At 39.5% G+C, this 72,089-nt stretch overlaps 3 protein-coding genes across 4 annotated transcripts in view; 1 reads left to right on the forward strand and 2 right to left on the reverse strand.

The window, feature by feature from the left end:
* Positions 1 to 7,153: 7,153 nt before the first annotated feature.
* CNTF (ciliary neurotrophic factor) lies at positions 7,154 to 14,017 on the reverse strand. Its single transcript, XM_025879162.2, has 2 exons — positions 12,300 to 14,017; positions 7,154 to 11,116 (listed from the first exon to the last, which is right to left on the reverse strand). Exons 1-2 carry the CDS (start codon positions 12,411 to 12,413, stop codon positions 10,631 to 10,633), a joined length of 600 nt encoding a protein of 199 aa, XP_025734947.1. The 5' UTR covers positions 12,414 to 14,017; the 3' UTR covers positions 7,154 to 10,630.
* A 957-nt stretch (positions 14,018 to 14,974) lies between these two features.
* On the reverse strand, positions 14,975 to 56,711 carry ZFP91 (ZFP91 zinc finger protein, atypical E3 ubiquitin ligase). 2 transcript variants are annotated; one of them, XM_025879159.2, is made up of 11 exons: positions 56,215 to 56,711; positions 50,854 to 50,882; positions 25,574 to 25,786; positions 25,390 to 25,426; positions 24,214 to 24,315; positions 23,555 to 23,689; positions 22,744 to 22,794; positions 22,246 to 22,324; positions 20,991 to 21,105; positions 18,332 to 18,431; positions 14,975 to 17,985 (listed from the first exon to the last, which is right to left on the reverse strand). In XM_025879159.2, exons 1-11 carry the CDS (start codon positions 56,562 to 56,564, stop codon positions 17,475 to 17,477), a joined length of 1,722 nt encoding a protein of 573 aa, XP_025734944.1. In that variant the 5' UTR covers positions 56,565 to 56,711; the 3' UTR covers positions 14,975 to 17,474. The 2 variants fall into 2 exon arrangements, with proteins under 2 accessions (XP_025734944.1, XP_025734942.1); XM_025879157.2 differs by having other exon boundaries at positions 24,214 to 24,318; positions 56,215 to 56,710.
* A 3,070-nt stretch (positions 56,712 to 59,781) lies between these two features.
* LPXN (leupaxin) overlaps positions 59,782 to 72,089 on the forward strand; it is a 40,776-nt gene continuing 28,468 nt past the window's right edge. Inside the window, exons 1-3 of the mRNA XM_025879160.2 lie at positions 59,782 to 59,918; positions 64,314 to 64,471; positions 69,426 to 69,472. Coding sequence (XP_025734945.2) covers positions 59,906 to 59,918; positions 64,314 to 64,471; positions 69,426 to 69,472 — 218 coding nt within the window. The 5' untranslated portion in view covers positions 59,782 to 59,905. The remainder of the gene's footprint in view (positions 59,919 to 64,313; positions 64,472 to 69,425; positions 69,473 to 72,089) is intronic.

The following is a 72,089-nucleotide window of genomic DNA, read 5'->3' on the forward strand; positions in this document are numbered from 1 at the left end:
CTGAGGCTCAGGGAAGCAAGAAACTGCAGCTGAGCTTAGCAGTAAGTCTATGGCTTTGGTCCAAGTCAAATATCAGCCTCTGATAATTCCTTGTGCCTCAATTTGGTCCTATAATATGGAGGTAGCATGTTAAATTCCTACGTTACTTGAGAAGACTAAATGAGCTAATAGATACAAAGCATTTTGAAACAGTCTAGACTTTTTAAAATTTAACTAATTTTCTAAATTTAAATTTAAATTTGAATTTAAATCTATGAGGTCTGATTTGCCACTGCCTTAAGAGTGGGATCCCAGAGCCAAATCAGACAGACCTGAGCTCATGTCCCAGTCCCAGAATACTTGCTTGTCTACAGGGGCAAATCGTCTCACCTCTCTGAGAACTAATCTCATCTATAAATTGGAGATAATCATGAGACTGATGTCATAAATTGTTACAAGGATTAAACAAGAAAATGCAAGGAAATTCCTTAGTACAGTGCCTGGCACATCACCCTGAGCTGTCACAATGTGCAGATAATTTTTTTTTTAAAGATTTTATTTATTTGACAGAGACACAGCGAGAGCAGGAACACAAGCAGGGGGAGTGGGAGATGGAGAAGCAGGCTTCCCGCGGAGCAGGGAGCCCAATGGCGGGGCTCAATCCCAGGACCCTGGGATCACAACCTGAGCCGAAGGCAGACGCTTAATGACTAAGCCACCCACGCGCCCCTCTTTTTTTTTTTTTTTTAAGATTTTATTTATTTGAGAGCATGAGTAGGGGGGGCGGGGGGACAGGGCAGAGTGAGAAGGAGCAGGGAGCCCAGTGCAGAGCTCTATCCCAGGACCCTTGGATCATGACCTGAGTTGAAGGCAGATGTTTAACCAACCGAGCCATCCAGGCAGCCCATAATGTGCAGATAATTCTGATGGTGATGTGTGGAGGTGAGTGGCAGTGCACGGGATACACAAAGATGTATCATCAAGACTTACAACTGAGTGGGTCAGACACCCACAAAATAGAAATTACTCATTGTGGAAATGTCACAGAGCTTCCAACAAAACATTATGGGAAAGTGAGGGACACAAATTCTAAGTGGGAAGGATCTGGCAAGGCTTCCTGGATGGGACAGGGCTCGGTCTCAGGTAGGCACATTTTCAAATAGGTTCAGTTCTGCTGGCCTGGGAGGATTCAACAGATTCTTTCCTTCCTGATAATCTCAATTCTCCCCTGACAATACATTTCTATTTGCCTCTTCTCCTCCTACCTCACACACTCCTTCAATCTCCCAGGAAGAATCCTCTCTTACTCCTCTCAACCTCTTTAGCAGGCATGTCACTGTGAGTTGGTCACTTGGCATGAGTTCTTGACCCAAATTGACTGTGAGCTCTTTGGATGGGGGGCAGGGATAGTCTGCTCATCATAGTTACTTCCAGAGCTCAGCATCAGGCAGAACACCTAATGAGTACAAGTTTGCTGAATGAGAGAAAACCAGAGGTTGTCTTGTGGGACCCCAAGTAATAAGAGCCAGCTCTCAAATCCTTTTAGGTTACCGGTTCCTCTGAGATTATCAAATGTATTATTTCATTAATAAACCAGTTTTAAGCCCCATTTTGCCCATCATAAGGTGCTTGAATAAATAGAAATGTGAATAAAACTTAAGTTTTCACCGTCTCAAAATATTCTAGACAAGTAGGCTAAATAAGTAAACAAGTAAGTAAGGAAATAATAAGTAAGTAAGTAAATAAATAAATAAATAAATAAATAAATAAATAAATAAATAAAAGGAATGGGCGAAGGGGAGGTAGCAGCATGGTGCAACCATCCAGCATCCTATCCCAGGCACTGACAGAATGGAGACCGCTAGGCTACCATCAGGGAGTTGTTCCTTGGACACTACACAACGTTGTCTCCTGGAGCAGCCTTGGACAATGGGGTTGTTGCTATCTTATGGACACTGCAGGTCACATAAAATAAAGAGGTCTCTGTCTTTATTTTGACTTCTGAAGAGCTTAGAACCAAATTTTGGTCCTTTCTATACATTTTTGTTGCTAAGTTCAATCTTAGTTCCAACTTGGCTATGATGAAAACCTTCTTGGGAGACGCAAATTTGCCCAATTTGGAAGGTGGAGAGTAGGGCGATTTCCTGATATGCCTTAGGACAACTAAATCTCTGGTGACCATCCAGAATCACAGGGGGCTCTGCACTTGGATTTGGACAAGGGGACCCTTGCAGTTCCCTATAAAACTAAGGCAGAAGAACTGACCTGACCCATGGTGATTTTTCCTTCCTTCTGGTCTTGGTCCTGTTCATGCTAACTTTAAGAGGGTCACTGATATAAAACCTTGAATGGTTCCTCATTGCCTATGGAATGAATCTAAATTCCTTAGCATGATGTTCCAGGCCCCTGTGGCGGAGCCCTCACCTTCCTATCCAGCTTCATTCCTCAGTACTCACCTCCCCACTCCTTCCGTGACTGCTATGTTCCACATTCAAACTCAACATATTTAAAAACCAGACTTGAGGGGCGCCTGGGTGGCTCAGTCGTTAAGCGTCTGCCTTCGGCTCAGGTCATGATCCCCGGGTCCTGGGATCGAGCCCCAACTGGGCTCCTTGCTCCGCAGGAAACCTCCCTCTCCCTCTCCAACTCCCCCTGCTCGTGTTCCCTCTCTTGCTGTGTCTCTCTGTCAAATAAATAAAGTCTTAAAAAAATAAATAAAAACCAGACTTGTGCTCTCCTATGCTACCCACAATATCTGTTGCCCCTTCCATGTTTCCTGCCTAATTTGTTCACTCTCCTCCTACTTGGGAGAGGGTACTCTGCACTTCTTCCCTCTTCCTAAAGCTCAGTGTCCTTCTCCCCAGCTTCCTGTGCTAACTCCTCTGCCATGATGATCAGAGCTGGCCCCTTCTCTCCATCCCCTGTCACTTTTAATTTAGGTTCTCCATCATCAGGATTTTTTTTTTTTTTTTTGCATCCACTCTTGCCCCCATAAACCCACGTGCTCATAGGAGCTTGAGTGCTCATTTTAAAAATGTAAGCCTTATGTCACTTACTGGCTTAAACATTTCCAGTGATTTCTCTTTGCAGTATCGGTACCCTTTAGCCAGACTCCTAGGACAACACACCTGCAGTCAAAGATGGGTTTATTGGCTTGTTGCAGTGAGGGAGACGGCAGCATATCATGGGGAACTTTGGGGCACCTCAGTAAGGAAGTGTAAGCAGGGATTCATTATAGGCTTTGGACTTGGGTTAGTTTGGAGAAGGATACAGCGAAGTATAGTTTTGCTCTGAATTGGGTGCTGTGGGAAAGCAGGGGCAATTCTATGATTGGGTTCATTTTTATCTGGGTGGAAACATCAACCCCATACTGGCTGCTGTCAGAGTTGGTTGTACACTTCTCTGTGTTCAGCAGTTAAAACAACACCCAGATCCCTTTCCACACAGACTCTTCCCGCTCGTGAGCGAGAAAACAGGCGCTGATGTGCAGCGTTGATCCGAGGTGCGCAGCTCGATTGCAGTAGCGTCACAAGCTGGTCCGATCTAAACCTCATAGAACCATTACCTCATGGAAAGCTATCCTGAGACCATGATAAGTGAAACAAACAGCCCACTTCCTAATTTTGTCTAATCACAGACAAAAGCACAGTCCCTGTGGTGCCCAGAAAATCCCCAATCATAGAATTGCCCTCCCTTTCTGACAGTGTCCAAGCGGGAGCGAACCTCTGCCTTCCCAGGCCCTCCCCAGAGGCACCCAGCGGAAGCCTCATTCTACAGTAAGTTCCAACACTCTCTTACTGAGACACCCCATAGTTTCCCATGGTGTTCATTCTTCCTCGCTGTAACAAGGAATAAAGCACCTGCTTAACCACAGGTGTGTTTCTCCTGGTCTTTGGCCGAGGGCCTTGGCGCTCGCATCGTTCCCCTGCCCCTCCTGGTTTCAGCTGCTGTTGGCCTCCTTTCAGTTCCAAGAGAACAGGAAACTCAGTCCTGCCTCAGGCTTTGCCCTCACTAGTTCCCTGGGTCCCTGGTACTTGCTGTCAGGGTGTTTGGGGGCTGACTCCTCATCATTCAGATTTCCGGGGGAAATAACCACTTGAGAAAGCCCATCGTGACCCCGTCTCTTGGTAATTTTATAATTGCACTTTTTGATTTCCTACATAGTTCTTAGCCCTCTCTAAATTGTATTACTACCTTGAGAATAGCAGCATCTTCTTAATGGCTCTCTCTACCCCAGGCCACTTCCACGTCCAGGACAGCTCTCACAGAACCATCTGAATTGTTTTTCTAAAACAAAGAGAGTCTCTCCTGAAGGTACCTGCCCCTCACTCCTCCTGTCTCATCTCCTCCTGTGGCTCTTGGAGAACCCCACGCTCAGTCCCGGTGAACATTCGCAAACATGCCTCATGCCTGCCGGCAGCCGAGCATTGACCGTTTGCTGGTCCTTCTCCAAAATGTTCTTGCCCACTTCTCATTTTTTCCCCGAGGCCAAAACCCTAGTCATTTTTCAAAGTCTAGCTCCCAAAGTGCCTGTTTGGAGAAGTTCTCTCCATTCCTTCCTCCCCTCCTTGGGGCTCCCGCAGCTCTTCTTTCACATCCTGGTGCGATCAGCTGCACCCTGACTTCTGTCCCCATTGGCTGTATATCTGTTGTCTTTCTCAGAGCTGTCCCCACCTGAAGTGCTTTCAGGGCAGGGAGCCACCTGCTGTCTGTGCCTCTTTCTTCAATTGTACAATAAGAATTCATACTGTAGGGGCAGAAAACTTCTTTCTTCCCCTCTAGGTTCATTGGCTGGTCTAATAATTAAATTGACAGAAGATGGATTAAGAAGAGAAAAGCAAATTTAATGTCGTACATACTCATATGAAAATATGAGACCCAAAGAAGTGACCGGAGCAGGCACATTTTACACCTTTTAGACAAACATATCCATGAGGAATTGACAAGACCCAGGGGTCTGGGCTTGGGGTAGTAAATGAGTGAAGTAACAAGGTTTGTTTAAACAGCCTTCTCAGCCCTCAGTTCTCTCTCTGGTGATGGGGAGGTCCCGCCCCTGGTACAGGGAGGGTACTCTCCCATGGAGATGTTTTTGCTTTCAGGGGACAAAGTGGGTGGGTGGGGGGGCAGAGCATCCTTTTTGCACTGGCTTTTTAAGTAACTTATCAACATGCCAAAGCAGCACATTTTGGGGTGGCCTGCCATAGTACCCACCTCATAGAGTTTTTGTGAGGAATAAAGGAGTTAATGCATGTAAAGAAGAATGATGACTGGCACAGAGTAAAATGAACACTGAGTAAGTGTTTGCTACTATCATTAATGGTCTTTTCTGTATCCTCATTACTGGTCCAAAGGAGGTATCAATATGTACTGTTGTTAAATTTGGTTGGAGCAGGGCAGGAAAACTGCTCAAAGCCTGAGCTTTGGAGCTTAGAACCAGGTTGGTCAATTTTTTTAGTGGCCTGCTAAGTTCTCTGTGTAACCTCCAAATCTCCCTCCACCCCAAGATTTGGGGATAAGAGCCAGGGATAATTGAAAGAGAAAGCAGTCCAAAACGTTTATCTAGTGGTATGGCATAGGGCTGGTCTGACTTAAAGATAGACACCTGCCTCAGAAATGTATTTTTAAAAAGCTTCCCTGGATCCCTTGTTTGAATGTCACTTATCCTGGAAGGATTAGCATATTTAGTCATTACCTCAACTGGGTCCCACTTTTCCCATATCAGGGGAGCGATGATATATTAGGACCACCAGATGATAGTGGAGGTGGCAGCCGGGGTGGCCAGAGGAGTCTGGGTTATGAGTTGCTGTTCCCAGAGTTTCCAAGGTTTGTTAGAGGAAGGGTTGCCAGAAAGTGCTGGATGCAAGGGAGTGAAAATGATGCAGAAACACCAGATGTCTCCTAGGATGAGGTTGGTCTAATGGAGAAGCAGGAAGACTAAGTTGTAGTTCTAATTCTTCTACTTTCTAGTTGGGACACCTGAGGCAGATTACTGGACCTCTCTGGCCCTGGAGGGTGCGCGCGATATACGGCAGGGGACTCTAAGTCTAAAGGTGTGCTTTGACACACCCTGGGCAGCGTCTGCCAGGGGGAGACTTGTCTGACCCCGATTACTGTGAATGGCACCTTTTGGGTGTAGACAACAGCTGGTCTCAGCTCTCAGGGAGGTGCAGGATTCCTGGCAGCTCCCTGTTAAGACTGGCTTGGCCTCTAGTGGCCAAAGGCTCACAGGCACAACAGGGTGACGTCTAGGCTGTGACCAGATGGGATCATGAGGAGCAACTGGTATTTCTCTGAGATCCTTAACAGAGCTCTCTCCTCAGCTGAAGGCCTTCCATGAATCCAAGCTATTTGAGCCATTTTATACTTGTATTCTCTATGTTTGTATGTCATTCACAAGTACTTTCAGATACTTGTCTAAACCATCAACCTGTGAAGTTGTCATTTCCATTTCATAAATGAGGAAGCTCAGAAAAGGTGACTTGTCTCAAGAGTTTGGAAACTTACCAGGTTTGTCACAGAGCAGGATTTGGCACAAGTTTACACTGGCTTGATCCAAGGAAAGGGAATTACAGAGATCGAGAACGGACTCCAACATAAAATGCTAGGTGGCCCATGGCAGTGGGGTGTAGTGAGCCTGGGAGCCAGAACTAAAACTCCAAACCTGTCAGGTACTAGGAGAGGGGCTTGGGCGAGCTAATGCACATCCTCACTTCCCTCCCCTATGAGATGGTCTCTCAGAAGATGAAGGATGATATCTGACATAAGTAAATGCAGTCCTCATACTACCTTGAACATGAGGATAAAAGTACAGCACCTCTTGGTAATTTTTATCGTTCCCAACTTAGTTTCTACCTTCAAACTAGACTAGAAATGGGCTAATTGGGGTTCTTCTCTGTCCTTCAAGTTTGCCTGGGGTTCAAATACTTGAAATTTAACCATACGAAAGGAAATCTGCCTCATCTGCAGGCTAGCTGATAGGTATGGGGCAATCTACCTTTTCTGGGTAGACTGGCCTTGGGAGTTTATCCCAGTGGCCTGGCATCATGGTGATTTACCTGGCACGCTTGACTGAGCATGGCCCTGGCTGGGAGGATTACATTTCATCCAATGTTGAAATCACTTGAAATTCTTCTTGCTCATCCAAAGATACAGAAATAAAAGAAGCAACTCATGGTCCTGCTGAGGCGAGATCTTTATTGTTAGCCGTTCTTGGATCTTTATTTTCTATCTGCCAAAAATAGATGGATCCAAGTAATGTAAGAATCACATGCACATGGATGTTACTGCACACCCCACACACATTTCACCAAAAGATCAAATTATATTTTTACTGTCTTTATCTGTAGACTTTAGAGCTCTATAGAAACTTTTGAATGGAAAGATGACATTTTTATCATTTTCACTTTTTCAACGTACCAACATTCAGAGGGTTCATTCTTGGGTGGGACGAAGCAGGAGGCCAAACCATTCTTTTTAAATGCCCTGGCCTAAACACTGTCTAGAGACTAACCCACATGCACACACAACGTAAGTCAATCGAAGTAATATCCAAACTCCTTCTTTCCCCCTTTTCTCTTCACCAGCCCCTTTCTCATCATGGTGAAAGCCCCTTTGCTTCCTGCATTTCTATTTTACTCCTTAGTATTAATATAGAGAAGGTGCTCAGCTACTTGAGGAGCTAAGGATTCAGTCATTCTAAACCACTTCTGAGATAGGTCTCCCTAAAATATTTACTGGTCCTCTGCTTGTTTGACCAGTGGTCACAAGAACGAGTCATCCATTGGGCTTTAATCCACAGCAGGCTGGAATGACAGCAATACCAAGGCTATGACTTTATTAAAACTCTCAATTCCCTCAGACCCATTTCAAAGCTAATTTTATTCGATGCTTGGCCTATGAGTTTGTGCCAATTTGCAAATTTTTTCCAAATCACCTTCTCAAATCAATGTAAAAAGAGTTTATCTTCTCTCATATATGCAATTCCTTAACAGATTCAAGAAAACAGAATCTCTCTCCCGCAGAGGACTTCTACAGGCTGTGGGAATACTCTTTACAAAATACAAGTTAGGGGTTAGGAACTACATTCATGCCTTTTTATTATTACACACACACACACATATAACATATATATCACTATATAGTTACATGTTATACATTATATATAAATTTTATATTTATGTATTATGTAATATAGTTTACACATATATAAAAATATGATTCCCCAGAGATCCGATCCATATATAGATCTAAGGAACAAGGAAACTAAAATCTAAAGGCCAAAAATCTCTTTTCGGTTCTGGATCCTTAAAGAAACCATACTTCCACAGTGTTGCCATTATTCCTATCTGTATTTAAGACACACACCTAGAACATGGACCTATTGTTGGTCCCTTCTTCACGGTGTTGTCCATTTCAGATAAGCATGATGCAGTCTACACATTTAGATCCATTCACGTTTATGACTTTGTTTTTAAAGTTAAGTGCTCACTTCTCCCTTATTTTATCTACACTTTTCTAAGGATTTTCTCTATACTTCTTTTGAGGCATATTGCAAGTTTTTTTGAAGAAGAAACTGGTACGGAACTCTTAGCCCAACGCTGGGAGTACATTCTCGAGACTTGCTGCTTGTGACCTAATCGAGACTTCTATAGCTTCCTATTTCCTCCCATTCAATAGTTAGTACTTGTACCTTTTCTGGACCCTCTGCCACTTTAAACATGCCTCTTATATATATATATAAATACTCCTTCACATGTAACTCAGGGCTTAAGCCATGTTCCATTGACTTTTGAAACTTCTGCCGACGTCTGCTCTGCCACATCTGCTGAATATAAGGACAAACCCTCGGAGAGGGGTCACTCCTTTCAGATTCCACAAGTCTGTAATCAGTCATTCCCCACTAAGAATTTGTAGTCACATCTTTCTCATTTGGTACTCAGACAACCTCTGAGACACAACTGAACTCTGCCCTCCTCCAGAAAGGGATTTCGGGCCCTTGCTAGCTCCTTTTAACACCCTAACACTTAAACCTGTGCCTCCCTCCCAATTCCAACCATTATTGATGTTTTCTACGCATACAAGCTCATTTCCACAAATGCAGACTACAGAGCAGGGCCTTATGTCCTGTTCTGCCACGGTGCCCAACCCAGAATCCTCCTAACACTGACCTCGGGGAGTTTTGGACACAAACCCTTGTGGGAAAAAGACACAAGCTAGGTCACCCCATCCCATCTCATGCAACCTATGTGTGCTAGCCCCCTCTGACTCATGGTTCACTTAAGAGCACAGGAGCTTCAAATAACTAAACTAAATTGATTTGGGTCCCACATCCGAGATGGTGGGTTTAATTGGTAGTGTGAAGTAACGTTATACCTGAGAACTTTTGAATTTACATTGCACCACTAGTTTCACAGGCATGACCACAAATGACCTTTCCATTAATGCCCACATTTACCAGTTGTCTTTCACACTGTTTCTCTCAAGAACATTAAACAGGGCATCCTGCCCCTCTGTTGTGAAGCATGGAAGCTGTGCTCTATATTGTTTCAGAATCGCTGGCATTCCCACGGGGAACAGAGTGGGCCTCACCCTCTCCTCATGACTAAGTCCAGAGAATGTGTGGTAAAGGAGTTTGTGACATTTTAACCTGAGTACTATTCCAACCATTGTCCATGAATGCTTGCTTACAGTGCCTGTATCGCTACACTGCTGATCACAGTAAACGTGAGGTAGGCTGCTATGAGCTGTGCCTAACCCAAAACATTTGTGGATACTTTATAAAGCAGGCTGTATTACTGCACATCCTCAGTTTCCTAATTTCAGAAGTCTGGTGAGCCTACTCTTTTCCCCAAACAGAATCTTAACATCTCTACTGCTCTCGTCTTTGCCAAGCGTGGGCAACAAATACTGCCTTTTTAACACAATTATGTCACTGACCTATCAGGACATATAATGGGGATTGTTTTCCAGTGCTGAGGATAGAATACTTGAATGTATTTTCCAACCCCGTGGCAAAGAGGTGCAGTGATAAAGGGTCATAATCAGGCCTCTGAAGTGAAGGACACGTAGCCTTTGGGATGAGAAATATCTGGGTTCAAACTTAAGTGTGCCATTTGCTAGCTGGGTAACCTTGACCAAGTTACAATTTTTCTCATCTGCCAGATGGGAATAACATTACCTCCCTCAACAGGGTTGTTGTGAAGATTATAATATACACAGAGCCCCTGGCATACCACTACAATATAGTAGATACTCAATAAATGTTAGTATTTTTATTATCCAAGAGTTTGAATTGGCTAGAGTCCAGGATTTTTAATTAAGCTTCAATCTTCCCAGAAAAGTCATCTAGGACTAAAGTTAAACATATTATTTATCCTGTCAGACTGTTAAATCCTTGTAAACTTAACTTAGTGGGTAGAAAAGGTTAGAGCACTACGGTGGAAGGATGCTGCCCTTGCCCCCATTCCCTTATGCCCCCCCCCCCCACGCACGCCCAATTGTCCATGTCTCCAACCCTACTTGATGAAAATGCCTATGGTCTCCAAGGTTAGAAACTTTCAACCTTTCAAAACTTAAGAATGGGAAAGTGAGGCCTCAGGGCTGTGTACATTCCATTAGAAAAGGAAGGAGGGAGAGAGAGGAGGGATAACTGTTATATTTTCTTGTCATTAGCAATATAATGGCTCCCATGCACTGGAATCCCAGTCTGATGAGAAATGACTCGAAGGTCATGGATGGACCTCACTGTCCACTGTGAAAGCTCTCGCAACACCTTTAGGCCCCATAGCTTCTTCTCAAAGAGACCACCATCTCCACCAATGATGGGCATCCCATCAGCCTCGTTGGGGGGGATCTTGTGTTCCAGGAACATCATTAGTTCCTCCAGCTGGTAAGCAAAGGCAGCAACTTGGAGTAGAATGGTATGTATTGCTTGATGGAAATCCCCTTCAGCTGGAGTTAAATGCACCTGCTGGTCTTCTAAAAGCCTGGCCAACATAACATGGAAGGCACGGTAAGCTTGGAGGTTCTCTTGGAGTCGCTCCGCCTCAGTCAGCTCACTGCACTGATCAGTGCTTGCCAATGGCACACCATCCACAGAGTCCAGGTTTATGTTCTCGTTCAGGCCCTGATGCTTCATCTGGCCAAGGATACATAAAAACATCACATCTTCTGTAATTATCCCAAAATTCTCATTTAATCCCTAAATCTCATGTAAAGTTTTATTCACCTTCCTTGTCAAGGATCCAAATTGTAAAGAAAATAAAAATGACTAGACTTTAGGAAGACCTTATTCTCTCTGAAATGATACATACTGCTTTGACTACCTAGTCACTTTTGTGGGAGAATCTGCAGTTTTCATTAGATTCTAAAGGTTGAAAAACACTAGTCTACAATTTTTCCTTCCCACTTTGAACTCCCTCCTGGAAACTGGAGTACCTGAATCATACTGGAGTTTTAAGTATTTTAAACATACTTGAAGACACTGACCAGACCTTAGGAAGCCCTAGAATTAACCCAATGCAGCATTTTTCTAACCCCCTCTCCTTCATTATCCACTCTCAATGGTGAGGACAATCCTTTAGAGAATTCAGTGGGAATTAGTTAAACAAAAATTAAAAAATAAAAAAAGGCACTAAAGAGTCTGATTTCTAACTGGTGAGGCTGTACAAAGATAAACCAATTCTCAGAGAACTTAAATTTAGAACTCTCCTTCAGTGTTTCTATAATAGTAAGCCTTAGGTGGAGACTGATGGTGATCTCCCTCTATCAGAAAACCAATCTGGAACTCCATGGTTAGTTCCTCTGACACTTCCCTAAGTACCCAATGAATCTTCTAGGGAATCCTTTTGATAGTGTAGGTGACCATTCTATTTAGACACACAGAAACTTGATATATGTAATGAAAAAGTGGGTGGCTAATACTGTACAGAAGAAATTCTTTGGGTTTATGCTGCTCAAAAATTCAGAACAATGTGAATGAAGAACCCACACTTAGAGGGCACATGGTTAATCTATTCTCGTAGAATTCAGATTGTAAGCAAATTAGGAACAGCCTCCATGACATGCAGCCAATCCCACTCAGAAGCCTATGTCTATTTTTCTTATTCATAGATCAGGTCTCCTAAACAGCCTAGAGAAAAAAATAAGGGCACAGGAGTTTCCTTAAGGGAAGGAACCAGTCCAATAATAGGTGCCCAATCTATGAATGACTATATGATTAGGGCCCTCAATGATTGGTATTGGGAGCTAGAACATGATAGCAAGGGGCTGCATCAGAAGACATGAAGTGAAAACAGACAACAGCAAATCAGGCAACTTACATAAGATTCCAAAAGAGCAGTCAGGTCTGAACGAATCTTCCTTGCTAGCCAGATAGAGCGGCTACAGAGGTCCCGGCGGTGAGGGGTCAGCGGTGAGTGCTCTGCAAAAGCCATCCCCTAACTCAACTGTCCCAGGAAACAAGTGAGCTGGGTTTGCTACTGTCTACACTGGTCCAAATAAGAAATGTGACTCTCAGACTAAATCCACTGGGCATTCTCTACTAATGGGATTGTGCACCCCACCCCCACGCCCCTGCCTGACTCAGAGGTGGCAGCAAATTCCTGGCTGTGGATTTTTGTGCCTGTGGAATCAAAGGCCCCTTTTTAATCAGCTTTTTTTCCTGCAGTGTCTGCCTCCATCCCTCTCCTCCACTCAGTGCTGAGCCTACTTGTTTTTATGTCATTGTTTTGCTTTTGCACTTAGCAACAAGGTCACTATCACACTAATCCTCATGACACCCCTGCCCAATGTGATCTACTTTACATACACACGATCACTTTGTTATCACCCTCCCTTGCACTCCCCATGTCCTCTTCTTTCTTTCTCTCTCCTTTTTTGGCCTAGTAAAGTATTCAATAATATTATGTTATTATCATCAATACAGCTGCCACTGATTAAGCCTAGCTACTCTGGGCCAGACACTGTGTGAAAGGCTTTAAAGCCTTTATTTGAGTTTTAGAATAGTTCTATGAGATAAATATTATTTCCATTTTACATTAAGAAACTGAGGCTTAACGAAACTAAATAATGTGCACAAAACCCAGCAAGCAGGCACAAAACTTAAATTAGGTCTCTGATTCTCCCATTGACTTTGCAATTTCATTCTGTAGGATTTTCACATTTTGTTCAAGAAACAAAATTTATGCAAATTAGGTCCTTTAAAAATATAGCATCTTTTCATTGTGTAAAGTTAGTTTCATTTACACTCAACTAAAAATCAGCAAAGTAAGTCATCTCTAACCTTGATCATGGTGCCTTCCTTGCAGCTACAGGATGAGGAAGGTACTGTTCAGGCCTGTTCTCTTCCAAAGGACAGGAAACACCCAACCCTGACTGGGAAACATTTCTACGGCAGTCTCAAGTGACAACATGCTTTCCTTTTTCTTCCTTATCCCAGTCATACCACATTGCTTCTTAACAAAATACGAGAATGAGCTGGGCTTTGAAATGAGGACAAAAGAGTTTAAAAGCACGTGCAGAGTTCTCTTCTATTGCATCTAACTTAACTCTGTAGGTTAGATAATGCTCCCTGAGCAAGAGCTGCAAGTGTCATCCCCAAATCAATTAACTTTCACTATTTCATACCATAGACATCATCTCTAAATCGAAACACACACCTTTTCAGGTGCAAACTTCCATAGGGAAACAATAAACAAGGGGTGGAGAGGAGGAAAACGGAGACTGGCACTCACAGTAGGCCTTTTAAGAAGGTAGGAGGATTCTATTTTTATCTTTTTTTTAAGTTAGTACTCATTGTGGACACAGTTTTATGAAAAAGCACTGATATTAAATGCTATCAAGGTTCTGTCATTATCAGACTAACATAAACCTCATAGCATCCTTAACGTTCTTTCTACTAGATTAATAAGGCCATCTTTTCTAGAACTCTGTCAAAACACTGGAGGGGTTTCCAAGTTGGCCAGATGATCAAAGAATCCTATGGCAACTCAGCATTAGAGATCAAGAACGAAAGAGTCAGAAGTGAACTATCTGACTCTGCCGGAGAGAAGCAATAGTACCTGCCACATAAACCCTGCGCTGGGGGCACTGGATTCTCAGCAGCAATCAATTGTTTTAACCCTTAGGATAACTGTAACTCAGTACAATCAAGGAAGACAAGTTGCTTCCATGAAGACAACTTTTATTTTTCTTCTTTACATATTTATTTTGGATATGCCTTACCTAGATTAAGAGAAAACAAGGATTTGAAAAGCAGAGTATCCCTTTTATTATAATTTCTTTTTACATAACCTTTTCAACCTAGATTCAGGTAACTACCTGTCTCTCCCATCAAAGGAGAAGGGTCCTGCACATTATAACAGGCAAAAAAGGCTTTTAGGAAATAAAAATATTTTAAATTGATCCATTACAATTTTTCAATTTTCTTGAGTACATTGGAAAGTGGGAAAAAGAAGGAGGGAAAAATGGTACTTCAAACAACCAGACTGTAATAACCTTAGCTGGGTTTAGTACACTCTTTGTATTTTTTCCAACAGGTACAAAGGAGGTTCAAGTGCTCTATGTAGAGGCTTTCCATACCTGAATTCCTTTTTAACTTCCAGTAATCCTGGCCAGTGTTTATCCAAACTCTCTGGAGCACAGTAAGTCTCAATTATGCAAGTAACCCTGGGCAACCAGAGACTAGGGGAAAGCGCATCTCCCAGAAATAATACTTGTATCTCAAACTACCTTTTCAGAATTTTGAACTGCCAATTCAAATTGGAGAATGTGCAATGGGAAGAGTTATTAAAAAGGTAACCCAATTTGATTAAGAGTACAAAATGCAGAATTTTAAGACTAAAAGGGCTCCTTGGAAGGACACAGAAGTAAACAGCATGAGAAGCAGACAGGGAAAGGGAAGAGGGCCTAGTTAAAGACGGCTTACTTACACCACTCTTATTGTGCTACCATCCCTTTATCAAAAGGAAAAAAGATAAAGTCCATGGAGAATATGTGAAGATTGATTGCAAACTGCTATAATAATTTATTGAAGGAAACGGTAGGCAAGTGGTACCTATAAAGAGGTCAAAAAACAAAAGGAGGAAGAACAGAAAATTTCTAATTATTAGAACTAACTTGTTGCTTTGGTGGGGAGGAGTGTGGTATAGGGAAGAACGTATTTTCCCTCAATCTCATCAAGTTTTTTTATGCAGTTTGCTTCTGTGTAGGTGGTTAAAATATCTGATGACTAACCACTGCAAAAACAACTTACAGAGACAAAGGAGAAGATAAATGTGACAAAGACAAAAGGTAATAGTGTGGGGTACAGATGCGAGCTAGTGAAAAAGTACAAAATGGACTTATAATGGGAGTGGAACAACTTTGTTGTAAACCCACCCAATCAACCTGATAGTATTTTCAAATGTACTCAACATACCAAGTCAATTCCAAATCCTTACTGTGGGCAGGAAAGCATATTCTATATCCCTTCTATCCTTACTCCATTTTCTACCCCCACACTGGAGGGATGGCAAATCTGCAACACTCTGAAAAGAAACAATAGTGCATTTAAGTCTATTCTCTGTAGGTGTCTGACTCCCTATTCCCTGGCATCCCAACCACTGACATTAGTGGGTGTAAAGTAAGCCTCTTTCAGAGATGACATTGTTACCCCTCTTTTTGGGAAAAAAATAAATCAAAGAGAAAATTGATAAACTTTGTAGTTTTAGTGTTTGTGAAAAACAAGCTGTTCCTTATTTTGCTCTCAGCAAAACTTCATTCTTTTCCAGCAGCCATCACACATTTCTGACAAACAATGAATAGGGAGAGCCTTTAATTCCAGCTTGTGAGGTACACAGAAGGAGAGATACTGCCCTTCTAATTCTCTAAAAATGAGCCAAAATAGGTTTTTAGTCTTCTGGGAGCTATAAACATACAAAAACACCTCCTGCCTCTCCCATGGCCAGTAATAGGCAGTCCACCCCAAGAAAATCCCTATCTCAATGGAAGCGGTTATTCCCAGAATTTTAGGTGAAAGCCAAAGCCATTATTATAGATTATTGTCTATGGAAGCTTTCCTCTTCTGAAGTGTTACTTTTATAAAAGGGAAACAAAACAGAGTAATTTTCTTTGACTTCAAACTGTACGAGTCATAGACTATCTCTTCACTAATGGTAGTGTCCTTCACTAATTGGGAGCTGGAATGAAACAATGATAAAGCAAAGCAAAACCAAAAACAAAGCAAGGGGCCAGAATTGGGCCAATAGGAAGGTGTATAGAAAGAATTGATGGGGATAAAAAAAGAAAATAAATTCACAAGAGAAAATCTTTTATCTGTAATTCAGACCCTGAACAACCCTTCTCTCATCCCCTCAAAATTCCTAAATCGCAATGCTCTAAAAACTGAAAGAGCACTAGTTACCAAAAACCTAACATCCTTCCCTAAAAAGGCTTCTTCTGAAAAAGCACTAGGCTACTGTAGTGATTTTGTTAGTGCTGAGGACCAGCTTTCTTTAAAGGCCACTGGAGAGCTATGATTTTAGAGGCTGGCTGTGCTTCTTCAACCCTATATCTTGCCTTCAAAAGTACCTCTTATGGAAAGGACCCCATGTCAGAATAACCTAATCTCTCCCAGCCCCACAAAATATAGCAACGAAGACCCCCCCCCAAAAAATATCAGACTTTCCGTTAATAAATAAGGAATCTCAGGTTCCACAACACAAAAACACACATGTTCAAAGTGCAAATTTCTGCCATTAGTCTGGGACTTTTCTCACTGATACAGAGCCCTCCCTTATGGTCAGAGAAACCATGTAGAGGGCAGCACCCCCCCCCCACAAGTTGGGAGCCTGCTTCCAAGCTAGTGAGCACCACTGAGAACCAGATGGAGGTGTTGGAAGGGGATTGAAGTGCTGGGGTCACAGAGGAGGGAGGTTGTCCCCGTGAATCCTTCCTTTCCAAAACCCAGCGGGGAATGGAGGGAATGGGCTTGAGTGAGAGAGGTGTGCTGTTTTAACAGCTCACCCTAAGGGGCCTAAAGTGCCAAGTCAAGCTGCCAGCCTCCAGAGATTAGAACTGTATGATACTTTGGGGATAGTGTGCTGCAGTGGGTAGAAGCCAGAACCATAGGGCAGCAGTGAAGGAGAAGGGGTTTAGAGGACAGTAATATACTATCAAGAGTTAAAAGCTGATCCAGAGCACATCAGAGTTACAGGTTTAAGAAGGGATCTGCCGGTGAGCAGGAAGTCTGCCTGGCTGGAACTGAGTAGGAGGATAACTCTCACTTTAAGAGCTTCTTTTTTGCCTACCTTTTTGGTAAAGGCAACATCAATTTTATAAAGGGGACAATAGAGGGAGAAGAGGGTGGGTGTAGGTGTGTGTGCTGTGATCCACAATGGAAAGAGCAGGCCCTTCAGTTATTTTACTAGATTTTAAATGCTTTAAATTTTTTTTGTCCTTTTTATCTTTTAAATACAAAGTCTGAGCTGTCCCAGTGCCCAAAGTCTTCCCTTCCACTAAGGTCCAGTAGAGTCTGAATCTTCAATCAGAACCTCTGTGGTAGCACCGAGTATATCCGAGTTCATGACCAGCCCTTCAGTGCCCCCACTGCTGCCACTTCCCACAAAGATCTTCCCATCAGCCATCAGGCTCACCCGTTCTGTCCCACTACAGTATGACTTTGACATCCCTTCAGCTTCTAGCAAGAGGCACTCTCCAGAGGTGGAGTTTCCCAATGGCTCAGGAAGAAGAGGAAGACCCTGCCCATCTGCAGGTTGTGTCAGGGACTCTGGGTTAGTGCCCAAGATATCTGTGCTGGTGATGAGGGCGCCTGCATTGGCAGCCAGAGCTTCGGCAATCAGCACCTCAGGGTGGCTTTTTGCTTTGTGTGCCACTACGCTGTCCTTCTTCTCAAATTTTTTGCCACAGATATTGCAAGAGAACTGGTAGAAGGAATCTGCATCATGCTTCTTCATGTGCCAATTAAGGGATGCCTTCTGCCGACACGTAAATCCACAGATCTCGCATCTAGGAAGAGTGGAAGAGGAAATGGATGATCAAACAAGAGAAATGAAGAGGGCTCTTCTTCAGGGTCAGGGCAAGAATTTAGAGGTCACATATATAGGCAATAGTCAGTAACACACTTCTTGGGAAAAATTAGAAAAAGCTAACCAGATGGAAAATTCATCTGTTTCGTTTGTTTAAAAAAACTGAGGGAATAAGAAAAAGTTCACTAAGTAGCATCCCCAATCAATAATCACTCTAATTTAGTAAAAGTCAATAGCAGTGGCGACTGAAAAGTCTGCACAGGGACTAACCAGCAAGTAGGGGAGATCTGCGCTTTCCCACATGTCCACCAGTAAATAACACTCACTGTAATGGCTTCTCGCCAGTGTGAATCATTCGGTGCACTGCCAGATTGTGAGAACTCTTGAAGGCCCTAGCACAATATTCACAGATATAATCCCTTTGATCTAAAAAGAAAAATAATGTGGTTAGTGTTCCATTTAGAATCCTTCTAAGTATTTAATTTTCCCAGTTCACAATAAGTAAGCAGATAATCAGTCAAGTCAGTTACAATAAAAGCAATACTGTTTTCAATGTACAAAACACCTTGGATAAACAAAATTTTAAAAAGAAATATACCATTTTCAATTTTTTTTTAAAGTCCATGCACTCAGTAGCATAAGGACTCGTTTTAAAAAAAAAACTAAACAAAGCAAAACAAAAACTAATGGGACTATGAGAATTAGAACCCCAATCTCAATCCCAGTAATCCAGATCTTGGATAAATTGCTTAGTAGTAAAGAACATTTTCCCTGGATTTTATTCTTTAAAACAGTTTTTTCTGGTTGTGAAAGCTGAAAGCTTATATATAAAGAATTTGGCACTGAGACCACCACCACCACCACCACCACCACCACCACCACCACCACAGAATTTGGTATTCCCTAGAAGAAAAGTGATCCACGATTAAAGTGGTAATCATATCTTCTGTTTCAGGTTTAAAAATTGTTACCCAAAATAAACAATTTAAATTTCTCTCAGAAGGTTCAAGTTGCTGCTATCAAACATATGCAAACAGTACCTGTATTCTTTACCTTATTCTCCTACCCCACCCACATCTTCTGCACCATTCAACTACCTCCCTTTCTTTCATTTCACAATCCCCCCAAATTTCACAGGATTTTTGATGTATTTGGTAACATGGTGTAGAATCTAAAGGGCATTGCACTTAATTATTTATCACTTGGTTGGGAGAGAAGCAGATAAGGAGATGCTCTGTATCTCTTGAATAAATGACCACTATTGTTTTCTATGCCTTTCACTTAAAATTGCTACAAAAAGTCACAGTGAAAACATGAGGGTAAGTTAAAAGGCAAACAGTATGCAATTTAATTCTATATGCCATCCCAAACAGTTCTAAAGCCAAGTGTCGAAGAAGAGCCAAGTTTGTCCCAGGCTTGAATACATTTAGGAATCATTGGGGGAATCTTAGTAAATGCAGATGCTAGCTGAGCAGGTGTGAGACAGAGTTTGAGATGCGGTATCTCTAACAGCGGCTCAAGTGACGCCAGTGCCTGCTGGCCTATCTTCTAGATGCTGAGTAGGCAAGGTCTAAAAATGCACTTTTAACCCAGGGACAATTCTTAGTGTCTCCCAGGTCTTGTCCACCTTTCTAGCTTCATCGTCGCATGGCAAACCTGGGTGGGGCATCCAGTTGCTTAAATAAATCACATCTTCAAAGGGAATCTGCACTAATTTGGAAAAAGAGAACTACAATAACATCATAAAACTATACTAACCAGATGTAAATATTTGGAATGGACTGAACTTCTAAAACACTAGTTTGTCATAGTAGGCCTATGACATTTAGCTAAAGTTGGTTGTCAGAAACTACTTTGTAGAGAATAAAACATAATTAACAGGGAGAAGGAGTGGAGAAAAGGCAGCACACAGCAAGGAACAGAGTGGAGACAGCTCTCTCCCCGAGGCCACACAGTACAATGCAGAGACTGGAGACTCAGCAGTGATTCAGGCCTGACCTCAAGTCCTGGTGCTCTGAAACGTCCATTGTGTGCCAGACCCCGTGCAGCAAACAGCACTTTATATGTGATCTCATTTTAACTTTACACTAACTCCACAATATCGGCGACATTATCATCCCCTTTTTTCAGATGAGGGAAAGTGAGAAGTAACTTCTCTAAGTCACACATACAATAAAAGTAACCCTGGGTAGGAGACAACCAGAATTCCTAGTCTTATCCTCTACAACTGTTGGGAAGATGGTGTGTAATAATCCAGTGTCTGGCACCTACTCAATTAGCTCTAATACCCAGCTTCATTTGTTCCCATGAGCTGAACTGCATGGAGATTGTCAGTGGCTACAAATGAATGGAATTTGAAATCATTCTACATTATGTATAACGAAGACATTAGGTTTCTCTTTTTGAGTCAACAGTTCCTACAGGAGATGACACGTGAGGTCAGTGGCTAGCTTTCACGACTGCAGCAGCACAGAAGTGCCAGGAGTTACTTACTAGTTACCATAAACCAACAGGCAAGCCTCTGTATCACTGAGGCTCTCTTCATACTCCTCACTTCTAGTCCGTAAGAGCTACTGCAAGTATCTCCTGGAAATGGAATTAGAAAATCCTGGTTCTGCTAAAAACTAGCAGTGTGACCAAAGGCAAGTTATGTAATATGCAAAGCCTCTGGTTTCTTAGCTGTAAAACAAGGATAATACAAGCAAACTTGGTGATGCTGAACGGATGGATAAGCAATAACAGTTGATACAGGATATGTGCTCAATAAAAAATTATCCTGGTCATAAAAGTCAAAGAATAAAAGTAAAAAGCCCTCATTTGTTCATCCCTTATAAAATTTGTTTTATTACATTTTATTTTCATACCTTTCCCTCACACTTGACTGTAGACTCTTAAGATTTACATTAGAAAAAAATATTACCAATCTACACATTTAAAAGTAGAATGCATTTAACACTTGATAAAACATTTTATTTCAGAAAGTACCTGTATGATGTTTGGCATGTCGTAGAAGTTGCTTCTGGAGCCTGAAGAGTCGCCCACAGGAGGGATGAGGACATACGTATTTCTTCTTCAGCAAATGCTGATACTTAATGTGGTGCTAACACAGTAAGAGAAAAGAGAGAGAGATAAAAATGAAGACTTCCTCAAAGTTTGTTCCTTTGCTAAGTCAAAAGTTTTAATGAGGGGCGCCGAGGTGGCTCAGTTAAGCGTCCAAATCTTGATTTTGGCTCAGATCATGATCTCAGGGTCCTGAGATGGAGCCCCACATCAGACTCCGTGCTCAGTGGGGAGTTAGCTTGAGATTCTCTCTCTCCCTCTCCCTCCGCCCCCATCCCCGCCCCCTTAAAAAAGTGCTAAAGGGAAACCAAATATTCTGAATATGGAAGGGGGGTGCAGTATAATAAAACAGTTAAGAACACAGGCTATAGAAATAGACAGACCTGGATTCCAATCTGGGTCTATCATTCACGAGCAGTGTGACCTCAGGAAATGTGCTTAAATACTATGAGCTACAGTTCTCATTTGTAAAATGAAGACAACTGTAAGTGTCTCACAGCATTACTGCAAGGATACAGAGATCATGTGTTGTATGGTGCTTAGCAGAGCACAGGGCATACAGTGGAAGAACAGAAGCAATCACTATTAGCACAGAGACAGAATCAGAGAGTAGGGCCTTAGTCTCATATTATCCTTGCTGCTAAACTAAAAATCAAACAGGCATTTCTTAAGCTTTAGTGATAAACATTTCACTTTCATGCTTTCTGCCAGATCTAAATAGAAGCTGTATCTTTAATTCATTAAAAAAAAAAAAATCTACTAAAAACAGAAAAAAACAAAAACCCTAAAAATTAATTTACTTTAAACATTATTCAAGAAATCACAGGTTAGAGTTGCTAATTTTATTTTTTAAAAATACACATTAAAATAAAGTGTGTTCATCTGTGCCTTTGGTTTGTTGGTACCATCATCTCTTGTATCAGAAGTATTTATATCACAATGGGAAACACTGGACTATTCCAAGATTCCAAGGAAATCCTTTATTTGACCTCATGTTGTTAGACATTTTTAACACAATGACTTAAGTAATTTTATGCCTTTTTAAAGAAAGATTTTTCTTGACACTGTATGTCAATGATAAAGCCTACACACAAGTGCACGAATTATAGCATCCCATGAAATAGAAAAATCAGTAATGGAACATAACCTGAAAGGCTGCCTTACATAACAATTTACTGACCTGCAAATAGCGAGGGTGAGCCAGAACAGTTCCACATCCTTCCATCTCACAACGGACATATTGGATTGGAGGCTTTTTTCTATTATCAATATGTAGGAGAAAAGTTAGTAAACAGAAGAGGCACTCTGCACAGTGGCTTAACTCAATGCACTATAGGGAACAGCAATTTTATAGCATTAAGAGTTAAAATCTCTTTACTAGTATATAGCTTGCACAGAATTTATGTTAGAAATAAGCAGAAACTATCAAATGTTTGATACGAGTTTTAAAAAAACAGCACAAAATAAACTAGTGACCTCCCAAAAGAAGTGTTAAGATTTTTAGAAACTTAAAGACCCTACAATGGAAATAAAAACACAGGAACTCTGCATCAAGGACATTAATAAAGTTGCTTTTGAGAGATTTTTACATAGCCATTCCTGCAGGGTAATTATAAGTAATTATGTGAGTAAAGGGCTTACCACCAGGAATAAGGAACACAGTAAGAGTATAAATTACCTCCTTTTGGGTAATCGTGGACTTTTGTCATCTTTTCGCCTTCTTCCTCTCCTATAATTAAAGAACAGAGTAACTGTCCACATATTCCAGATTGAAGCTTACAGGGTGAAGGATGGCGAAAGACATATACTCAAGACCAAAGAGCAGGTGGCAGAAACAAAGGATAACACAGAATACACAGAGTCAAAAACGTATCTGAGAAGCTGAACAAAGATGTCATTCTGAAGTAATTTCACTTAAATAAATCTGCACTACAAGTTAAATACATACCTATCACAAACTATACATTACTATGGAAGATTTGGATAAACCTCAAGGTTACTACTTGAAAAATCATTCCAGTAAAAAGTCTATCACTTAAATTTAATCAATTTAAAAAGTAGAATAATCTATTATCTAAAAACCCTAAGAATATAAGCTATACTGTCCTTTTAATAGAACGAAAAAGACTAAACACTTAAAAGAAATCTTATTTCTGCAACAGGCAATGGTTGGACAGGAAGTCAAGATTCTTCAATCACTTGCCCTCATTTGCCCTTCTTTTGAGGATTCACATTTGCCATACTTTTTCTTGCTACCCCTACTCCCTCTGCATCCCATTAGCTGCTGTCTTGCCCACTCATTTAGACATCTTTAAGTATTGCTTTGGATTAAATTTAAACTTTTCAGAGAGCCTCTGCAATAAAACTGTCAGCTGCTTGAGGCAGCAGTATGCACCTGTCAATAGCCCCCCTCACACTCCCACTCTTTTTCCCACCAGTGGCTTCAAAATCTGTTAGGTTTCCATTTTTAGTAGTAATTGCCTACTCACTTCCTAGGAGGTTCCTCATCCTCCCTAATTTCATTCTCTTCTTCTTTCACCTCTACCTCAACTTCCACTTTAATTTCTTTCTTCTCCTTCTCTTCTTTCACCTTCCCTGATTTTCTCCGTGGTTTTGGGGTTTCCCTGAAAACACAAACACATTTCAACACTGGTATCCAGCAAAGGATCTCTGCAAAGGGAACTGTAGACAAAAGGGTAAAAACTGCGATTATCATCGATTTATTGTAAAATTATGATCCTTAGCTCATGAAATGTGATTTCCAGTCAATTGTTCCTCACATGCACAGTAAAAGCCGTTAGGCTAACAATACCTGGGAATCAGAATGCACTACAGTTGTAAAAAGAAAGACAAAAGTAAAAAATTCTAAATATTCAGGCAATTGATGATACTTTGTATCATCAAGGTAAAACATGCAGACATCCAATAATTTGGATATGATCAAAATAAAGTTATATAACTAGAAGAGAAGGCTGTGTGAAGGAGTTATAGGATAATGTTAAATTGGCAAAACAAGTGCATGATTAATTACTCATTTAAAATTAAGTCTATACCCATCAGTTCAGCAACAAGGTGAAATAAAAGCATGCAACAGTGCTTTCCTAACTTATTTTTCATCGACACATCTATAGTAAAATCTGAGACATGCCTCTCTAAGTGAGGTTTGTAGGTCTCATCTCTTGGGTCGTCTTTGAATGGTATTTCCTCTTCACTGATTAACATCTCTTCTTCCTCTTCCTCCTCCTCATCACTACTAAAAAGAAGCAAATTTCTGGATTAGAAATTCCAGTTGTAAGGATTTTATCTGACTGGATTTTATTTGCTAATTTATTTAGAGGTTGCCAAAGAGTCACACAGTAAGTTATCTAGAATTTTCATCCTTATGGTCTAATTGGACTGCAATCTAGCTGTTTTATCCTCACAATGATAATTGTAACTAAAAATACATAAATCCTAGAAATGCTATTACTCGATTAAATAAAGGTAAGAGATGACTGCCCAATGGCACTAAGAGCTAAAAAAACAAAACAAAACAAAACAAAACAAAAAACAACGGACTTTATGAGGTGCCTGAGTGGTTCAGTTGGTTAAGCGTCTCTTGATTTCAGCTCAGGTCATGATCTCAGAGTTGTGAGATGGAGCCCCACGTCAAGATTCTCTCTCCATCTCCCTCTATCCTTAAACCCCCCTTCTCCCTCTCTTAAAACACAAACAAAAACAGTGGACTTTATAATCCTGTGTCTAGTAATCCAATGATCTGCTTTACCAAAAAGATCAACAAAGCAAAAAAAAAAAAAAAAAGAAAAAGAAAAAAGTTCACATGATTTACCATGGAATACAAATTTCAAAAATCCTAGTCAAAACATCCACACTTCCCATCAGTGGCTAGCACAGAATAAGCCAGAATACAGAAAGTACTCAAGACCTGCTTTCTGGAGGTGCCTGGGTGGCTCAGTTGGTAAGCATCTGCCTTCGGCTCAGGTCATGATCCCAGGGTCTTGGGATCGAGCCCCGCATTGGGCTCCCTGCTCGGCAGGAAGCCTGCTTCTCCCTCTCCCACTCCCCCTGCTTGTGTTCCTGCTCTCGCTATCTCTCTGTCAAGTAAGTAAAATCTTAAAAAAAAAAAAAAAAAAAGACCTGCTTTCGGAACTAAGGTAACTAAGGATTACGTGGTTAAAGCTCTAATCAAGAACAAAGAGACATCTAAACTAAATACTAAAACCAAATTTTTTTTTAAAGGCTCAATGTTCTTTCAAGCAAAAAACAACTTTTGTGTGTACTCTATGTCCCCAAAGGTGTAAATATGAAATATGAAGTTTCTTACCTAATGCCACCTGGAGACTGATGTTCTTCTGCCCCATCTGGATAAAGAAAGCATAACAAAACCTTATCTTTATAAAGGAAGCCTGTATCACCACACCTACCCCTGAAAGGTAAGCTGTTCAACATTACATTTAAAATCAGCAGGCAATTGGTTATTAAATAACCATACTCCACTTGTACTGTACCATAATCAAGCTGATCTGTATTTGGTTCTGACTTGCAGATGAGCTGCAATGAACCAGTCTTTGACCTAGAACTTCGGGTGTTCTCTGTGTCGTGATGCCTAGAAACAGACGTCCTGGTACTGCTGCGCCAGCCCCGGCTAGGCCTAGTTGCAGCAATGGAAACTTCCTGAGGGAGGGTAGAATCATCTTCTTCCTCTTTCTCTTCCTTAGGATCTGGATGAAAACATATACCATTTGTTTATGGTTAACCAATAACCGTCTCAGTATACCAACTATTGTAAATAAAAAGTTAATAAAAAAGAAGGTAAATTAATTTTTTGTTCAAGCCCCTCAGATTTTTATATTGAGATAACAGAAACAAGATAGGAGAAAACTTACCCTTACTGTCATCACTCTAAAAACGTCCATGTTGTCAAGCAGTTTTATATCGTCTTATTTATTAAAAAATGCACTGCTAAGAAGTATGTAAAATACACCAAATTCAATTCATGGGATTTTAACCTTTACATCTGAGACAAAAGAAACTGGGAGTGGTCCCAGAAAGGTGGCCAGAACTTCTTATAGAAGTACAAGAAAGAAAGAACCACAGGTCCAGATGTTTTAACAATCGAACAACGCTGAAAGAAATTGTGAAAGAGGGATCCCATATTAAAAATGCCTTCCCTTGACTCTATTCAATAGTTCTTAGAACCACACCATGAATTTGAATTGGTCTATAGGGCAATCATGACAAGCTCTGCTTCAATCATCCTATGAGATGCTGTGCAAAGGTACACAATCTGTCCCTGTTATCCTCTATTTTCTTCATGCTTTGAAGGGCAAATGAAGTGAGGTAGGGCCATTCACTCCTGAGCAATAAATAAATAATAAAAAGCTCAATTTAACTTTCATCCCCAGAATAACTTATTACGTATATATTAAGTATATATATACGTTAGTACATTAAAAGTATATTCTGATTATGGACAATTCTTTTAATAATCTCAGGATGGGAAAGGCCTCTCTAAGAATAACACAAAATTTTAGGTCTTAATACTGAGACCTGTAACTATATAAACATAAAAACAATTTTCAGCATGGCAAATTCCACTGTAAGCGAAGTCTAACAGCCCAACAGAAAAAGAGCAGTTCAGTAAAAACACATGGCTTTCACACAAACAAAAAGGTCAATCCTCTCATAATGGGAGAAACTCAAATGAAAAGGATTAGTGTGACACCACTGTTCCCCTATCATACTGGCAATGATCCGAATGTTTGACAAGTGTGTATTGGGAACGCTGGGGGAAAGAGACAGTAACACAGATGATGGCACGTGCACTGGCAAAACCTCTAGGAAGGACAATTTGGCAGTATCTATCAGAATTATAAATGCGTATCTTTTCACATTAATTTCAGCTACTAGGAATTTATCCTACAATTACAATCACACTTACGAAATGACTTATGTATAGAGGTAGTCATTACAGCACTGTTTTTACTAGTGAAAGAGCAGAAAACTAAACATCAGGAGAGGCCTGGTTACGTGAATTATGATACATCTAGTCAGTAGGCAACTGCATGGAAATAACTCCATGACACTTTATTATGAGAAAAAACCCGTATCATAGGTATACATTTGTTTTATAGATAGACAAAGAAATAAATATGCTATACATCTAAGAATATATCTTTTATAGGATAATATTATTTCTGGACGGATATACAAGAAATTGATAAATACCGGTCACTTCCAGAGAAGGTACAAAAATATGCCCAGTAATTCCTCAGTATCTACCCTAGGAAAATAAACTGGCATATGGGGGTTCATGTTTATAAAAGCTAAAGAATGGAAACGACCTATCCCTCACTCAACAAGAAAATGTTCAAATAAACCATGGCATATTACTGAGATCGAATATTATATAGAGGTATCTGTAAAGAATGCCATGGAATTGTTGGAAAAATATTGTTAAACAGAAATTAAGCAAAAAATAAGACACAAAACTATATATAACATTTTTTTTAAGATCTGAAAAATATAGTTTCCTCCACTGTGGAACAAGGTAGTGAATGGGGGGCTACTTCACCTTTAACTATACTCTTTGAAAGTTTTATGAAAATACATTTAAGTAATGAAATAAAACTAGTTTGAAACGCACAGAACAGCAGTGGGAACTTCTAATAACCTGACATAATTATTAAATCAGATATGCATTTCCTTTCAGTTTTCCTTCCCACTCATTCATTCTCAAAGACTGTTATGAGACAAAAAAGGACACTGTATATTGATAAAAGGGTCAATTGAGAAGATATAAAGATTATAAACATATACACACCTAATGTATGAAGCAAAAAAATGACAGAATTAAAGGGAGAAATAACCAGTACTAAAATGAGAGAGAGGGACTTCAATACCTTACTTTCAGTAATGGATAGAGTAACTAGTCAGAAGTCCAGTTAGGAAATAGAGGACTTGAGCAATACTATGAAAAAATCAGACCTAACAGATATATAAAAAATACTTCACACAAAACCAGAATACACAGTCTTCTCAAGTGCACACAGAAGATTCTCCAGGGAAGACCATATGCTAGGCCACAAAACAAGTCTCAAGAAATTTAAAAAGACAGATCATATAAAGAACGTTCTCTAATCACAATGGCATGAAACTAGGTATCAGTATCAGAAAAAAAACTAGAAAATTCACAAATATGTGGAAATTAAACACACTCTTCAAACAAACAGGTTACAGAAATCACAAAGGAAATTAGAAAACACTTAAAGATGAGTGAAAAGGAAAACACAAGATAGCATAACTTACTGCAGCAAAAGCAATGCTTGGGGAGAAATTTATAGCTATAAACGCTTACATTAAAATAGGAAAAAAAAAAACCTCCACATGTCAATAATCTACACCTTAAAGAAAAAAAGGGAAAAAGGAAGCCAAAGCTAGCAGAAGGAAGGAATTGAAACTTTCAACTAAACTATAAAAAAAAGGCTCAAATTACTAAAATTAGAAATTAAAGTGACTACATTAGACCTTACATAAATAAAAAGGATTGAGAACACAATTAACAACTGTATGCGAACAAATTAGATAACCTACATGAAATAAACACCTAGACATACACAAAAACTAACTCACGAGGAAGAACACACAAGTGAAGACAAAGAATCAGTAATCAAAAACCTCCCAAAGAACATTATCAACCATAGCCAAACTATGGAAAGAGCCTAAATGTCTACTCACTGATGAACGGATAAAGACACACACACACACACACACACACACACACACACACACACACACACACACACAATGGAGTATTACTCAGCCATCAAAAAGAATGAAATCTTGCCATTTGCAATGAAATGGATGGAGCTAGAGAGTATTAACCTAAGTAAAATAAGTTAGTTGAGAAAGACAAATACCATACGATTTCACTCATGTGGAATTTAAGAAATAAAACAGATGAACATGTGGGAAAGGGGTAAAAAAAAAAAAAAAGAGGGAAGCAAACCATAAGAGTCTCTTAACTACAGAGAACAAACTGAGGGTGGACGGAAGGAGGTGGATGGGGTTGGGCCAAATGGGTGATGGGTTTTAAGTAAGGAGGGCATGTGATGTTATGAGCACCGAGCATTGTATGTAAGTAATGCATCAATGAATTCTACATCTGAACCAACATTACACTATTATGTTAACTAGAATTTAAATAATTTGAAACAAACAAAAAAATAAATACAATGACGACTTCCAAAACCAAATACCTCCCAATAGAAAAAAAAGCCCAGGAGCAGATGGTTTCACTGGTGAATTCTACTAATCATTTAAAGAATCAACACTAACCCTTCTCAAATTCTTCCAAAGAAATAAAAGAGGGAACACTTCTCAATTCATTCTGTAAGGCCATCATTACTCTTGATGCCAAAGACAAAGACTCCACAAGAAAACTACTGAACAATTTCCCTTGCAAACCAAAGTCAGCAGCACATTAAGACTATGCAGCATTTTAACACTAAGATCAAATGGGATGTATCCTAGGATTATGAGGGTGGTTCAATATACAAAAATCAATTGTTATGATATACCACACTAATAGAATGAAGGGAAAAACCCCACACAATCATCCCAAATGATGTAGAAAAAGCATTTAACAAAATTTAGCAGACTTTCATGGTTAGAACACACAGCAAAATACAACAGAATGAAACTTCCTCAACCCGATAGAGGGCACTTATCAAAACCCCAGGGCTAACATACTCAATGGCAAAAGACTAAGAGCTCTCTCTCTAAGATCAGGAACAAGACAAGGATGCCCCCTTTCCTCCATTTCTTTTCAAAGCTATACTGGAAGTTCTAGCCCTCTGGCTAGAATTAGCCAAGGGGGTGGGGGAAGCCACCCAAATTGGAAAGAAAGAGGTAAAACTACCTCTATTTGCAGATGAAATGATCCTATTTCTAAAGAAAATTCTGAAGATTCCGCAAAACTTAGGTAACAAATTTAGCAAAGTTGCAAAATACAAGATCAACACACAAAAATATTGTTTTAAATGTACCAAATGAGTAATTGAAAAAGGGAAATAACAATTCCATTTACAATTAAAAACAATAAAATACTTAAATACAGGTAAAATGTCAAGAGTCCCCAAATTGATCTACAGATTAAATATAATCCCTATCAAAATCCCAGCTTCCTTTTTTGCAGAAATTGAGAACATGATCCTAAAATTCATATGAAAATGTAAGGGACCTAGATTATCCAAAACAATCTTGAAAAAAGACTCATTTTGTTCTTCCCAGTCTTCACAATTTACAACTCACAACAAAGCTGCAGGAAACAGGGCGCCTGGGTGGCTCAGTCCATTAAACGACTGCCTTCAGCTCAGGTCATGATCTCAGGGTCCTGTGTTAGAGCCACACATCAGGCTCCCTGCTCACCAGGAAGCCTGCTTCTCCCTCTCCCTCTGTTGCTCCCCCTACTTGTGCTCTCTCTCTAGAATAAATAAAATCTTAAACACCCCCCTATACTCAAACAAAAAACAAAACTGCAGTAATCAATCAGTACCACAGTGTGGTACTGGCATAAGGACAGACAGAATGACCAAAGGAACTGAATTCAGAGTCTCAATATAAACCCATACATCTATGGTCAACAGATTTTCAACAAGTTTGCTGAGACCATTAATGGGGAAAGAATAGTCTCCTCAACAAAGAGTGCTAGGACAACTACATATCCACATGCAAAGAATGAAGTTGAACTCTTACTTTATGCCATATGTAAAAATTAATTCAAAACAGATCAAAGACCTAAATAGAAGAGCTAACGCTAATAAACTCTTAGAAGAAAAACCTATAGAAAGGAAGAAAATTATTTACAGGCATTATATATCTAATAAGAGCCTAATATTCACAACATATAAAGAACTCACAGTTCAACAAAAAGACAAACACCAACTAAAAAATGAGCAAAGAACTTTAAGACATTTCTCCAAGGAAGATATACGAATGGCAAGAAAAAAAAATACACAAAAGATGCTCAATATAAATCATCTGAGATGCAAATAAAAACCATAATGAGATTACCATTTCACACTAACTAGGATAGCTCTAATAACCTAAAAACAACCCAGAAATGGGGTGCCTGGGTGGCTCAGTCGTTAAGCATCTGCCTTCGGCTCAGGTCATGATCCCAGGGTCCTGGGATGTAGCCCCGGGTCGGGCTCTCTGCTCGGCGGGAAGCCTGCTTCTCCCTCTCCCACTCCCCCTGCTTGTGTTCCCTCTCTCGCTGTCTCTCTCTGTCAAATAAATAAATAAAAATCTTAAAAAATAAAACAAAAACAAAAGCCCAGAAATAAATGTCGGAGAGATGTGGAGAAACTACAACTCTTGTACATTGCTGGTGGGAATGTGAAAGGCTGCAGTCACTGTGGAAAACAGGCAGTTCCTCAAAAACAAATATAAAATTACCATATAACCCAGCAATTCCACTCTTAGATTGGTCCCCCAAAATTGAAAACAGGTATCCAAACAAATACTTGTACATGAATGTTCATTTCAGTACAATTCACAAAAGCCAAAATGTGAAAACAATCCAAATGTCCATCAAAAACTGAATGGATGAACAAAATGACGTATATCCATACAGTAGCATATTACTCATAAAAAGGAATGAAATACCAATATGTATTAACACATGCTACAACATTGATGAACCTTGAAAGTACTATGCTATATAACAGGAGACATGAAAGTCATATGTAGAATTCCACTTACACAAAATATTCAGAATAGGTAAATTCAAATTAATGTTTTAAGGTACATGAGGTAAAAGCAGATTAGTCTTTGTTAGAGGCTAGGGAGGGGGGTAATAGAGAATGACTATTTTAATGGGCATGGGGTCTTGTTTGGTGGGAATGAAAATGTTTGGAACTAGATAGAAATGATGTTGTACAAATAACATTATAAATGTACTAAATGTCACTAAATTGTAGGCTTTAAAATAGTTAATTTTGGGGCGCCTGGGTGGCAAAGTTGGTTAAGTGTCCAACTCTTGATTTCAGCTCAGGTCATGATCTCAGGGTTGTGAGATCGAGCCCGGAGACAGGTTCCACACTGGGCATGGAGCCTGCTTGAGATTCCCTCCACCCCTACCCACTCTCTTTCTCTCTCTAAAAAGTAAAATAAAATACGAAAATAATATGGTTAATTTTGTTGGGTGAATTTAACCTCAAAAAATCCCAAAACAAAAGGCACTGTCAGGTTCCCACAGCAGAAATTGACAACCAAAGGATAACCCATACATTAGGATAAACAATCATGACCAGACAGAAAAGAACCAAGTTTCTTTTGTGTGACACTTTAAAGATAACTTCTAGCTGTTTCTTATAATAGCAGTTGACTTTGAAAAGGCTCCTTGATATATAGTAAGAAAGAAGAAAAAACCCCCACAATACCCTAAGTGAAGGAAGACATCAGGCAAACTACTGTCTGAGCAACATAACATGTAGGCACAGAGAATACAACCACATTCTTGAAAGAGAAAAAGGGACAAAGAAAGAATAGTTGATAGTATAATTACGACAAAAAGATACTGTCACTAATGGCAGGGAAGTTACTCCTAATTCTTTTAGGTAGCAAAAGATGAAATTTAACAGTAATTTATCTCAATCCTACAGCAACAGATAATTCTTTCAAAACAACCTAACTCAACAAATTCCAAAAGATGAGAGCCACTTCATCATGATAAAACACTTCAAGGCAGAAGGGCTATTCTACTATGATCTGGTTCTCCTTCAGGTTGCCCTAGCTTTCTAACTGAAGCTTAGAGAAATTAAATGCCTTGTTCAAGATTACAAAGCTAACATTGACTGTGGGGTGAAACAAAATGGTTGGTTGGTAACCTGGGAAGAAACCACAGTAAAGATCTTCTCATTTCCATTTAAATATTTACATTTTTTCCCTGGAAAACTAAAAAATACTTGACAAGTATTAAGTGCCTGACAGTATAATGATGTATTTTTTTCAAATTTAGTCCTCATAACTTTGTCTATTCTTGTTTGTACAGATGAGGAAAGTAAGTAACTAACTTCCCCAGCCTCACAAATTAAGCTGTGGAGCTGGGATTTGAACCCAGGTATATTCAAGCCCAAAGTCTGTATTCTTTCTATTATACCACTCCTAACCATACAAAAGAGAAATGGCAAAAGCGCCAGGGAAGGGCTTAATTCAGATTTGGCTTATTTCCACTCAGCCGAAGGTTCAAGGTGCCAAGAGAGGGTCTCATTTATGCAATATAATGACTTAAAGACCACAAGAATTATTCCATGAAAGTGAATTTTTAACCTAAAACTGCACATATTTGTTTTAAAACAGAGAAACAGAAGGCATATTTTATGATTAAAAACCAGAACAAAGCTGAGAGATTTTCAAACTTCAATTAAGAAATTAAATGATTAGTACATTTCAGTCTGGTTCACTCATTTTTAAATCAACAAGACTGTGTGTGTGTGTACATATGTGTTAATACTTAGGATTTTTCTTTCTTATTCCAGTCATTTTCTTCACCACTTACTATATCTGTGCTTTTATTCTCTTTCTTACTGGGCAGCTGTCAGCCACTGGAACACTGAGAGAAAGAAAGTGAAGGATAAAAAAATACTAAGGAGCATTTATAAAATTTCTATGAATCTTAAAATTTTAGGTCAAAAAATGAGAATCAGAAACTAAGTTATTAATTTTCAAAGTACAGGCATTAGGTGAATTAGTTCTGTCTCTTAAAGAGACTTTGCTTAGATGCAGGTTTGAGAAAGTGAAAGGATGTATTCTTGACACTGTTGCTTTGAAAACTAGTGTTAACTGAACAGTCTCTATAGCTCAAAATTTAATATTTAAATTTGAAAAGATATGGTTGGACTCTGAAGGATGAGTAAGTGCTAGCTAGGTGATAGACGGGAAGTAGAAAGAAGAGCATGTGCAAATATCAGGAGATGCGGACTGGAAGTAAGAAGACCAGTATGACTGGAGCAGAGAGAACAGGACAACTGTCATCATTTATACTGTTGCTGAAAAGGCAGGAAAATGTCTAATAAAGAAGGTCCCTGGGGAGCCTAGGTGGCTTATAGTTGGCTAAGCGCCCAACTTTTGATTCTGGCTCAGGTCATGATCTCAGGATCGTGAGATGGGAGCCCCAAGTCGAGCCCTGCATGGGGCTCTGTGATCAGCACAGAGTCTGCTTGAGATTCTCTCCCCCTCTGCTCTCCCACCGCCCCTGCCCCCGCCACTGTACTCAAGTGCTCTTTCTCTCTCTCAAATAAATCTTGGGGGAAAAAAAAAAGATCAAAGATCCTTGAAGGATTTTAGATTTTATCCTAATAGCCACAGAAAGCCAGAGGAAGAATTTAAGTCAGAATGTGGCGTGATAACATTTGCAGTTTTAATGTTCACTCTGGTTGCAGGCTAGAGAATCACTTCTCTGGGGCGGGGAGAGTGGACTCAGAGGGACCTAGCTAAAAGTCTACTGCAACTGACCAGGCAATAAACAATAGCTTGAAAAGGAGTAATAGCACTGGAGATGAAAAGAACTGGAGATTTGCAAAATACTTAGAAGACAGACCAGAGAGGACTAGAAGAATGACTTCATAAAAGGACAGAGGGGGACAGAAAAAGGTCATGGATTTAGTTTCTAGATTTATGACCTGGACAACTGGATAGATGGTGAAAGTATTCACAGAGAAAGATCAGGTGTCTTTTGTTGTTTTGAGGAAACAGTAGCAAGAATATGTATTCCATTCTGGACAAGTTCAATTTGAGATGTCTGCTGAGTAAAACATCAGTGGGTCTGAAGTTCAGAGGAAGGGGTCTGGGCTACCTACCTACAAATGGGAATTGCCATTATCATATTCAATTATAGTGCTATGATCTAGATTTAGCATTGTCCACATAAAATGATCATTTTCAACTTTCATGAAATACGTTTTTAGCTATTCCCAACATTTGCTTATTCACTGGTTCCTCTGTTCCAGAAGTAGTTTTGTATTATAAAATCTATTTAAAAAAATTAACCATAATATAGTTTTGCTTTGTTCAGGTCTTTGAATCCATTCTCTCCTAAGTATTCTGTCATATTTTGATGGTAAAATGTAGCGTAGCAGGGTATCTGGGCATATAAAGACAGTTGTACTGAAGTATGGGTGTGACGCTGACAATGAAGATAAATCTAGGAAAAGGAAAAAGCACAACAGTGCTGCAAAAACAGAAAAGCTCAGAGATAATGGGGAATTGGAAATATTATAGGGAGAAATTTGGGAGTCCACCTAAGGAGAATTATGAACAATAAGGCTGAAGAAATATAATTCATTTACACTGTAGAGGCTCTGGATCTAAGCCTAAGAAATTTGAAGTTAGAGAGATACTACAGAATCTCTGAAGGTTATAGAGTAAGAGTTACAGGACTCGAATGGAGATCAATCTGGCACATGGTGAATTCATAATAAAGGAGCCATATTGAGCCTCAACTCAACTCAGCTCAACAGTTGAGTTGTTGCAATTAAGAAAATCAACTGGGATGCAACTGTAGTATATCTAATTTTACTAAGGACCTTACTTAAAAAAAATTTTTTTTAAGATTTTATTTGTTTGACAGAGAGACACAGCGAGAGATGAAACACAAGCAGGGGGAGTGGGAGAGGGAGAAGCAGGTTTCCTGTGGAGCAGGGAGCCCGATGTGGGGCTTGACCCCAGGACCCTGGGATCAGGACCTGAGCCGAAGGCAGATGCTTAACGACTGAGCCACCCAGGCGTCCCTTAAAAATTCTAATACATAAAAGGTTGATAGACTTGAGGTCAGGTTGGGTGGGGGGGGGGGGGGGTTTACACAAAACAAGAAGATCCTGACCATAGTGAGATGTAGAGGTAAGGAAGAAAGGGGCATCCTGGCTATGTGGCCTCTGACCCTGCTATTCCACCAGAACAGCCGTTGTTCAGGTTCCCAGTGTCTCTCATGGAGTTAGATCTGACATTTTTCAGTTCCCATCTTACTTATCTTTTGACAGTTGGCTTTCACGGTTTCACACTTTCTTGGTCTTTTTTTCCTACTTCCCTGGTTTCCCCTTTTCAGTTTTCCTTGGTAGATTCTCCTCCTCCTCCTCTGTCCTTTAGATTTAAATGCCAAAGCTCAGTCCTAGAGTCTCCTCTTATTCTATATCATTCTCTCTGTAATCTACTTTTGCCTGTCAAATAGTATCCATAATAATAGCCACCTTCCTAGGGGTTTCAATATGTACTCAGTATAATGGGTGAGAGACAATGGTGATGCCATGTACTATGAAAGAGCTGCCTTTTAAATAATTAAAGTACAAATCAATATAAAATGAATATAAAATGAAAATACAGCACATATGCAAAATCACCTAAAATGAATCTAGCATGTGAGCTAACCTAATAAATGACCAATAATAAGAAATATTATCATGTGACTGCCAGTGTTCTAAGTAGTTCACATGAATCACCTTACACTGAATTCTCAAAATACTCCCATTAAGTACTTATTACATACTTTCCTAATTTTATAGACAGGCAAACTGAGAGACCTGGAAAAGTTAAGAAAACTTCCCAAGGTCACATGGTAAGTTCAGAGCAAAGCAGAGTTCAAATCCAGGTTGTCTGATTTTGAAAACTCTGCTCTTTAACGGTGATACTCTTACAGTAAAGAAACCCTGAACTCACTTCTGCTCTACATGCACTTTCTCTATCTCAGCATTATACATCATCATTTCTAGATCTTGCACTTTGGTTGTGATACTACTGTTCCTCTAAGACTGCTTTTGCCAAGGTCAACAATGTTGAGCAGGAGCTCTTACCTTTGTGTGTTATGGACTCCTCTGGGGGATGTGGTAAAGCTTATATACTCCTTCCCAGGATTACTATTTTTAAGTATACAAAATAAAATAGGATTTGAAAAGAAGACTTACAAAGAAAACTATAATGGAATATGGTTAATCCACAGATCCCTTGAACTAAAGCTAACGGTATGATACCTTTTTGTTCTTAATCATGCATAATCTTTCGGTAGTCTTTGCCACTACTGTCCCAGTTACCCTCTCCGAAAAATTAAAATGCTTTGCCTTTCCTTCACTTCTACCATTTGTTCTTGGACCTTTCATCCTTCTCGGTCTCATTTGGGCTCTCGATACTCTACCTGAAATGTTGGTGTTTACAGGCCTGCTTCTCTTCTTACCAAAACACCCGCATGATCTCATCCACTCCAAGTTCAAGGACGGTCTAAAAGCCCAAACTTTTATAACCAACTATCTACTGATCATCTCCTCTTTAATTTCGAGACTTGTGAGACCCGAGGTGGAAGACCTAGCTAAGCTGTGTCCAGACTCCTGACCCAGAGGAACTAATAGATGATAAATGGGTGCTGTTTTCAGCTTGTGGTAATTTGTTACACAGCAACAGAAAACTAATCCAGTGGTCAAACATGGTGGTTCTAGCAACACCTTTAAAAAAGAATGCATGAGTTACCAAGTAACTTGATGCTAGGAAATGCTGGAATCACATAATTCTCCTTCTCCTAGAACCTCTTTTTTTCTAACACCAAGTCCACCAAGCAACTTTCTAATCCTCTGGTTTTACAGCAAAGCCCAAGATTTTTAGTGATACAGAAAGGTCCAAAACAAGAGAATAGAGTTCTGGTGATGGAATATAAGATGCAAATGTGACACAAACAGAAGTTGAGAGGCACTTTTGCAAGTGAGGCTTGCCGTTTTGGAAAGCTGCCCAGAAACTGCCATGTTATTAAGAAGCTGGACTAGCCTAGTGGAGGATGAGAGGCCATGAGGAGGAAAACCATGGTGCTGGCTCACAGCCGGCAACAACTGCCACACATGCTGGCGTAGCCATCTTGCTCCATCAAGCCCTTTCAGCTGTTATGTGACTGCAGCTGCCCAATGAGCCCAGGAGAACAGCAGGAGAACCATCCAGCCAACCAAAGAACAATAATAAACTGTATTAAGACACTAATTCAGGATGATGTGTCCTAAAGCAAAGACATAGCTGATAGTCTCAAATTTTCTCATCTATAAACTGAAGGATTAGAGATGATCTCTGAGATCGTCCCCAACATAATGATTCAGTCTTTCACTCTTCACATTCTCAGATATAAGAAACAAAACAACAAAAATAGATTTGGTGGGATGTTACATAGATTAGACGGAATAAGAGGAATATTAGAATTAATCAAGGTTTTAAGTTTTAAATAATGTGCAGGGGACTTCAATACTGTTAAACACAGCAGACTGAAATACCTTTTTTTTTTTGTTTCCTTCTAAAATGTCACTAAAATGACTAAGAAACACAAAGTCAAAGGAACTCAAAAGGAGACAACAGTCCTATGATTTCATTTAACAAAATTTTAGAAGACCAAAACCAGGAGAATGATAAAGATTTTATACATCAAGAGGAGTTTAAATTTACACTAAAGGTGGGGAAATAAACGAGTAGCAAGCAAGCACACATACACATATACACTTTTAGCCACTTCAGAAAGGACTAGGAATCAGAGTCACAGGTACCTCTGAAAGAGGTTACAAAGAATAAGACTGAAAAGAGAAAAGAGCAGGTGGAAGGTTTTAAAAGCAGTAAGAACAACCAGACCCTTTCATCCCATGCTGCCAGCAACTATCCCTCCTTTTGAGCAGAGGTTTACTATTTAGGAAAGGCTGAGCTAGACAGGCTCTGACAGCAACAATTTCAGGTAAGAGCAGAGGTGAGTATTATCAGAGAATAGGGGTAATTAAATGGAAGCAAAAATAATAAATGCTGAGGACCCTCCTCATCGATCTCCCACCTACCTCATGTAACCAGATAGCAGAATTTCTCTCTGAAGAAACAGAAATGGCCTACAGAAAGACCAGGCCCACATCATCTCTTTATAGCAGATAGAAGTCTAATCTGTGTACACAGACCTCCCAATCAGCATTTTAGTACTTTACTCTAAAAAGTCAGAAGAAAGTTAGGGAACACCCAAAACTTAATAAAAATTTCTGAGAGGCTAAAGAAACAAATGGGAAAAACAACTTGAAAGAAATGGGCAATTCAGGGAACAGAAAAAAAAAAAAATATATATATATACCCATAAACATATCCTAGGATGGGAGGCAAGTATATCGTTAAAGAATATAGCCTCCTGGGTGGCTCAGTTAAAAGAGCCGACTTTTTTTTTTTTTTGAAGATTTTATTTTATTTATTTGACAGAGAGAGATTCAGTGAGAAAGGGAACACAAGCAGGGGGAGTGGGAGAGGGAGAAGCAGGCTTCCCGTGGAGCAGGGAGCCCAATGTGGGGCTCGATCTCAAGACCCTGGGATCATGACCTGAGCTGAAGGCAAATGCGTTAACACCTGAGCCACCCAGTGCCCCTAAACAGCCGACTCTTGATTATGGCTTCGGTGGTGATCTCAGGGTCATGAGATCAAGCCCTGCACTGGGCTCCGTGATCAGCGGGGAGTCTGCTTAAGATTCTCTCTCTCTCTCTTCCCCTCTCTACACCTCTTCCCCCAACTCACACTTGCTCTCTAAAATAAATACATCTTTAAAAAAAACCAATAGTAATACACTCAAAAAAAAGTTTTTGGAAATTAAAAATATGATAGCAAGAATTAAAACCCTGAAGAAAAGGTGTTATGCTGAGAAAATAGAACAAAAGTAGAAAGGGTTAAGAAATGGGATAAAAGATCAAATTAAACAGAGAAAGCAAAAGTAACAGTTAACAAGAATATAAAACCTGCTATAAATTGAAGACATGAATTTTAATTTAATTTAACGTCATTCATGTGTTAATTTTATGTGTCAACTTGGCTAGTGTGATGTTGTGATCTGTAAGAAATATATTAGGTCTTCATCACAAGTTCCTAACTTGCAGCTCCCCAAACCCTTGGAATTTCCTGTTAAGAGTGACAAAGGTGTTTCTTGTCATGTTAATAACAAGACTTCTGGACCCCATCTGAGGAAGGTAGTTGGTTGCCAGAAGGTTGAACCTTTATTCTCCTGCCCCCTACTTCTGGGGAGACAAGGGCCTGGAGGATGAATGGAACACCAACAGCCAATGATTTAATCAATCATGGCCGCAATGAAGCCTCTATAAAAACCCAAGACAGGGTTCAAAGAGCTTCCAGGTTGGTAAAGACATGGAGATTTGGGGAGAATGGCATGCTCTGACTGAGGAGGGAAGGGAAATGACACCAGCTAGACCCCAAGACCTGACCTTTACTGCCCACCTGCTTGTACTCACCGACCTCTGTCTCACATTTTTTACTTAAAACTCTTCTTTCTAACTTATTTCTTAACTCAGGCAAATGGAAACTGCAACCACCCCTCAAGCAATAGTGACTGTCCAGACAAGACCTCCAGCCAGCCCACACCACCCAAACCAGTTTGAATGTAACCCCTGACTTGTGCCTGCCCAGATGGATCATGGAGTAACCCCTAGAATGACCAACTACTGTCACCTCATTATAATACTAAAATCTCTGGCCAAGAAGGAGCACAAGCGTCATTTACAAATATATATGTATAGGCATGTTTCCTTAAGGCACATACATGGTCTTACACCAGCCTCTACATATGATAAGGCTTCTCTATCTAAATATTCATCCTAACCCTAAACCCTAACCCTAACTCCTTACTAGGAGAGTCACAGCTTTGGAAGTTATTCTCCGAGATCACCTTATTTGTTGCAAATAAAAGTTTCCTTTCTTTTTTTCTGGTGTAGTTTCTATCTATGATTCACCAAGGAGCTAAATCATGTTGGTTCCGTTACAGAAGCTTCTCGCCCTTTCCCCCATACCTTGCCCTATACATCTCTTTCACCTGGCTGTTCCTTAGTTATATCCTTTTATAATAAACAAGTGATCCAGTAAGTAAAATGTTTCTGAGTTCCGTGAGCAGCTCTAGCAAATTAACTGAACACAAGGAGGGGGTCATGGGAACCTCTGATTTATAGCCAGTTGTTCAGAACAGGTAACTACCTGGACCTGCTACTGGCATCTGAATGGGGAGTAGGGGAGCAGTCTTGTAGGACTGAGCGCTTAACCTATGGAATCTGATGCTATTTCCTTATAGACAGTGACAGACTGAGTTGAATTCTTGGATATCCTGCTGGTGTCTGAGAACTGCTTGGCTGCTGTGTGGGAAACCCTCTCCTCTCCAACCCCACTATGGTGCCTAGCTGTTTGGTCAACCACCAGACTAAATGTTGCTGTGAAGGCCCTTTTTAGATAAGATTAGCATTTAAATCAGGAGACTTTGAGTAAACTACCCTCTATAATGTGGGTGGGCCTTATCCAATCAGTTGAAGGCCTAACCGCAAAGACAGATTTCACCGAGTTTGACTTCACGATTGCAAGACCACCTCTTATCTGAATTTCCAGTCTGCTGATTTGCCCTGTGGATTTTGAGAGCCACCACCATCACAGAAGCTAATTCCTTAAAATAAACCTCTCTCTGTATATGTCCTATTGGTTCTGCTTCACTCAAGGGCCCCAACTAATACAGACTCTGGTACTGAAAGTGGTTCTAGAGGAAGAGAATACTTTTTTTAAATTTCAGTAACATTTTTAAAATTTTAAATCCAGTATAATTAACACAGTGTGATACTAGTTTCAGGTATACAATACAGCAATTCCACACATTACTCAGCGCTCATCATAGTAAGTGCATCTTAATCCCCGGGCGCCTGGGTGGCTCAGTCGTTAAGCGCCTGCCTTCAGCTCAGGTCATGGACCTAGGGTCCTGGGATCGAGCCCCACATTGGGCTCCCTGCTTGGCAGGAAGCCTGCTTCTCCCTCTCCCACCGCCCCCCCCTGCCTGTGTTCCCTCTCTCGCCATGTCTCTGTCAAAAAAAAAAAAAAGAAAAGAAAAAGTGTATCTTAGTCCCCTTCACCTATTTCACCCATCCTCCCTGGACCTACCTCACCTCTGGTAACCATCAGTTTTTTCTATTTAAGAATCTGGGTATTTTTCTTTTTTCTTTGTTCATTTATTTCTTAAATTCCACATATGAGTGAAATCATAGGATAGATGGCTTTCTCTCATTTATTTCACTTAGCATTACACCCTCTAGAACCATCCATGTTGTTGTAAATGGCAAAATTTCACTCTTTTTTCATGGCTGAGTAATATCCCATTATACATGTATATAGAGCCACTTCCTGTTTACCCACTCTTCTATCGATGGACACAAGTTGCTTCCATAATTTGGCTATTATAAGTATTGCTGCAATAAACACAGGGATACAAGTATCTTTTCGAATTAGTGTTTCCTTATTCTTTGGGTAGATACCCAGTAGTGGAATTACTGAATCATTCAGTAGTTCTGTTTTTAATTTTCTGAGGAACTTCCATACTGTCTTCCACAGTTGCTGCACCAGTTCGCATTCCTGCCAACAGTGCAGGAGTGTTTTTTCTCCACATCCTCACCAACACTTGTTTCTTGTGTTTTTGATTTTAGCCATTCTGACAGGTGTGAGGTGGTATCTCTTTTTTTTTTTTCCCACTGTGGTTTGACTTGCATTTTCCTGATGATGAGTGATGTTGAGCATCTTTTCATGTGTCTATTAGCCATATGGAGGTCTTCTTTGGAGAAATGTCTGTTCATGTCTTCTGCCCGTTTTTTTAAATTGGATTTTTTTTTGGTGTTGAGTTGTAGTTTTTTTTTTATATATTTTGTATACTAAAACTTTATTGGGTATGTCATTTGCAAATACCTTTTCCCATTCAGTAGACTGTTTTGTTGATTGTTTCCTTTGCTGCACAGAAGCATTTTGATGTAAATCCCAAGAGTTTATTTTTGCTTTTGTTTCCCCTGCCTCAGGAGACAGAAAAAGTTGGTATGGCCAGTATCAGAAAAATTACTGCCTATGCTCTTTTCCAGGATTTTTATGGTTTTCAGGTCTCACATTTAGGTCTTTAATTCAAGTTTTTTTTTGTATATGGTATAATAAAGTGGTCCATTTCATTCTTTTGCATGCAGCTATCCAGTTTTCCCAACACCATTTATTAAGGGGACTGTCTTTTTCCCCATTGGATATTCTTGCCTCCTTTACCAAAGACAAATTGGCCAGAAAATCATGGGTTTATTTCTGGGCTCTCTATTCTGTTCCACTGATATGTGTGTCTATTTTTGTGCCAGTATCATACTGTTTTATTATAGCTTTGTAGTATAGCTTGAGATCAGGGATTGTGATACCTCCAGTTTTGTTCTTTTTCAAGACTGTTTTGGTTACTCAGGGTCTTCTCTGGTTTGCTATAAATTTTAGGATTATTTGTTCTAGTTTTGTAAAAAATGCTATTCGTATTCTGATAGGGACTGCATTAAATTTGTAGATTGCTTTAGGTCACATGAGACATTTTAACAGTATTTGTTCCCCTAATCCATGAGCATGAAATATCTTTCCATTTGTTTGTGTCATCTCAATTTATTTCATCAATGTGTTACAGTTTCTTTCACCTCCTTGATTAAATTTATTCCTGGTATTTTATTATTTTTGGTGCAATTGTAAATGAGACTTTTCTTAATTTCTCTACTACTTTATTATTAGTGTATACAAATACAATAGATTTCTCTATATTGATTTTATATCATGGGATCTTACTGAATTCATTTATCAGTTCTAGCAGCTTTTTGGTGGAGTCTTTAGGGCTTTCTGTATCTGCAAATAGTACGAGTTTCACTTCTTCCTTACCAATTTGGATACATTTTACTTCTTTTTCTTGTCTGAGTGCCGTGGTTAGGATTTCCAGTACTATGTTGAATAAAAAAGTGCTAAGAATAGACATGCTTGTCTTGTCCCTGATCTTAGGAAAAAAGTGCTCAGTTTTTCACAAATGAGTATGATGTTAGCTGTGGATTTTTCATTTTTTTTTTTTTATTCTGTTGAGGTTTGTTCCCTCTAAACTTTCTTTGTTGAGGGTTTTTCTCATGAACAGATAATGTACTTTGTCACATGCTTTTCCTGCATCTATTGAAATGATCATGTTTTTATCCTTTCTCTTACTGATGTAATGTATCATGCTGATTGCTTTGCAAATACTGAGCCACTCTTGTGTCCCAGGAAAAAAAATCCCACTTGATTGTGGTCAATGATTTTTTAAATGTATCGAAGGATTCAGTCTGCTAATATTTTGTTGAGGAATTTTGCATCTATGTTCACCAGATATACTGGCCTCTAGTTCTCTTTTTTTTGTAGTGTCTTTATCTGGTATTGATATCAAGGTAATGCTGGCCTCATAGAATGAATTTGGAAGCTTTCCCTCCTCTTCTAGTTTTTGGAATAGTTTGAGAAGAACAGATATTAACTCTTCTTTAAATGTTTGGTAGAATTCACCTGTGAGGCCCTCTGGTCCTGGACTTTTGCTTGTTGGGAGTTTTTTGATTATTGATTCAATTTCATTGCTGGTAATTAGTCTGTTCAAATGTTCTATTTCTTCTTGATTCAGTTTTGGGAGGTTATACGTTTCTAGGAATTTATCCATTTCTTATAGGTTATCCCATTTTTTGGCATTTAATTTTTCATAATATTCTCTTATAAATCTTCTGTATTTTTTTTAAAGTAGATAGAACCTACTGGGGCCCAATGTGGGGCCTGAACCCACAACCCTGAGATCAAGACCTGAGCTAAGATCGAATCAGACACTTAACCAACAGAGCCCCCCAGGTGCCCCAGTCCTTTGTGTTTCTGTGGTGTTGGTTTTTATTTCTCCTCTTTCATTTCTGATTTTGAGTTCTCACTCTCTCTTTTTAAATGACTCTGGCTAAAGGTTTACCAATTTATTTTTATTTTATATTATTTTTATTTATTTATTTTAGAGACAGCATGTGTGCACACATGCGTGAGCAGGGGAAGGGGCAGAAGGAGAAAAAGAATGTCAAGTAGACATCCCACTGAGTGCAGAGCCGGAAGCCCAATGCAGGGCTCAATCTCACAACCCTGAGATCATGACCTGAGCCGAAATCATGAGTCAGACGCTTAGCCAACTAAGCCACCCAGATGCCCCTAATTCTGTTGATTTTTTCAAAGAACCAGCTCCTGGTTTCATTGATCTGTTGTAATTTTTTTCGGTTTCTATTTTGTTTATTTCTACTCTACTCTTTATTATTTCCTTCCTACTACTGGGTTTGGGTTTTGCTTGTTCTTTTTCTAACTCCTTTAGGTGTAAGGTTAGGTTGTTTATTTGAGATTTATACAATACAGGCCTGTATTGCTATAAACTCCCTAGAAGAAGAGAATCTTGATGAGTTTTCTGAATTGGTTCTGGGATTTCTGGAGTTGTTTCTCTGATTAGATTTAAAGATACTAATGACTAATTTTCAGAGGTAAAGAGAACACTGAAAGTCTATGGCATGATATGGTAACAGAAATAGGTAAAAAATCACCAATGCATACTCCTGATCAAATACTTACTAAATAAGAGACAAGGTTCTGGTTATCATGTACTTGATACCTTAGCTAATGAACATGAAATTGGCTAGCTGCTTCTAATTGCACTAAAGTTGAGAAACTTATAGGCATGTGCTTAGGGATTCAAATTCCTAGCTCAAGCATCACATAAATGACCTGAAAGTTTCTACGCCTGCCCTGAAAGAAATCTCTACCTCCTACAGCTGCACAGCTGAGATTGCTGGAAACCAAACCAGAGTCTCACCAAGGCCAATCTCCAGTATAGGCACTGCCGAGTGCCATCTGCTAGCAGCAGAGACCAGCAATAAGTCCCTGATATGATACCATTCCCCAGGATTATCAGCCAGCTACCTAATGGCAGGTTCATTAAAATGGACCACTTCCATTATAGAAGTGGTAATGTTTTGATCTTAGTTGAATCAACACTCTGGATATAGATTTGCCTTCCCTGCCTACAGTGCTTCTGTAAAAAGTCCATTTGTGGACTTACAGAATGCCTTATCCCAGTCATGGTTTTCCACACAGCATTTCTTCTGAACAAGGAACTCACTTCTCAGCAAATGAAATGCAGCAATGGACCCAGACTCATGGAATTCACTGGTCTTACCATGTACCCCACCATCCTAAAGTAGCTGGCTTGACAGAATACTGCAATGACAACAACAAACACTGGTGAAGTTGTGGAGAAACAGAAATCCTCATCTATCACTAGGGAACATAAATGTCACAGCCACTATGGAAAACTCTTCGCCAGTCTCTTTAACATACATTTACCATATACAATCTAGAAATTTCACTCGTAGATATCTACCCATATATACCCAAAAGAAATAAAAACATCCATCCACACAAAAGCTTGCCCATGAATATTCACACTATCATTACTCATGATAGCTAAAAAGTGGATTAACTGATAAATGGATAAATCAAATGGAGTATTTCCATACAAAGAAATACCACACAAAGGAATGAAAATATTGATATGTGCCATAACATGAATTAATCTCAAAATTATGCAAAGTGAAAGAAGCCAGATACAAAAACAAAAAACACATATTCTATGGACAAGTGCATTTATAAAATGCCCAGAGAAGGAAAACCTATATCGATAGAATTATAGACTTGAAATGGGTGTATTTTATAATGGTAAGTTATGTCTCAATAAAATCATATTAATAATATATGCATCACAGCACTAGTTATAAAAGCCAGTAACTAAAAGCTACCCAAATATCAATCAACAGTAATATGAATAAATCATACTTTCACAATGGAATACTATGCAACAACGAAAATGAACAATAACAAACACAACCTAGAGAAACCTTACATAATGATGAGCAAAGAAGTTCTACCCGAGAGTACATACTCTATTATTCCATTTATGTAGAATCCACAAAATGGCAAAACAGATCTGTGCCATTCAAAGTCAGAGCAGTGGTTATAGTTGGGGGTAACTGATCTGGTTCTGTTTCTTGAGCTGGGTGATGATCACCTAACTGAGCTTGCCTCGTCAACATTCACAGCTGTACGTTTATGCTAAGTGTTCTTTTGCATATGTATCGTGTATCTTAAAAGACTTTCAAAAAGACCACCTGTAATCCTAGAAAAAAAACCTGAGAATTATCAAGTGTCCTTTAATCAGGTAAGGGTTAAACAAATTGTAGAATATACCCCATCCATAACAACAAGAGTAACTAAAAACAGTAAAATGATTTTGAATAAAAGGTGAGACTGAGAGTTTAATACAAATTTTTAAGCACCCAGTGCTTCAAAATATGTTTTCCACAAATTCTAATTTTATGAACTATCCATTCAAAGGGGGGGGCTATCTTATAATCAATTAAGTTAGGTAGTTACTGCATATTTTGGTACTTATATTGCCTTTTTTTTTTTTAAAGATTTTATTTATTTGTCAGAGATAGAGAGCAAGCGTGCACAAGCAGGGGGAGTGGCAGGCAGAGGCAGAGAGAGAAGCAGGCTTCCCGCTGAGCAAGGAGCCAATGTGAGACTTGATCCCAGGACTCTGGGATCATGACCTGAGCCAAAGGTAAACACTTAACTGACTGAGCCACCCAGGCATCCCAGTACTTATATTGCTTATTACTCACAATCAAAATCTCTTGAGAGGTCCTGCAACAAATAAACCAGCACACTGATGACTCCAGCACCTACACTGACTCTAATACTCATTATTCCATGAAACACGTGAAACTCACTTTAGTAAACATTAAGATATTATAGTCTCCCTTTTTAGTAAGGCTTTATCTCGCAGTTTTAGTTGGAGGTTTGAAAGTGAAAGAAAATTAGTGGATAAGGTAACACTAGAATTACTAATAAACTACACTGAGACATAATCGCTATACTTCATTACTGTATTAGTTGAAAACAGAGAACAGAACGAAAACATAAAGCCAAGTTAAAAAGGACCCTGCCGGGGGCGCCTGGGTGGCTCAGTTGTTAAGTGGCTGCCTTCGACTCAGGTCATGATCCCAGGGTCCTGGGATCGAGTCCCGCATCGGGTTCCCTGCTCTGCGAGAAGCCTGCTTCTCCCTTTCCCACTCCCCCTGCTTGTGTTCCCTCTCTCGCTGTGTCTCTGTCAAATGAATAAATAAAATCTTTAAAAAAAAAAAGACCCTGCCAGGCTCCACCTCTCAAAATTTCTGCTAACACTCTTGGAAGCCCCACTGTGATGATGATAATCCTCTGGCAGTGGTAAACTAAGCTTTCATGTTTCAAGTTTTCCCCTTTTTGCTTCTTCTGTGTGGGATGCTCTTCATCTGGCTATCTATTTGCATATATTCAGGTCTCAGCTCAAATGTCACCTTCTCAAAAGAGGTCTTTCCTTGACATCTTAACTTCATCAAACACTTCATCACATTATTTTAATCAAGTATTTCATTGCACTGATTTGATTATCGGCACAATCTAGTACCTAGAATAGTGCTGGACACATGGTGGGGTGCTCAACAATTACTTGTTTAATGAATTAATAAACACTATCTTTGCAAATTTCCACTTGTTTTTATATATACCCATCAGGATTAAATAAATATAGCAAGAACAGGGACCACTATTACTTCAGTTTGAAGAATGAACATGGCACTTTGCAACTTAATAATTTTAAAACAACAGCAAGTTGCTTTTTGTGTGTGTGCAAAATTATTTGTTCAAACATGTCAAAGGTTCTTATTTTTGACTGAAGGAAAGTATATTTCAAGTCATTTGGAGTAAATAAGAACAATCCTGAAAACAAAACAATCCTGAAAACATCTTGTCAATATTCATGAAACAGAGAGCTAGTAGTACCTCTAGAAAATATCAAAACCTGTTCAAAGTTTTTAAAAAAACCTCAACCTCTGAAACAAGTACAAGTTACTTCAGTTAAAATTCAGCAGACTGAACATGAAAACTACTCCTGAGTAACAGAACAACTTTCTGAGAAGTGACAAGAAAAAGGGAAAGAATTGAGGTGAATTCTAAATATTACAGAGCACAGGGAAAAGTGACCATCACAGCCTCCATTTCCTTATTTCCTGATCTAGTTGTTTAAATGTATGTAAGAATCAGTTCTTATGTACCTATTTACTACTCAAAGTTGAACAGCTACCATAATAGATAAACCAAAAGATGAAGATGGGAGTTGGAGAGTATTTTTTCAAAATTTTACAAACAGCTACCTTTTACTACGTGTTCACTGGATTCCAGGTACTGAATTTGCAATAAAAGGCAGAACTTGAATTCAAACCCTGAGCTCTAACTCTAGATCCAGAGCATTTAACAAGTGAATTAGAGCGGGATTGATTTTGAAACCGAGGTTACCCAGAATGCAGTTGTGATCTCGCCACAGCTGCACAACTACCTAACAAGCCAACTTTTCTGGTTTAAGACATCTACACAAAGAGCAATTAATTTATCTCCAACAGGGATTCAAAATTTCCACCACATCCTCCAAGTTCTCCTCAAGGCAACCAAAATAATTTCTTTATACATACTCTTTAGACACGTGAAGTACTCTTAGCTTATAAAGGCAGGTTGGGGGTTTTGTCTTTTGTTTTAATAAAAACTGCTCTGGTACTTGACTGCCACCTGTCTCTACATTTTCACATCATAACATTTCAAAATGATCTCTGAATAAGGAGCACAAGACCTTCCATCCTTGGCAGACATACCCTATTTTTCAAGCAACAGCAGCAACAAAACCGAAAATCTGCTAGACAAATTAGTCATGCAAAGTTTTCTACACAAAAAATTTGCCTAGAACAAAGACTTCTGCCTGGTAAACTATGAAATACTAGCCTCAGATTCTAAAATTCAGAGAAAAAAGAAAACTGATCACTGATAGCTAATTACTTACAAAGCAGCCACCAATTCAAGTTACTGGTTCCTAACCACAGTATCATTCTTCTAAGTAGCGTAAAATCCAGGTTTTAAACTTGCCTTATACATGTTATATATATTTTACATATTCTCAAAGCATTCTTTGTGAAGAGAAAAATCTTAATTTTTTATATATAAACACATGCACATATATAATAAATTGGCCAACCCTCAGTTATTAAGTAGATTTCTGTCAGACATAATAAATGAAATATGCTTAGGAGTATATCTATTCAAGTTGTAAAAAGGGTGCTGCATATTAGAATTTAGCATCAAGAAATGTAGCCAATAACTAGAAAATATAGCATTTTTTATACGAATATATTTTATATGAATAATGAATGAGCAACTGGTCCAGCATATTAGGGGCAATTTTAATAACCCAAACTGCAAAGCCAGAATGAAATCTTTTTAAAGAAATGTTTAAAAAGAAAAAGGTAGACATTAGCTTTCCTTCGTAATCCTGATAAGCAGAAGACCACCTTTAATACATATATTTGTTTTGGTAAAACTCTTTAAAGAGAAACCACCAAATGATCCCATTTAATTATTCACCAGGCTGAAATCTCAGAACACATTTCTTCCTGCATTCTCCAAACTGCATTTATAATTTGAGTCTCTACCAGTACTAAGATTTTGTCTACATTTTACTCTGTGTTGTGTATCATTCCTCTCCTTGTTACTTTACTAAAAATAGCTAAAAACAAATTGTAATAAATTAACATTAAATAATCTGATTTCCCATCATTAGGTTTCCAAATAATGCCAAAATGTTTCACCAGCCCAAACTATTAGCCAAACAGGTTCTAACTATATCAATTATTTTTTTTTTTACTAAATGAAGGTCACTTTTAAATGGGAATGATCTGAATTATCAGGCTGAAGCTTATTCTATTTCCTATCAGATCGTAAAGTTATCAGTGTTAATATACATGACAGATGAAGAATGACCAAGTCTTACCTTTGTCAGTTGTCACTTTGTCTACACATCTGAAAGAAATGAGAACCAAACATTAAATAAACAATCTTGCATACTTTCCTAAAACACAGATATTTATCTCTTTCAGGTTCATCTTCAGAGTGATACAGAAAGCATCTAGAGTAGTGTGGTAAATAAACTTTCTGCAGTGATGAAAATATTCTGTATCTGCACTGTCTAATATGATAATCATGTGTTGCTACTGAGTGCTTGAAATAGCTTGTTTGTAATTGAGGAAGTGAATTTTTAATTTTAATTAATGTAAATTTAAGTAGATACCATGCAGCTATCAAAGCTTACAGCATACAACTAGAGTATCATTCAAAAAGTTTTTAACTGTAAGAAAAATTAATACAAAGAAAATATTACTAATTTTGTTATATTAAGTGGTTATATAAGAAAATGTCCTTGTTTTACTAAATGCAGTAACTAGGGGTGAAATAATGTTTGAGATTTCCTCTAAAATACTTCAGCAAAAAAAAATAAATAAATAAAAATAAATTAAAAAAATAAAAAGAGGCAAAGGGAGATAAAGATAACAAGCATGGCAAAATCTTGATAACTGCTAAATCTAGTGGTAAATATTGGGCATTTCACTGTACTATTTTTTCTACTTTGTGTATACTTGACAATTTTCATAATAAAAATTTAATGAACCTAACAGAAAACCCCAAATTATTATTTGTTATACCCAAGTCAAAATCTATTTCTATAAAGGCAATAGACTGGACCTCAGAAATTAATATAACTTGTACTTTACAAATTAGCAACAGTGAAGAGTCTAATGTTATAACAGTTATAAACTGTTAAAAAATGTTGTCATGTTTTTAATTTGGTAACATTTCTTTCATTCCTAACTGTTAAGCACAGTATAATGAACCTCTATGCTGGAGCCATTACCCAAATTCAAAAGTCCACAGGTCCTGGATCTTTACTATAAAGATGTCACATGGTATCTCTGAGCTAGTACAAAGTTTTTTTGTTTTTGTTTTTTGTTTTTTTGAAAGTAAACCTGATGTAAATGAGGACTGTTATGTCACAAAGAATATCCAAACAGAGAAGCAATGTAATACAAATTCGTTCTCTTTAGAAAAAATAGCTGTCATTTTCTCATCCCACTTTTTAAAAAGCTGGGTATTACTTTATTTTAAATTATATCATCAACGTCCCAAATAATAATTAACACAAGACAACTCTAAAGAGAAATACAGATGTAATACCTAAATTTTGAAACATTACACAATAAACTTCCCTCCAAAAACCTTTTGGAATGGGAAGATGTTTCTTTACCATACTGATTGCCCTGGGAGGAAAAGCCAGAATTTTAAACTTATACAACTGTAACTTTCTCCAAAGAGCCACAAAAGTTGTTTCAATTCAGAATATTACTGCCTTTTCATTCTCACTATCCATGACATTCACTTTTTCCATACAAAATGATATAGCAAGAAAGTGTCATCTGAAGCTTTATTATTATTTTACCTTAAGAAAAAAATAAAGCAAAAATGGAGTTCCATATCCCAGAAAATAGAGCAATATTCAGGAACCCACCTGAACTTATAGGATTATCTCTAAGAATATGCAGTTTTAGCCAATAGGGTTACTCAATACCTAAATTAGAAGTTTAAAAAAGTATTTATTGAAGTTTTATATGAAATGCATTGGATATGAAATGCAGAGGACTTATTATCATGGTAGAATGAAAAGAAGCCTTTTTGCAATTTAAACTAGTCTTAGTTTAACAATTAGTTTCCGTATTAGTAGAAAGCCTGGGTGTTTTAACTTTATGAATCAGAAAAAAATTGGTACTATATATACTCAAAATTAGACATATATATAAACATCTGCATTTAAAATATAAGAATCTGGGGGCGCCTGGGTGGCTCAGTCGTTAAGCGTCTGCCTTCGGCTCAGGTCATGATCCCAGGGTCCTGGGATCGAGCCCCACATCGGGCTCCCTGCTCGGCACGAAGCCTGCTTCTCCCTCTCCCACTCCCACTGCTTGTGTTTCTGCTCTTGCTATCTCTCTGTGAAATAAATAAATAAAATCTTTAAAAATAAATAAATAAAATATAAGAATCTGAACTCGAGTTTATGGACGAAAATACAGTAAATGATGAGCCTAATTCTTAAGTAGTACTGATAGATATAACCTTTCTTCAAATTTGGTTTCTTTCCTTGTAACTGGCTTTAAGTTTTATTTTAAAATTATTTTAGCATTTAACTTTATGCCTTTCTCTTGAGCAAACTGCACTAAAAAATTATTTCCTTTCACAAGGATTTCCTGCTCTTTTCATTAACTTTTCAATGTTTCAATGCAAATGAAAATGTTATAAACATAAATGTATATAAAAATTGTAACTTAATTATCATTTATACACATTTATGCTTGTAACAAATCATAAATTACCAGTTATAGATAAAGACACAGATTTAAAGAACTTAAGTGACTTGCCTGGGGTCACTCATTTAGTAGAAAGCTGAGACCTGAAACTTTCTGACTATACAGTCCAATGCTTTTTCCACTGCACTACTTTGCCTTCTAGCAGAAAGAGGTTTCAATCAATCCAAATTTCTGTATTTACTGACCTTTTAAACTACTGTACATTTTGCTGTCTCTTCAATCAAGAGAAACAAATGTAGGTGAAACAGCCATTACTGAGAACTTATAGGAGGAAATGGTGGGATATGCTAAAAGAACCTGAATAGAACAAGTAATTAAGATAGAGATAAATCTCTTACTTCCTTTTTTAAAAGGGTCACATGTTGTTAGGAATATACAGGTCAGAAGGTACTTGACCAAGACTCAGTAAACTGATACTCAAAATCTCATGAAATGTCTTAAAGTATTAAATTTCTTACTTAAAGTTTATCACTCTGAAAATCTGTAAACCATGCGTACATTTGACAAACCTCCACTAATCAATTCATCTTCCCCTCATACTGCAAGGTCCTTGAAGACTAGGGCCATGTCTCATTTACCTTTATAAAACCTATCACACAACAGCACCAGGCCCAGTTACTGCTCAATCATGATTTCCAGGGCATGCAGTAAATTAAAAATGTGTAACAAATAAACTATCACTTAAAATTTATTTTAACAATCTGATCAAAACTGTGTAACTTAAAATACATAATAAAGAGACAGTTCTGAGGCTAAGAAAAGGCAAAAGAACACTACTATCTTTCATGATATTGGATGTGAGAGGGAGGGACACTAAGAATTAAGACTATATTTCTCTCCCCACAGGGAATAACATGGAGAAAAAATTGAAGGGATTTAATTAAGTCATCTTCATCCAAGTTCAACTGTTTTAACATTTATATTGTAGAAATAAAAACTCATAAGTACTTTTTTGCCAAGAGTTAGTAAAAAAAACCCACAAAACATGAAGTGGAAAAAACTACCACACTAGGTGTCATTATCTTAAAATATCATTTCTATAAGTAAAACTGGTAGAACAGTGGGAGGGAAATGTGGCAAGGAAACCTAGGTATATTTAACTCTCAAATGGGTAGATGAGGATGGAAGGGCATTTAAAAAATACATTGTTATTAACCTTCCCAGGTATGGCAATAGAAATAAATGAAAAAATTCTGCAGCGTTTACATGAAAATCGCTACACACCACTTATACCTCTATCATTCCATTACCACTCAAAACAATAATTTTTAACAAATATTGTATGTACTACGTGCCAGGCTTTGTTAAGTGCTTCACATGCTATATTTAATTCTCACTAATTCATCTCATAAGGATTAACATTATTTCCTACAGATAATGAAACTAAGGCATATACAGTTTAACAAATTTGTTCAAGGAATTTAATCCAAGTAAGGGTAATGACAGCTCTTTTCAAATTGGTAAAATGAAATATAGAATCTTAAAATTTTTGTGACTGTGAAATTCATCTATAGCAATTAGAATCCTAATTGCAGCCAAGTGATTTGTAAGTACAGATCTTTGTTGTCCACAGAACTGTAGGCACACAATAAATTCTCTAAATTATATTAACTTCAATAACATTCAAAAATTTGAAGCACATCTAATACTGCAATATGGTACCTTTGAATTTTCTCTTCTTCTAAGGCAAGCAAGTCACAGACTTAATTCTTAACTTTGGAACAGGAGTGTTTCAAGTTTTAAATTTGGTATAAGCCAAATCTTGGCATAATCTCTATGGGAGGGGACCCTTAAAACTGTGATTCCCCCACCCCAATTTGTCCTTTTATCAATTTTTTTCACTTGAAAATCAAAAGACACAAACGATGTTTTCAGTAACGAATTCAATGACTAATATGATTAATTTCTACAATTCACAAACACATGCACTTCAGTATTTTCAACAGAGGAACATTTTAATACTAACAATTTAAAATATGTATGTATGTTCCTGGGCGCCTGGGGGGCTCAGATGGTTGAGCGTCTGCCTTCAGCTCAGGTCGTGATCCCAGGGCCCTGGGATCAAGTCCCGCATGGGGCTCCCTGCTCCTTGGGAGCCTGCTTCTCCCTCTGCTTCTCTCTATCCCTCTCTCTCTCTGTCTCTCATGAATAAATAAAAATAAAATCTTTAAAAAGTAAATAAATAAAATAAAATATGTATGTTCCTAGTCCCTCCATTATCTCTACGTAATAAAGTAATTCCTTTCAGAGTAGCCTAAGTTTTAAGAACGAAGTTCCTACATTAAAACATAAGCACAAGCAGACAAGCAAAAACTAAAAAGACAAAAAAACACTAAAAAATACCCAGCTAATCCTGTTGTATGAACGACTACACTTAAAATTGGCAGAGCTACGTTTTACACTAAGTACCAGATTTCTAGAACAGGTGAAACGTGATGTGAAAATTTAGCAGAGTGGAAAAAGCTATATGAAGCTACGAGTACAACTAGCCCTTGAGCTACTTAATGGGGGGTGGGAGGGAGACACACACTTTTGAAGGCCAGGATGGTGTTGTTGATTTCCTAATGGGGATGTGATGTAATACCGGAGAGCCGCCGTACGAGGGGAAGGGACAGGCTGACAAAGGGAGTGCAGATGCCAGAGTGCGGGCGAAGCCTGCGGCGGCAGGAAAGAATACGGTCACTAAGGAGCGAAAGAGGTGTATCCCACCAAGAACGACTTCAGGGAGAGGGGAAGTGGCCCCACAGTCAGAGGACACGGGGGGAGGGCCAAAGAGCAGCGACAAGACAGGAGCAGGGGAGCGGCGTGACATCTGGCGTGCGAGCGGCAGGGGGCAGAGCAGGCAGGATGTCACGTGGAGTGGGCGCTACGGGAGCCGAGAGGGTTGCGTGCGGACAGAGGGGGGTCTTTCCCACCGCCTGAAAGACTGCGTTACTCACAGGAGTCGCGGACTCTTCTTGCCCTGAGCTGGAGACGGGGGCTTCGCGGCCTGGGACTGCTGCCCTGGGGCATCGGGAGGCCTGGCGCTGGGGCTGCTCCTCCGCCGGCGGGGATACTCGGCCTTCCTCCGGCGAGACACAGCGGCGGCGGCGGCGGCCGCAGCGGCCCGGCCCCGGTCCCGACCTCCCCTCAGCACGCGGCTGCTAGTGGTCCCCGCAGGCGCCGCCGCCGCCGCCGCCTCAGGGGGCCGTTGTTGGGGCTCCTCTGGAGCCGCCTTGGCCGCCGCCGCCTCTCCCCCTTCCTGGTCCTGCTGCTCCGGGGGTCTCGGCTCTTCCGTCTCCCCCGGCATCGGGGCTCGTCCGTCCCCCACCCCCTCGTCCCAGGCGGCGGAGGCGGAGGCGGCGGCGGCCGCGGCGCTGCTCCCCCCGCCCCCTTCGCCTCCCGGAGCGTCCGGCTCAATCTCACTCTGCGCTCCTCTTTCCCCCCCCTCCCCTCTGCCCGGCTCCGAGGGCGCCCCCCCCGCCCCCTGCCACTCAAGGCCCGCTACCGCTGGCGGCGCGCGCGCGCTCGCCACAGACGTTCAGCGGACCAATCAGAGAGGAGGGACGGCTTCTTCGCCCTGCCCCTCGTGGTCTCTCACGCAGCGACGTCCCGGGTTCCCTCCCCCACCCCTTCCTTCGACCAATCAGGAAACGGCTCTAAGGGAGCGCGCGAGGTTTCCTTCCCCGCGCACCCGTTCTCACCGTTAAACGGCTGCGTCTCGCGACAATCCTAAAGTGACCTTCCTCCACCCCCACCCCCCGCGCCACGAGCTCAACGCGCGCTAGGAGCAGTGGGAGGAGCAGGTCCCGCGAGGAGATTGGTGGAAAGAAAACGCACCTTTTTCCCCGCCTCGCGCGCACCCTGGACTGGCTGCGCGCGCACCTGCCTCCCTAAGGAGCCGCTAATGCCACAGGGCTCTTTCTATCCTTCTTCCTTAAGCCGCGGAAGTAGCCTTGGCGTTCTTCTGCCTCCACCCAGATCCCACTTTCCTGTCTGTGACCTTTCTGTCCCCAGCGCCGCCAGGTCTTGCGGGAAGAAGGGGGAAATTTTTTGAGTTGTCGCTTCTCCTTTAAGAAAAAAAACCCCGTCGACTGCCGGATGAAAGTCTCTGAAAAAATGGCGGCGGTAGAACAGAGGCGGGGTCGTGAGGGCAAGGAGGGCCCTCCTCTTGGCGCATGCGCAAAACTAACTTGTCAAAAGGCATCTTGGGAAATGAAGTCCTAAGTATCCTGAGCTTTAAAGATGAGAAACCAGAGGCGGAGAGGATGCTGGGAGGTTTTTGACTGATGCACAATGGGAAAGGTAGTTTACTCTTTCTGCGGTCGGCATTTGCTCCTTCAGGGAGGTAGTATTTCCGGGTTAGGCCGCGACGCCCGCACAGATCTGAGTACAAATGGCGAGCTAGTTGCTGGTTGGGATAGCTTGGGATGGTTTTCCTGACTTTTAAGTTGGTGTTGGCGAAACATTTCTTGGGTGGCCACGTTAGTAGCCCTTAGTTTGGTTACTTCGCACCGCTTAGCGTTCATGCCTGCGGTATTCGCCTCGTCATCCTGTGTGTGACTCCCTAATCTGTGAGCTCCCGGAGGTCAGGGACTGAATCTGGATCCGTCGGGTGCTCGGGGTGTAGCACAGTTCTCAGCACTCCTTTGGTTCTTAATAAAAGTCTGGAAAGAATTGTAGAGTTGCTGTTCTACTAGATGTTTTCGGCGCCAAGGAGCTGGCGTCGTCTGCTTGGCTGTGGTCCCTGGGCTGCAGGGAAAGGGGAAGGGTTGTTAGTGTGATTCTGTGACCTACTCAGAAACCGAAGGCCTCCTGCGTGCTCCCTGCCTCGAAGCCACTTGGCTTCTGTGGTTTTGAATGTTTCTGCTGCACAGGAAGCACAGTTAGAATAGCAGCTTTGTCAGAAACTACTTTTCTGCCCACTAGCGCGTGCAACTAAATTATCCTAATGCGTCAAATGGGAGTTTCCATTTGTTTTCCAAGTTGCATTCAGTGACAGCAGTGGGCCTCCAGCATTCCTTCCTTTCTTCCTTTCATGCACTATAATCAAGGAGCAATTTGAAAGAACGGTTCTTACCCCTGGAAAATAAAGCTGCTGGGGTTAACCCCCCGTGTGCCCCTACCCTCCCCGCCCCCCCCAGAAAGCGGATGGAAACAAGATCTAGGGATCCAATTCTAAATTTCACATTAATCATTCATTTAACCTACAGAGAGAGTCTAATATTTGCAAGCCAAGTGCTGAAGTGCATTTTTCCTCTCGGTGTTTTGGCTCAGTTACCACCATAGATTAGGCAAATGTTTTATATTCGCTATCAAATGTTCTGCACTTTCATAGGACTAGTGGCATTTCAGTTGTAAAAACTATGGATTAGTGTGGATGGGAATTTTTTCAAACCCATTTGGATTTTTGGAACAGACTTTTGGAACAGCACTGACATCCAATGGCTGCTCAAAGTAATGCAGAGTGGGAATCTCCTTTTTATTAAAGAAAAAAAATCTTAGCATCACAATGGAATGGGAGAATGAATGATTCCGTTACATCACCCTAAAAAAAGACCACGTATTGCAGAGGAAAAATCACAGGGATTGAAACTAAATCTGGATTATAGTAAATAGTAAAGCTACCTATAATTCTGTTATCTTTAACAAGTTACTATTCCTTGAATCTATTTCACCACTGGTAAAAATGGAGATAATATTATGTTTCACCGAGCCATAATTACAGTTCTTTACATACTGCTTTCTCACAGTAAGCCTTTTGTAAATGTTTTATTTAATTCAAGGTGAATAAAATCACAGTGGTAGAAAAGGTGAAAGTTAATCTCAGAGTCCCTTTTCAGAGAAACTGCTCTTAGGCAACATAACTAGGCAGGAATTGTGCTTCCCTGAGGCATCTGCAGCTTAACACCTTGTGTCTTGCCTTCCAGTTTCATTCTTTATGATCACTATAGTTGTTTGTGTTTTGGACCGCAGAAATAACCCTGAAAATCCAAATGTGACTGCTACTCTGCCCTGCTTTTAATGGATTTACAGTCTATTCAGGAAAGGAGGTAAGCATAATTTCTGGATCATTAAGTAAAGAGAGACAGCAGAATGAATTGGGTGCTGGTTAACTCTGATGGAAATTTTATGAAGGCAACCACTTCCATGGTCATCAGCTTTACACACACACGCACACACACACATACACACATTCACACACATACAGGTTTTCTGATGCACAGTCACGGTGGGATACCCACACTGGGAAAAAACACAAGTGCAAATCTGCCATCCCATGAATTCAAGATGAATCCTGGTGCATAGTAGGTGCCCAATTTTTTAAAGTTAATTTTGAATCTTTCTCACCCTCACCAATGCACTAACAGAATAACAGAATTCAAATCCCACTACCCACCTTTCTATGTCCCATTTTCAAAACTAACATCGAAATGAAAGAAAGAAAGAAAAAAAGAAAGAAAGAAAGAAAAAAAAAAAGAAACTCACCAAATCAAAAGAAAGGAAGTGCTAAGCAAATACAGGAACCAAAAAGGGTTATAGAGGCTGCTTCACGCTGTCTCATTCAGTTCCTTTGCGGTCCTCTTCTTCAGCACATGCCAAAGCAGTTCCTCACAACCTGTGGGACCAGAGCATCTTGGGTGTGTGACAATGGAAGAGTTGGGTGAGTGAGGACCTTCTTGGAGGAGAAACTGAGGGAATGAAGACTTGGCTGCCATCTCTGTGGTGGGGTGTACTTCTAGCCAGAGGGAGGGTGGTGCTGGAAGATTTTGTTTCCACTTCTCTCATGACCTCAGCCCAACCAAGAGTGAAGCATGAGGAACTATGATTGTTTTGGGGAACTACAGGTTCACTCTTTTCAGTGGCACAAATAGGCTGAGAGTGTGGTGCTCACCAGGGTAAACTATGCACAAATACGTTTGGACCGAATTGTGATTGAGATTGTCATTTTATTATGAATATTTGCTTCTTGGGGGCTGTTGCAGGTCATAGGGTGGTCACACAGTTGGCACCTGCAGATTTGTGATTTAGGAAGAAAAAAAAAAAGAAGGGAGAGGGACAAAGGCGGTGTTATAAGGAGAAGAAATGGAATAGAAGAACAAGAATGAGACATCTGTAAGCGTTGGACAAAGGCCAGGGTAGTTTCATTTGTTCCATGGTTTAGTATTAAATCATGGAGAATTAGTGCTAAAACTCCAGTGATTCTGTTGCTAAGCTTTTTATTCAGAGGAATTCTGAAGGAACGGATTACTGTGGCCTGCAAATATGATACTCTTTCCATTTCAAACAATTAAAACCAGCAGTGAAACAATTGGCCACATTGCTCAGACAGATCCCTGATTTCCAATCTTTGGAGTAATGGAAGGTTTGTCATTCTTGGGATTCATTCCTTATCCTTTGCTGACTTTTGTTGCTGGCATCCTTACTAATACTGAGTCACTAACCTTTTATTCAATTTCCAAGCTGTATTAATTCCACAATGTTCTGGGTTTTTGTATGTTTGGGGTATGTCAAAAGTGTGATTTGAGGGCTGGAGGAGCAGAGAAAGGAAGATAGGCAAATTACAGGAGGGAAGAGATGTTAATGAAGAGGGAAAAGTGTTATTTAATAAATATTGAACTGTTTTGGAGGCAAAGTCTATTTTGATGCTTGGGGTAGAATGTGTTTTGGACTTGGAGTAGAGTCCAGATTCTTACTCTGTGTGAGAATTGGGGAAGTTCACATTTCTGCCTGAGTTCAAAGTCCAGCGCACTAGAATCTAGCCCTTCTTTCTTATTTTAGCAATACCTAATGCTTTCATGCAGGTAATTCAAAAGGGAAGTAATACGTATTTAGTGACTTAAACTAAAACTTGACATTTTTACATATATTAATCATGTTAGTGTCTGAAGCAACTCTCTGAAATAAGTATTGTCCACTTTTTTTTTCCAATGAGATAACTAAGAAAAAAAATAAATGTGTTCAATATCACTCTCAGGTGCCCCTGACACCAAAACTGATTAAGCTACAAGGCAATCTCCTATTTTAGCAGTGCATTGGCTCAGGAGTTCCAAACAATAGAACAACCCAGATAAGTAAAAAAATAAAAATTAGATTTGCACAGTTTTGCACTACTTGAGCAGGATGAATGGTAGAGAAATATGGTGCAGAAATGTAGAAAGTACCAAGCCTCCTGGAAGGTAACATTCATATAATCTATCTGGGTGGCTAAACCTCAGCTGTTTCTTCAGATTGTCAGCATCTCAGTAACTACCCAAAAGACTTAGGGTGGGTCTTTCTTCCCTGCTGCAGAGAAATAGGGTGCAAGACATGTCAGCAAAGGCAGGCGGATATTTCCTTTTTGTAGTACTTCCTCCAACGTTGATGGTTTGTTTCCACCCAGCAGATTTTACCTAAACCTTCATTACTTGGGGATGCTAGATAAAGGAGAACCAGGAGCAGACTCTAGCTCTGAATGAAATCATTCCAATCCAGTGAGATCCCCCAAGAGACCTCACTTTATTCCTTTCATGTTACTGTTGACATTATCGGATTTCTGCAGATGAAGGGCTATAGGGAAGGACTACAGAGTTTTCCGTATAATATTTCCCTCCACCCCTTATAATCCCACATTTGTCATACTGAAATTAGTCATCTGCAAATTACGGAATTTGGCAGAAGGCAAGATAATCTTGAGTGTTGGTGTTATGTGCACTCCTAGGAAACAGGAAGAGAAAAGCCTCTTAACTCATGACTCAGAGGGGAGAGTTTCACTAAACTTTGGTTCACTGGTGCGTCTAAGGGTAACCTTCTCCTCTTAGAGATATGGTTTGCTTCTCTTACAGAGGGTCTCCCCTCTCCCCTAATCTTTACTGTAAATGTCTTTTTATTTTGAATACAAGAAGATCCATGATTTCTGATTGGAGCAAAGCTTAGAAAATAGAAAAGGGCTATATCTTAATAGAGGGGTACAGAACAAAAATTGGGAACCCAGAAGTTTGGCATTCAATCTGGCTAATAAAGTTATGAGAAAACAAGTTTTTCTTTCTCTTTCTACATTAGTTTTCTCTCTCTTTTTAAAAACCTTTTATTATGAGGAATTTTAAAATATACAAAAGTAAAGAAAATAGTTTAATAAAGTCTAGTATACCCATCAACCAGCTTAAACAGTCATCAACTCTTGACCAATCTTATTTCATTAATACACCCACCCATTCCTTACACTCCTGGATTATTTTAAAGCAATATCAGATAATGTCATGTTCATTGGTGAATATTTCCCTATAGCCCTTCATCTGCAGAAATCAAATAATGTCAAATAATAGAATCCACTGTTTTGCAAACTTAAAAATCATGACCTGTGGTAAAAAATCCAATTAGAGATCCACTAATGGGTCTCAACCCACAATTTGAAAAAATTTGTAATAGAATTGCTTCATTATGTAGATGAGGAAGTGGCTTCAGAGAAGAGCATATCATGCCAAGATGATCCTGAGAATCCACATGAAGATGGGGACCGGAATTTTTGACATGAAGTTAGTGCAGGGGCTGGGATCAGATAGCCCAGGATCAGATAGGATCTGCATTAGTAGCAGTGATGCTACTTTTTTTCTTTCTTCTTTTCTTTTCTTTTTTTTTTAGAGGGAGGAGGGAGGTAGGGGCAGAGGAAGAGGGAGAGAGAGAATCTTAAGCAGGCTCCGCGGGGCTCAATCCCACAACGAAATCCTGATCTGAGCCGAAATCAAGAGTTGGATGCTTAGCCAATTGAGCCACTCAGGCGCCCCAGTCTCTTTCTTGATCTACAAGATAAGGACAATAATATCACTTGCCTTAAAGCATTAGGGTGACTAAATTAAATATATAAATTCCTAAGCATAGTGCCTGTAATGTGTAAATTTTTATTATTATTAATTTCATCATAACAGAAAAGTGGTAGTGTGATACTTGTAAAGTGCATTGGTTTTTTCCAAGAAAACTACAGGAGAAACAAATCTCAAGATTTGGATTGCAACATCTTCTTGCTTGATTTCACAATATCTATTTTCTCCTTGATCCCCCCCCCCTTTTTTTTACCCTATATGCCCTAAAAGACAGAACACTTCTACTTTGTTTTGAAAATTTTGTTACGTGCTTGGGATATAAGAAAAAAATAATCAGGTTAAGAATAAGCATTACTCCCCACCACTCCAGCGGTAGTGGGGGGTGGGAGGGATGGGGTGGCTGGGTGATAGATGTTGGGGAGGGTATGTGCTATGGTGAGCACTGTGAATTGTGCAAGACTGTTGAATCACAGACCTGTACCTCTGAAACAAATAATACATTATATGTTAAAAAAAAAAAGAAGAATATAGCAGGAAGGGAAAAATGAAGGGGGGAATCGGAGGGGGAGGTGAACCATGAGAGACTATGGACTCTGAGAAACAAACTGAGGGTTCTAGAGGGGACGGGGGTGGGGGAATGGGTTAGCCTGGTGGTGGGTATTAAGGAGGGCACGTATTGAATGGAGCACTGGGTGTTATATGCAAACAATGAATCATGGAACACTACACCAAAACAAATTATGTAATATATGGTGATTAACATAACAATAAAAAATTTAAAAAAAACTAATGATGTAATATGGTGATTAACATAACAATAAAATAAAAAAATAAAATGAAGCATTACTGTCTTGGTACATTTAGAAAAAAATGTGATTACTTACACTTTTCTGATAGGAAAAATATATAGGATTTACTTTTTTTCTAATTGGGGATCTTTGTGGACAACCCACCCTTCATGAATGATAAAAATTAATACCCTGCAATATAAGAAATCAAATGCTTGAGTGATGCTGTGAAATTGGATGCAACCATAGGAAATAGGTCACAGTATGTGGAGGCATTAAACATCCTCTGGGAGAATAGACCACATTCTTGAAGTAAAATAAAGAGTAAGGGAAGATATTTGAAGATAGCCTTAACCCAAGAGAAGAAGGAGGTGAATGGAGGCACAGGAGCGATATTTAAGGAGGAAATCATCCCAGAAGAGGAATCATCCCATGTTCTGTATTATGATTCTCTCATATCTTATGATACAGATGCCTTATTGGAGGAACTGGAGCGCTCCACCCTCCAAGACAGTGATGAATCCTCCAACCCAGCTCCTCTTTCCCTGGATCAGCACTCCAGAAAGGAGAGTAACCTTGCTAAGACTTCAGAGACCCCTTCTGTTCAGAATGATGCAAGTCCCTTGCCGGTAACTTTTCATTTATTGCAGTACCTTGAATATACATGTTTGAGTGCCTTTCTGAAAATTAATTGTATCTCACATAAAATGATATGAAGGGAGAATCGTGTATCCAGGAAAGAGAAAGAAAAATCCCTTATGAAAAACTTGAAGGTGACTATTTTTGGAAAGGATGAGAATTGAGAAAATCATCATAGAAGAATAAGCCTTTGAGAACTGAATTTTTTCTAATGAGGGCATGGTAACACAGTATTCCCTATTTTACTCAGACTCTTCTGGTAGGACTGTCTGGGCATCAGAGCTGCATGTTGCAGTTTGACTGGAATGGCACTCACCAAGACTGGGGGTCACCTGGGCAAGGCCGAGTGGCAGCTCAGACAAGTCTTTTCAGGGTGACTTTTTAAAGTCACAACTTTCCGGGTCTTATTTTCTGTTGAATTATTAGGAAACCCAATTAGTAGTACACCTACAGGTGATGGCACTCTAGGGAACCGACACAAACAAGCTATACTCATAAGAGATGGTATATAAGAAAAACCCAGAAATCCAATTTATTAATTTCTGGTTAGAGTCAAAACCATCAAGTACAACGGAGAACAGTATTTGCTGATTCGCATATTCCCTTCCTGTTGGTAAGTCTACATGAATCTACTTTATAATGAGGAAGTTGCTTGATGAAAATGGCATTAGTTTAAGAGGAATTAAGTAGATACTCTTCATATGCAGTGTTTTGAACAGTATTCTGATTCATCCTTGCGCCCTTGGTATGAACTCCTGGTTGCATGGCCCTAAAATTTGAGCCTGTGTTTCTTTCCCCCTTTAACTGTTCTTCCCTTCAGCTACATATATACAGTTTTGTTTTTTTTTTCATATATATAGTTTTAAGGATGCACATTTATTTCCCTCCTAGGATGCTATTGTCTTTTCTCCTCAAGGCAAGATCACAGCCACAGGCTCTTAGCTGGTTTGCTATACTTGCCCCCTGCATTTTATTTTCAGAGTAGCAGCCAAAGTGATCCCGTAAAACTTAAATCAGATCTCATCATTCCTCTACTCAGAATCCCACTGTGAATTTCCATCTCCAATTGAAGTAAAAGCCATGGTCTTTACACTGACCTTAGTGGCGTGACTGAATGTCCTTGTTCACTTGGAAAAGCCCTGGGTTTTTGCTTCTTTTCTCAACATTCAGTTATTGGCTTTGCCATTTACCATAGATTTTCCATATTTTATGAAGTTTTCTTGTTAGCATTTCCACTAACGTAAACCAGGTTGGGTTGATAGACCTCCATTTGGTTCTTCTGGCTTCTTCCAACGTCTCGTCTAGTAGCATGTGAAATATATTCAGTGAACAGAATTCTAACTTTATTATGGCTAAATCCAAAGATGGCTAATGATAACTCATCTCTTCTTTCCCTGATCCTGTTCAGACAAATCCTAACCGGTAAGCACCCTTTCAGGGATAATATGCAGAGTGCTGATTGTTAAAGCTAAGAGCTTAAGCACAATCAGTCAGGAACAACCAACTCCTCTGGTGTTAGGTGGTGGCAGGAAAACTTTCGAGGCTTTTCCCCCAGATGGCCACTTGGTATACCACCACTCGTGCTTATGAGGTACATAGAGCCTCCTCAGGATCAGAAAAAAACATGGGAAACTTTGGCTTAATGTCATACAAATTATGTTTAGGAAATAGAGGCCAAGCATTCTTGCCATTGAGTGTAGCATAATCTAAAAGTTCTCGGTAAAGCAGTTTTGGCCTTAATGGTATATGTAAAGCTGTAGCTATTTATTTCATTATTTGGCAATGTTTTTATTTTTGCATTCGATGCTTTGAGCAGCATTTGGCTCAAACCAAAACCAAATCCAAAATTACATGTTTAATTTTCTCAAGAAATTGATGGGGGATGTGTAATTTGCCCCAAATATTTGCCAACATTTCCTGGCCACCCTGGAGGCAAGTAGATTACTGCCCCCTTGGAAGACAGGAAAACACAGGTATGGGGAAGAAGCATCAGCCTCTACTTCAGAAGTTAATAGTTTAAGAAGAGTGTGCCCAATGATTTAACATGTACAACTGCAGGAGGTGTGTCTACATGTCATGGCGAAGCACACCTTTCCATTTGGGTCAAGTGACGCCTCTAAATTGGTTTTGCTCATTGTCAGTTTCAAGTTATCTTGTGCTTGTAACTAAAGTGTAAACGTGATGATTGAGTTGATGCCCTTTGTAAACCACCAAATAATGTCAGCTTTATATCAGTGCCACCTCAGTCAGGACATTTGTTAATTCCAAAAGCTTTCGTTTTTTTATCCAATCCAAAGGATCGAAGTAAAGTACTTGGAAATTCATTCTTCTGTCAAAAAGAATTGAAACATCCGATATTGTTAATGCTATTGTAAATTTAGTTGAGAAGTTCAACATTGAAGAAAAAGTGGGTGGTTTTTTTTTTGGTGGTAATATGAATATAAATTTTGGTGGAGCACAGATTTATGATAAAAAAAATGTTCTTTACAGACTTAAAAACCTATGAAGCAGAAACGTGCCTAGAATTGGTTGTGATGTACACAAAGTTCATGACTGCATCCAAAGAAGCTGCAGGATTCCATCAATCAAACTAGAAACTGCAAATGTCAAAATTTACAAATATATATTTACACATAAGCACAGTACATGTATAACTCATCTACAAAGCTCTTGTGACAGAAGCTGATGTTGAATACAGAAACATTTCAGTATGGTTGCATATGCTTTTCTGTGTTGCCTGTCATCAGGTTTTAGAAATGCCTGAGCCTTTGAAAAAATGCTTTGTAAAGCAACTTAAATATAGGTTACATTATGTGCAAGATCAGTCAGAAATATTTAATCAAATTATTCAGTGAATGTAGCATGGAAATTCAGCTTTTGAAGCTTTTAGCAAGTTGCAATTATGTAAAACAAAGCTTGCAAAAAGGAAAGGGCTCAAATGTCTCTTGACAAAAGCTGGGGAGGAATTGAACAAGTTAAAAGATGAGAGCTCAAATGGTTTAATTACCTAATTTGAAAATCGTGCTTTGGAAAAATCTTGCCTTTGGTGGAGTTTCTAATTTTAATTGGATAAATTTATATTCTCCACCAGAATGGGATGGAATTGTGAAGGCCTATGATTTTGCAGTATCTACATTTGGCAACATGTTAAAAAGAATCTTGAATAGAGACAACTTAAGAGCTCATCTTGTAAAAACATTACTAAAGAAAGGTACTCCGGATGGAGGCAGAAATACAGCACCTGTGAAAATATTGGGGCAGAAATATTTATACATTTTAATATGGGAAACAATTGAGGATATTCTCCATTTAGCAGAATATGCCCTGAATTTAGAGGATCAACAGCAGCTGAGTGGGAGCCTTTGCTTAATTGAAAAAATTATGGTTTATAGAGAAGCATCAATTAAAAGTGTCAACAACTTCAAAATATATTAATTATAAAATCAGCTCTGCGGAAGTTTGCAATTTTATTAAAAATATGAAAATAATAAGATCAGATTAAAAAAAGACATCTTTCAGAAAAATTTCCACATCACAATGTTAGAGGCAACAATGGCTAGGTAACCAATTAAGGGATATGAATCTATATCAAGAGTAATTATTTACTGTGCTGTTTAAAAATATTCAAATAATATAAAAGTATTTTTGTTGGTTTTTTTTTTTTTAGTTAATGTTTGGGGCGACTGGGTAGCTCAGTTGGTTAAGCATCTGACTCTTGATTTTGGCTCAGGTCATGATCTCAGGATCATGAGATCAAGCCTCAAGTCAGACTCTGCACTCAGTGGGGAGTCTGCTTGAGATTCTCTCTCTTTCTCCCTCTGCCCCTCCCCTGCATGCGTGCACTTTCTTTCTCAAGTAAATAAATAAATCTTAAAAGAAATTAATGTTTTTAGCTATGTGTCATTTTAAAATATTCTAGAAAATTTTATTTTGAAAATAAGTTTTCAACAATTATTTTGTAGGTCCATCAATACAATAAAACCAAGCTTTTGGTCAATAAATATATATTTTAAAAATTATAGAGTATTAATTATTTTTGGTACCTTCCCCTCGTTCACTTTCAAGAACATCCCAGTTTGAACAATAAATTATATGGTCACCCTACCTGCTTGATCTGGCCTCTTTTACTCCCATCCCTGTCTCACCAGTTCACTGTGCAGGCCACCCCAGCCTCTTTTCTGTTCCACAGATGCTCCAGGGTGCTGGCCCCCTGAACCATGTTCCCCCTGATATCTGCTTACTTCCCTTACCTTCTGTGAATCCTCACTCAAGTGTCCCCTTCTCAGTGAGTCCTTCCCTGATCAATATATTTTTAATTGCCATCTCTCCCCCATTTCTCATCTCCCACCTCCTGATGAGTTTTACATATTAATGGATTTATTCTTTTTCTTATTAATGTTTTTATTACCTGTTTCTCACCACCATAATGTAAGGTCAGGGTAGACAATTTTTGTTTGTTCGTTTAGTTTTGTTTTTTGACTGCTGCATCCCTGGCCCTGGCACATGACAGGTATTCAATAAATATTTGTTCAATAAATGAGTGAGTTGCTAGGCAACTACCGTTTAGAGACACACATTATTATTATTGTTTTTGTATGTTAAATTTAGTTGTGTTATAGTCTTCCCCTAGACACCATCCTGTCTAGTTAAAGAGCTTTGTTCTGATTCATTTTGTTTGTTCTGTGGTTCCTATGTGAGTACGATCAACTTCTCGATTTCAGTGCTTTGGGGGCAGGGAGAGGGACATTATTATTTGCTTAGAACGTGGCCTTTTGCTGTGGGATGGCTGTTTTTCCTCTCCCTTGTGAAAGATCTCAGAGATACGCTAGTTACCAGTCCCGTTTAGAAGCTAAAAACATCCCCTAATTCTGGGTGTAGATGAGTGCCAACATTCTCCTAACAGACACTCATTCTCTGCTCTTCTCTGTCGCTTACATGTCTTAGGTGCAGCTCGTGTATACTACCCATATCCAGGAGCACAATGTCTACAGGTATGTTTTTTATTAAATACTTAAAAAAATTAAAGTTATTAGATAATTTTATCAATCTGGGTTTGGATGCTTTTGCGTGTGTTCATTATTAGAACTCCTGCTAAGTCACTCCTCCTCTTCCCCAGTGTTTGAACAGAGGTGGAATTCTGCCAAACTCACTTGGCAGTTTCTCAGGGTACGTGGCTTCTAGATGGGTTGTCTGGGCTGGTGGGCTCTGCTATTTCCTTCACCACCTGAGAAAAGTGTAAATAGTTTGAGTCACCACACATGTTTTGGCTGGGCTACTCTAAATAGCATGTTCCAGATCATGGAACAGGAAGTACCTAATGAAATTTCAGCAAGATGCCAACAAAACCAGAGCTAGGATTAGGATCAAACCAAGACGAGAGGGTCTCTGCAGCATACTACTGAATGTGTACTTCTAATGAATCTGTACTTCTTTCTATATTTGCTCAAGATTTATTTAGCCAAGGAAGGGGGTTTCCTTTTAAAAACATTACATACTGAAACAGACCCACTTACTAAATCATTTCTTCTGGCCAAGGCTGCTTTTCTTGTTCTCTCTTCAGGTAGTGCTTGTCATTTAAAAAAAAAAAAAAATCAGCTTTCTGGGAAACAAATGGAAGGGCTTAAGAAATTAAAAGGGAAACAAGACAGCAAAGGCTCATGTGTGGTAAAGAGTACCACACCACACCTTATTTGGTTCTAGAATTGCAGCCAGGAGCGCACACATGATGCCAAATAAGGGAAGGACCTGTGTTATCATGAAGTCTTTTTATAACTTCCCACCTGAGTACTCTTTCTACTTCGATGGGAGTAAGGCCAGTTTATTAATATAATTGCCAGTTTATTCCAGTTCCAGGAGATGGCCTGGTGGGATGTCCCCTAGACCACCCTGTCCATCCTTCTTGTAAAAAAATAAAAGCAAAACAACAAGAAAACAGTGCCTGGTGCACATAGACTTGCAGTAAATATTGATTTTTAAAAACTAGGAAACCAAGACTTCAACAGAAATATTAGTGAACACAGGCACCCAGAACATAAAAGCCAGCACAACTGACAGCGATTTTTCTGTACATCTGGCATTGTGGTCAATTGATGGCACACCAATGTATAAGTCTTTGATCTTTTTCCCATTTCTTTCTCTTTTCTTGCTCTGCTCTGTATTCCAGGGGAGCTGACCCCTGTCGGTTGGGTTTTCCAGGCTCCAGGATTAGTTGGCTTTCTCTGGCTTTGACCAATGGGAGGCACTGTGCAGAGAGAGCTGGAGGGCGAAAGGCAAGGCAAGTCAGGACATTTCTTCCCCTAGTCTCTCTCCACAGGTCATCCAGGTCAGCAAGCTACACCTCCTTTATGGCTTCAGCTGGAGCAAGACAGAGCCGCTGTGATTCCAGCATGTGCCTATCTGCCTTGGCCCCTGGCTTTTAGTAACTTTGCTTTTTTTTTTTTTTTTTGGTCCCTTTGGCGTAATGGTTACCTGCTGTGGCTTATCTCTGAGTTACCTCAATATCTTCTGTTTAGTTCTGCCATCACCTGTGTAATCAAATTTCTGGATTAAATTCCTTCGGCTTACTCCCAGTATGTTTGCATTTTCTGGAGTGGGCCGTGACTGATACACCTCCCCAAGTACGGAGTGATACTTGCCCTGAAGATTTGCATGAGAGATTGATAGGAAATCCAGGTGGCCTAGTCAGTATGTAATAGACTGAAACAAATCCATATGGCTGGTGTAACTCAGAGCCGAAAATGCTCCCATGCATAGGTAGAGCTTGAGACTCAGAAACCAGATTCCCGCATCCCACTTTCACAATTTCCTCTGTCTTGTTTAAGTGAACTGAATGTTGCTCTCAACCTTGAAACTATTCAATACTAGTTGCGAGTATAGTGACGTGATAATATTTCTAATGTAGTTATATATCAGTAGCAATATGAACAATAATTTAGAAATGTACACATGAACAAAAATAATTTTGGTAAGAATGAGGAGAAAAAATTCATAAAAACATTTGCAGAAGAATGAATAGGAGAAAACTCCAGCACAGTGAAGCCCCTCACGTGAGGAGTCTGTATTCTTTTAAACGCATCTCTTGTATTTGGATATTATTAAAATCTCTGACTCATGAATTACACTGTTGCTCATGACATAGCAGAGCACTTTTACCATCGTCAAGACATGAGGGTACAATTCAAAGGAGCTCTGATTTTGAGGTTCCTCTCTTTTGAGGAACACTTCCTGTAGTTATGTAATCACCAACTCTTTAAGGCCTTTCCATTCTTAGTTAGAATATTATATTGTCGACTCAGTTACTATTAGGGTATCACAAATATGATTACTTCTCTTTCCATACTGCTCTAGGAATCTTGCTAAAAACCAAAAACAATTTTTTTGAGTAAGCACAAGGATGCCCTAACTGTGAGACAGACAGGTTTTTAGGGTCGTACAGACCCATATAAGAAGCTACATTTATTCTACACGGGGAAGCAGAGCAGAGAATGTGCCGACAGTCCTGTTGCCTTTCGTACTTTCAAGACACATGCCTGTGGCAGCAATGACTGCGTGATTATGACTTAAAAGTGTTGTGAGGAGCTCCCCTGCACTTTCTTGGAAGCCTCCAAG

The sequence above is a fragment of the Callorhinus ursinus genome, unplaced genomic scaffold (genome assembly GCF_003265705.2).
Source record: "Callorhinus ursinus isolate GAN/ISIS: 27379988/994484 unplaced genomic scaffold, GSC_fseal_2.0 scaffold21, whole genome shotgun sequence".
NCBI classification, from domain to species: domain Eukaryota; kingdom Metazoa; phylum Chordata; class Mammalia; order Carnivora; family Otariidae; genus Callorhinus; species Callorhinus ursinus.

What these genes read in the sequence shown, in the direction of transcription:
- CNTF (XM_025879162.2), bottom strand. Translation starts at nt 12,413, where the DNA reads ATGGCTTTTGCAGAGCACTCACCGCTGACCCCTCACCGCCGGGACCTC. An exon ending in CTGCTCTTTTGGAATCTTAT is followed by an intron (nt 11,117 to 12,299) that starts GTAAGTTGCCTG and finishes ATCCTTGGCCAG; the next exon opens with ATGAAGCATCAGGGCCTGAA.
- ZFP91 (XM_025879157.2), bottom strand. Translation starts at nt 56,564, where the DNA reads ATGCCGGGGGAGACGGAAGAGCCGAGACCCCCGGAGCAGCAGGACCAG. An exon ending in CAGTCTCCAGGTGGCATTAG is followed by an intron (nt 24,319 to 25,389) that starts GTAAGAAACTTC and finishes GCTTCTTTTTAG; the next exon opens with TAGTGATGAGGAGGAGGAAG. An exon ending in CCACGATTACCCAAAAGGAG is followed by an intron (nt 22,325 to 22,743) that starts GTAATTTATACT and finishes TATTGATAATAG; the next exon opens with AAAAAAGCCTCCAATCCAAT.